Source organism: Gallinula chloropus (genome assembly GCF_964237585.1).
Source record: "Gallinula chloropus genome assembly, chromosome: 3".
In the NCBI taxonomy this organism is placed as follows: Eukaryota; Metazoa; Chordata; class Aves; order Gruiformes; family Rallidae; genus Gallinula; species Gallinula chloropus.
Window position 1 is genome coordinate 45,666,786 of NC_140087.1, and position 70,522 is coordinate 45,737,307.

The window sequence follows — 70,522 nt, forward strand, 5'->3', positions numbered from 1 at the left end:
CAATGCTGATGTTCAGAGTCATGAATTGCTTTTAGCCCACCAACGGCAGCGTGCCAATTCTAACCCCACAGAACAGCTGAATCAGTCACTGCAGGTTAATCTTGTGGTAACCATAAAGGTTCTGGCCAGTGGGCAAGTTTCTCTTAGGGGTTACAACTCATTCTTCCTAGTACTCACTAAAATTCCTGCCTGGTTTTATTTTAACTTCCCTGGAAGTAGTAGGAATATTCGATTTCTTAAAATAGCAAGATTTGTGTTTTCTGAGCTTCTGTTCTGGGCCTGTGATGCACTTGTTGTCCAGAGCGAAAGTTTTCCAGTGAGTCAGACTCAGCAGGTGGTTTTGCAGGTTGTAGGTCCCGCGTCTGAAACCTTTCAGCCAGCCGGAAGGTGTCTGCAGGTAGCTTTTCCCTTAGTCCTTGCAATATTCACTTCAGTTTGTCCAAGAGAATTAGCAATTGCGCTGTGGATTCGGTCATCTCAGACATGGGTGTTTCAGGAGGAGAAGGGCAGAGCCTGCTCTTTTGTGAGCAGATTGAAAATGGCAGGTGCTGATGAGGGTGTGAGAATTGTTTTCCCTCCAAGTGGCAGGTTCTGAAGCTGCACTAGTCTTGCTGCTCGTTGGCTACAAGAACCAGGTGGAATTGGTGGGTGCTGGTGGGTAGAACTTGCTGCTCTTTGGTCACTACTTAGAAATAGCACAGCTCGTTGTGTGCAGTGGACTTCTTGTAATGAGGTGGCTTTTGGCTGTACACCTTTCCTTCACCAGAATGATCGTGATCCTCGCCTGAGAGAGCGAGCAGTCACCCGAAATTCTGTATTAGACCGATGTGGCAAGATCCTTCCCAGAGTGCAGAGGAAGCTGGCTAGAGAGAACACCAAGCCTTACCATGTCCCTTCATCCGTCATCAGAGAAGGTAATTTTAGGAGGGTGAAGGAAGTGTGCAACTAACCATCACTCACTTGGATGAGACAGGGCTGATACCCCTTCTCTCTTGTTTCACAGTCTCCAGACCCACATGGTTATCAACAGCAGCAAAAGAAGGAAATGCAGGAAATGTGCATACAATGGCAACATTCACCAGGAACATTTTGTCAAAAATTGGAGAAGTCTGTATCAGAAATGAGTGGAAAGCCCACGTCTCACAACGTGATAGGTAAGCAGCCTTCTAAAAATGTTGTCTTGAGCTAGAAGCTTGGAAAGAGAGGGAGGGGAAAAGTCATTATAAGTAGTGTTGGAAGAGAGAGGTTTTCTTCTACGGCAATTCTATTTCGCAAATTTCGCTTCATTTTTCCCAGGTTTAGTTAAAAATAGTCAGAATTATACAGAATGTAAGAAAGGCTGGGAGTTGTCCAAAGTGCATCCAAACGAAAGAGGTTTTCTGCTGTGACAACCCTATTTCTGCAAACACGTATCTTTACCTGACAATAAATGTGTTTACAGAATTTCAGATAGCTGAAATCAGACAAGTACAGGAAGAAAGGCTGGGAGTTATCCAAAGCTATGATGAAATAAATGTGAATTCCAGTATGTTTGGGCTTCAGAGGATTGGAAGTCATTTACACCTTCCTTGTAATTCCAGCCCTGGAGCTACCAAGCCACCAGTCAGAGCACATCGTCTTCCCAATGCAGAGTTGCCCAATGCGGTTGTTGGGACACCAGTTGCACAACGTGGTGGTCGCTGGCAGTCAGCATGCAGAGCCTCTACTTCCTTCGTGGCACACAGCCCACTGCAACCCAATCTGCACCGTTCCACCTCAGCAGTGGATTCTACCCAAGCGTCAGAGCTGAGTTTACTGAAGACTCCCCTCGTGGTTAAGGTCTGTACTGCCAAAACCCAGGAACAACTGGCCACCCCAAAGGCCTGTGAACTTGGTTTAAGGCAAACCCCCCCCAGTAGGTAACACACCAACTGCTGGGTTCCAAAGGTGGAGCATTTGCCGTCTGCGTGTGGTTATTGTATAGGCAGTATTTTTGTAGGCAGTATGGTGGGGACGGGTCTGGAAGAGGGGAAGTTAAGTTATAGTTAAATCCCAGCACAGCTGTTGTCACAGAGCTCCGTGAAATAAGCTTGTTTTCACTGGATAGAACAAAGGAAGTCCAATTTGGAACTCTCACCATGCTTAGATATTGAAAGATGCAATTTGTCGCTTAAATGATCCTCCTTTTTAAACCCTTTCCATACTGTGAAATCACCTTCAGCTGAGGAAGGAAGACCTGAACGCTCCTCGCTGAAGCTGGGTGGGGACTTCTACAGCAGGGTCACTTATTTTCGTCTGGCGCACAGATGGATCCATTGATTAGTAAAGGAATCGGCTCTGGCTGTTGCTGTGCTGGGTGGTGCTTCGCATGGCAGCGTGCTCAGTCACTGTGTCTGGGGTGCCATGTGAAGCTGTGTGCCTTTTAGAAGAGCAGCATAGATATGGCAAAACTCATGGGGAGGGGAGATACTGCTGCAGACAAGAAGATGCCGTCGGGGTAATGAGTTGGAAACATTTTATGTTGGCATTCAGAAAGAGGCAAGGAGAAACGTGAAAAGCCTGGGGTTTGTCCTTCAGGATTTTTCTACCTTTGGGAGAAGAGCAGCGTAGAGGCAAAGCTTTGTCCTTGCTGCTAGCACAGACTCTGTAACTTAAACTAACTTAACATGGTTTTAATGAGTCAACTGTGGTTTAAATGGAGTGGTTTTATCTCTGTTCATAGCAAGCTTAAGCTTTGGCCACATCAGCTCCTGGCTTTTCTGGGATCACCCCTCATTCTATTCTGAGACTCAGCCTCCGCACCCCACCCCTAGTGAATTTGAATTTGGTCAAAAAAAGCCACGGCAGATCTTCTGTAACGCCTCGTGCCTACAGCACCATACTCACAAGAAATGCCCATGACCTTGGAGGTCTTTACTTGGCGTTGTTAGGAGCTGTGATTCCAAATGAACGTACCGAAACTGGGAGCAGAACAGGGCCATGTGCTAATCTACACATGTGATCTTTCTGTATATGTACTAAGGAATTGTCATCATCTGTTTTTATTATAACGATGACTGCCTCTTATAGAGAGCTTCTGAATTATAACAGGCGGCCCCCGCGCGTGCGCTTGCTCTCTCTCTGATACATCAACTTCTTATTAATAGAGCAGGGTGGCCAGCTTAATTTACTTGCTCCATCCTACAGACGTAGTGAACGCTATAGTTCTCGTGGTAGTGCGTGCCAGCATCAGCAAAAAGAGGTCTTGACTTATGATTCCGGGTATGCAAAGCCTCCCTTTCCTTGAAGACACAGTAGTGAACCCGATGTGTAGCTTGATACAAATAGTACAGGCAAGTAGATGCAAGACCCACTTCATCTTGCAGAACTACCAGAAAAGGAGCACGCGGGTTGCATACACCGAATGCTCTGTTCTCTGACCCTTACATGCATACATTTTGCTCTGTAGTAGGGAATGTGTTGCACGGCTCTACCTACCTTCAGGGGTGATCTGAAAGAGAAAAGCAGCGTTTCAGTGTCCTCTGTTTCATCCAGCTCCGTCGGAAGTCAATCAGCCTGGTAACTAATAATGCATTAACAGTCGCTTTTTAACTTTAGGTTCTTGAAGATGGTGCAGATGAGGCGCAAGCCACAGCAGAACCACCTGAAACATCACCGTATACGAAACTACGTGTTAGTCCTATGAGAGGAAGGAAGCCTAGTGTACGAAAAGTAAAAAGCAGCCGTTCTGATGGACAAACACTGCCTGTCAGGACGCAATTTGTAGCCGTGACTCCAAGAAGCAGATTGAGAAGAGTAAAGGAAGCTGCATCTGAAGTCTTGAGAGAGGCTACTGAGGAAATGCCTGTTGGTGAAGGTAGCAATATTTCTTCCGCTCCTTCCAGAAGGACTGGAGGACGAGGAGAAAGTGCTAGGAAGGGGACACAAAATCTCTTGGCACACACAGAATCTCTCTCTACTCGGGAAGATGCACTGTCAGGAGAGAAAGTGGAACTCCTTGATACTCCTAGGAGAAGAGCAAGAAGAATTCCACGTGCTAAAGCACGCAAAACGGATACTGGTGAACAAACACCTGCACAGCCAAATGAAGAGCCAACCACATCCAGGGCTCCAGTAAGGACAGGGCGTCGGGGCAGAAAAAGACGATCAATATTGGAGGAGAGCACAGGGGAGAAGGCCTTTCCCCTGGGACCTGGTGGCAGTCCTTTGCTGCGTGAAGACATAAACCCAGCAGGACATGAGGAAACTGTGAAGGAACCAGGAAGTAAAACTCTGCTTGTCTCATATTCTTAATTTTTGCTCTATTCTGCTTTCTCAATTCCTACTTTGTAATGCCTTGCCTTTTTCCTTTGAAGTATATCTAGAAAGAGAGCTTCCAATTAATCACTTAAACAAATTGTTTTTTTCTGTTCCTTCATGAAAACTAGCTACAAAAATCTAACTTGAATTTTCTGAAGTTATGAGTTCACAAGTATTGTTTTGCCTTGAACTTAGGAGCTTCCAGCTAAAGAGGAGGAGGAGGATACCAAGTCTATGGGAAAGTGAAAATGGAAAAGAAATAGAACTGCAAAATCAAAACCGAAGCAAGCAAGCAAGCATGGAATTCTTTGTGAACTGCCTTTCCTGTGGTAGTGATTCAGCTGTAGAGTCCTCTTCCTCACTTGGCTGTACGGTTCTGCTCCAACTTTCAGAGCCTGTCCACATGGCCAGTCTGATGGAAGTATTAGCTTTATACTTGTCTATGAACAACTAAAGCAAATAAATGTTATCTCTGTTAAGTGCTTGAAGTGTTAACTGATTTACTTTGATTCTGTTTTGTTGCCACCTTGTTTGTGTTGCCCGGTGTGCAAATATGGCCGCAGATAACTAATAGAATCCTCCATCAGAACTTCCTCCATGCAAGACTAATCTCAGGGTCATCACCAAAATACATTTATTTGCTGTGATGTGATCGGTTCCCTTGTAATGAATCAAAAACATCCGAGTTGTTCATTACTGGTGTGGGGAAAAACCACAGGCAGAAGGCAAGCCACAGCTGCTTGTGAGTAGTTGCAATCTATTAGCCTACCCCAATCAGAAAATAGGTCGACATCAGGGTATTTCAAGGAATATGACAGCATTTGTTTCTTAGTTTGATTCTACTTTTGTCTCCCTCACCAAACTTCGACATCTCCATTCCAGGAATGCTCTTAATTCCAAAGTGGTCAAGATAGGAGGTCTCTTTTACAGACTTGCAGGTAACTGTGCTGGTGTTCCGTTTGAATTAAAGCTGTTCCTAAAATAGAATGCCTTTGCCAGTGCACTGTGCTGCGTGGGTGAGCACTGTGTGTGAGGCAAAGGGAAAATGCCAGTTAGGGTTACCGATGCGCCCATTGCTTTAAGCCGGTCCTTGGCTGCGTTTCACCCGACCGGGTCAAGAGCAGGCTTGTCCCACAGCAGTCACCGACCAGTGAGGTGCACCTTGCCGCTGCATTTGGTTAGCACCCAGACAAAAGCTGAACGTAGTAGTGAATGACTGCTGGTATTTGGATGTGATGAGTGTAATTTCAATACACGGAGAGGGAAGGAGGCAGGAAGGAAGAGTGTGGTTTCTGTGGACAGCACAAGCATACTGGACCCCAGGAATCCAGGGCACAGGGAAACCGTGAGCTTTGATCTGGCCTCTTGGCCTTGCAGTGGCTTCCTAAAGTACAAGAAAGGGCACCCTCTTTGCAGCGGGATGCAGCGGCTGCACAGGCCAGGTGAAATTTTATTCAGAGAAGTAGCCACAACCAGTTTTAGCTCAAGTACACCCAGCTGGAGGCTAGCCAGTGCATTTCTCTGCCATTGTGCCCATTCGTGCAAGTGTGAGGCAAATGACTGGCTTTTGTAGCTGTACTGGTTTGAGGCATATCTAGATTTTACCTACGGCTCTGTCACCCTGTGTTGCAGTTTTGTGAGGCTGTGCTGCTGAGATGGGATTTTTTAAGCAGCAGTTACAGTTTTCTGCCAGCCTAAACTATGAACAACGAGCAATTCAAGGCCAAAGTTGCGGCCTGAAAGATAGCAAGCGCCTCTGAGAATCACATATAGGAGAAAACAACCCAGAAGCAGCTGATTTTTGCCACCGGAGAAGGGAGTGAGGAGATATAAAAAGCTGTGCAGACAATAAGGCCAGAACAGGGTGGGGGAGGAGGCAGCTCAGGTGCCAGAGAGAAAGATGGCCCTGCAGGCCGTGGAGAAACCCATGGGAAAGGCCGAGGCCCCACCTGCAGCCTGTGGAGGGCCTCCACGCTGGATGGAGCAGGTGGAGGCACAGAGAAGGCGCCGTGACCCTACGCTGGAACAAACCCCTGCCAGCACTTGCAGCCATGGAGAGAAACAGACACACAGAGATGAGTGAGAGATTTGCACCGCAACAGGTTTGCTTGGGGGAGGCTGGTGACCCCACAGAGGACTGGGACTGAGAGACATTGTGATTTATGGCTGCCCGCCATAGCAGTGACCCACACCAGGGCAGCTGGTGAATAGATAAAGCCCAGGGGAAAGGATTCATGTTGGAGAAGTTCATGGAGGACTATCTCCTGTGGGTGAGACCCTACGGTGCAGCAGGGGGAGGGTGTGGAGTGAATGCCCCCCCACACCCTCCGGCCGAGAGGGAAACCAACTTGCAAGGGACTGACCAAAGCCCCCATCTCCCAGTCCCTGCCCCCCTGTGCTGCGAGCAGGGGGAAGAAGGGAGTGAAATTATGACTAGAGTGAAGTCTGCTAAGAAGGGAGCGGGGAGGGAGGTTAGAGGTGTTTTAAGATCTGGAAAAGAAAAACAGCTCATGAAGAAGTAACCGAGAACCCCATCTTCCCCAGTCCCTGACCCCCCTGTACTGCGAACAGGGGGGAAGAAGGGAGCATAATCCTGACTAAAGTCTGCTAGGAAGGGAATGGTGGGGGGAAAGTGTTTTAAGATCTGGTTACGTTTGTTTTAAGATCTGGTCATGCTCTCAAGTTCGGTTTCTTCACTGTTCTTTGTAGTTGTGGTGTAGTGTAATAGAGTAGTTTTTCTCCTCTACGCTTTGTGTTGAGTCTGTTTTGCCCACGTTGTTGACAGAGTGATCTCTCCCTGTCATTATTTTGACTCCTGAGCCTCTTAGTATATAATTTCTCCTCTCTTCAACTAAGAAGGGGAGTAATAGACTGATTTCGATGGGCATCTGACCTCCAGCCAGGGCTAAACGATGACATACATTTAACCTAAAACATGTCAGAAATACATATTAAAATAAAAGCTTTCTCATCGTTCCATTTTTCAGCTAAAAATCCATTTTTCCGTCTGAAGAGTAATGGTTAAGTGTTTCACAGATACTAGGAACGTTACATATCTTTTGCAAGAGTACAAGGGGATTTTACAAGAGTACTACTAGTTGGTGATATTAGCTTTATTTCCATACTGTAAAGCATTCATGTATGCCAGAACTAAGACGGAAATGTAAAAATGAACCAGTCCTACCCCATAGTTTTACAGCACTAGTGCAAACAAACAAACCCCAAAACAAACCAAACAAACAAAAAACCCCACAAAAACCAACCAAAGCCAAAAACATAGGGAATTCGTATTACAGTGGAGGAACTAGTTTACAAGATTATTAGCTCTAACAGTCTCAACATCCCACAGCATGGAAAGCCCAGGAGAAGGGGAGGGAGGCATCAGTGTGTTAAGTGTCAAAAGAAGTATCTTATGCAACACAACGGTCTCAATAAAAACCAAATGTCTCTGTGAAGAGGACAGTAAGATCGTGTGGGCCTGAAACCAAAACCTAAAACTCCATAAAGGAAACAGGTTGTCTTTGTTTCCTCAAGTACAAGTCTTCTTCAGAACCAGTAAGTCCCTTGTAGCTGCATGCTAGATTAAAAGCAATGTTGAAGTTATCCAAGGAGTTTAGGAAAGCAGACATAAACTATTTTGTGTGATGCTTATTTTTAAAACCTTCTCTTTAACCATATGTCAAAAATTTCAAATAGAAATAGTGAAAGAATTTTACTACACACAAGGTTTAGTATTACGCACTAGACCAGCGACATAAATGCAAGAGTACGTTGTTGCCTTTCTGTTGTAAGGCTTCTTAAGCATATGTTTTATCTGCACTGTCTACAAGCAATTGGTTTGATCACTGCAAGCATTTCAGGTGTTTTCTGAGGCTGCAATTTTTGCTTCTGAGGTCTGTGTTTTGTTTTAGTCCCATGAGATAGTCCTTTTATTATGAAATATGAGTACATAACAGTTTAGCATTTTTGATCTGTGAAAACGTGCAAGATTTAAAAAGACAAACAAACAAAAAAATACCTCAAGAAAACCCAGTCTGATTACCTGGAAGTCAAGTTGTTGAATATGCCAAGGATCAATTAGAGCTACATGTTGCTTGTTTTATTCAAGTTACTTTTAAGATGTATGTGCTTTATTTCATAGGACTGTTCTGCTGCCTTTTTATCTGTTTCTGGAAGGTCTGATTGCATCTAAATCAATTCAACTAAGGGGTATGCATGCTGGAAGTCTCTACTTCTTTAAATTAGTAATAGTGATCTCTTAAGGTTCCAAACTACTGCAGAATCTGCATGAGTTTCCTTCAGCAGAGTGCAGTTTAGCCGTGATTCATTATGACAAATGTGCAATCCACCTCCTGAACGAACTTGAAAATTTGAGTGGCAGTTGTTCTAACACAGGCCTTGCTACGCTGCGTGTTCTTAGTACTTTGCTGAAAAGTAAAATGCAAGTACTATGTGGAATATTTTCTTTAAATCAGATTCTTATGCACGACAGTCTTTGTTGTGACAGTTTGCAATTTCAGGCTGTGTCCTACCTGAATTTCAAGAACTCCAAGCAGCGCTCTCACCCTGGTGCAAAACTTGGCTGTACCCCCACCTAGCATGAGCATAAGGGCCAATATGCTGACCATTCTCTTGCACCCTACATCCCAGCACACTCATCTCCACAGAAGTGAACCTAGGCATGAAAAAAGCAGAGATTCTCAGCACTTTTTGTCCAGGTTCTCGTTCAGATTAGCAGAGAGTGAGGACCCTGGGACGAACTGCAACACAGTAAGTGTACTGTACAGTTGAGAGACAATGGTAACATTTACATGTACCATTGTGGCACTTGACCTGAGTACTCTGGTGAAGGTTATAGAATTTGTGCTTTCATCAATGCCTATGATAAAACAAACAAAACCCCCTATCTGTGGCTTGTGCATTTGAAATCAATATTGTTTCTGTCAGTCCACCTGTATATAGGGTCATCTTAAAGAAAATAGCAATTATTTAGCTACTGCTGCATACTACTAAGTAGAAGAATCAAAAATACAGCTCTACTATAATAGAATTAATCTGGATGATCTTGATAGAGGTGTCTTCAATAAACAACAAAGAAGATCACTTTGGCCCTCCTTCATTCTTAATCAAAGTGGTGTTACGCAATCGAGTGCATAGACAGCTGGAGGTAAGTCCAGATCTTTCTACAATCTCTTCTAAAAGGAGAGGTGGTACCAGAACCTGAACTTTATATATTTTTGTTTACAAGAATATTCCCAGCCTTTATACAGTTCTATGGTATCACTTGAAAACAGAAACCTTTTTTTATTAATTGGTGAAAGGAAGTTTTTTGGTCTTTTTGCTTTTAAAAGTAATATTATTTTTGGCAGCTAATACCAAAAGAGCAATGCACATGTTTATGCATGGCAGGAGAGTAGTGCAATAAAGAGGGTGATTTCTTCTTGCATCTCCACTCTGGGGCATGGCAGAATTTCATTGCATTTGTAGTTTCTTCAAAATCTGATGCAGCTAATTTCATGCAAGCACATGAATCACAAGGTTGGAAAAGACCTTTGAAGATCATCAAGTCCACCCAAGGTGTTCAGTGCAAGCTGCCTTTGCAATTGCCTTTGCCATCTCTTGGGGTTTGGTTAAGCTGATCCAAGGGTTTTGGCTTCTAGACCACAAGGATTATGAAGTAAGTAGATAATGGATTTCTTCAATATACATTGCAGTACAAGGCTGAAATCTCGAAAATGCTGCTAAAAGCTGCTGCTTAGCTAATAAGGGGTGAGAAAACTTTGGGACTTTTTTTGTAATAGCGCTAAAATATACTCAGCACTAAAGGATGGGTTGAATTTTTAACTGCGTTGAGAGACAGCTGATTGAAAGAAAGACAAAATCAATGTTAGTACTGCTTGATATCTGAGTTTTCAAAGCCAGCCCTTTAGGTTGTGCTCAGCAGAGCAGTGGTTTGGGTATTTCCAGTATTAAAACCGTGATCGCAGTGGTGAGGTTTGAGACACAAGACTGCATGAGACACTTTTCAACCAAATTCCTGTGGTTCCAATGCAGAAGCTCGTTCTTTGCCTGTCCTGATGTTAGTGTAAGGCGTGTGTCTGGGAGAACAGGTACCTATTTTGTAAGGTATTTCCATAAAGGGCTGTTTGTAGCCAGAGGTTTGGTTAACCCCCAAGAGAGGGAATGACACCGTCGAAAACACTCCCTCAGTTCCGTCTGGCACACTGAAGTGCTTCTTTGCAAGCACTTAAGAACTGAGGTGAACCTGTCCTGTATGAAGCATTTCCTTGGTAGCTCACAGAAGTTTGTTTAACCCACATTCGCCCTTAGTTAAGAAATTAGGAGCTTTTTGCTCTCTGTGTGCCAATGTGTGAGCATCTTGAAAACTTTCATCCAGCCGTGCCAATTATATCCCCGCACTCCATCTGAATCAGTCACTGCAGGTTAATCTTGTGGTAAGCATAAAGGTTCTGGCCAGTGGGCAAGTTTCTGTCTAGGGGTTACAACTCATTCTTCCTAGTACTCACTAAAAGTCCTGCCTGGGTTTTTTAACTTTCCTGGAAATACTAGGAATATTTGATTTCTCAAAATACCCAGATTAGTGTTTTGTGAGCTTCTGTTCTGGGCCTGTGATGCACTTCTTGTTGTCCAGAGCCAAAGTTTTCCAGTGAGTCAGACTCAGCAGGTGGTTTTGATGGTTGTAGGTACCACATTTGAAACCTTTCAGCCAGCCGGAAGGTGTCTGCAGGTAGCTTTTCCCTTAGTCCTTGCAATATTCACATCAGTTTGTCCAAGAGAATTAGCAATTGCGCTGTGGATTCGGTCATCTCAGGCATGGGTGTTTCAGGAGGAGAAGGGCAGAGCCTGCTCTTTTGCGAGCAGATTGAAAAAAGAAGAAAGGCTTGTACTTGTCCAAAGCTATGGTGAAATAAATGTGAATTCCAGTATGTTTGGGCTTCAGGGGAATGAAAGTCATTTACACCTACCTTGTAATTCCAGCCCTGGAGCTACCGAACCACCAGTCAGAGCCCATCATCTTCCCGATGCAGAGCTGCCCAATGTGGTTGTTGGGACACCATTCTCAAAACGTGCACTAAAATCTTCCACATACAGTAGATGTCCAGTCTGAGTATTTCAAAACGTTGCTGCTTCTGTTATGTGTGTTGCAGTGTAAGCATGGCTGTGCATGTGTATATACATGTGTATGGACTTTCTTTGTTTGCTGAGTGTTCTGTTTGCACTTAGTGTTCTCTCTAATGTTGACATGTTACTGAACATGTCAACTTTGGGACACCAACACAGTGAAGAATTCAAAGCGGTCCCAGCATTGAAATGTAGATGAATTTTCTTCTGACATGAGAATTCCCTCACCTGTGCAACTTAAAACTGGATCCCTCTAGCCTCAGAGGAAGGACTTTCGAAATTCAGTCAGAAATGTGAGGAAATAATTGAAAAGAAAATGCGTGTAAATTGTCCATGGGCCTGATACATCACCCCTGCAGTGAGGGGTCACCCGTATTTTTGTTTGTTGAATGTTTTTGTTACATCTCACCCCAGATTTCTGAAACACAGCATCACTGTTTTTATCAATCGATGGATTTTGAATTCTGTGTCTCAACAGATTTGGTGGTTTGCCATGTTCCTTCATGTCCTGTAGCACGGGGTGGTCGCTGGCAGTCAGCATGCAGAGCCTCTACTTCCTTTATGGCACCCAGCCCACTGCAACCCAATCTGCACCGTTCCACCTCAGCAGTGAATTTTCCTCAAGCATCAGAGCTGAATTTACTGAAGACTTCACTCCTGGTTAAGGTCTGTAGTGCCAAAACCCAGGAACAACTGGCCACCCCAAAGGCCTGTGAACTTGGTTTAAGGCGAAACCCCCACAGTAGGTAACATGCAAACTGCTGGGTTCCAAAGGTGGAGCATTTGCAGTCTGAGTGTGGTTATTGTATAGGCAGTCCTTTTGGAGGCAGCACAGTGGGGACAAGTCTGGAAGAGGGGAAATTAAGTTGTACTTTAATCACAGCACGCCCGTTGTCATGGAACTTCAGTTCATTTGTAAAAATAATCCTCTCTCCAAATTAGGAGACAATTGCTTGATACAATCAATAGCTTTTTTAATAGGCCCTTAAGAAGTATCTTCTAGTTAGAAGAAGCCAAGGAAGACTGAAGCTTTCCCTTCCAATTCAGTACGCTGGAAGTAGCAGCAAAGAACATGGCTGATCAGAGACACAGTGGGTTTATGTCGCTCGGTGCCATATCATCCTTTGGAGGCTCAGGTAGGAAAGGCTTGCTCTGCAGAAGGTCAGACTAACTCCCTCTGCATGGCTCCCTTGCCACCCGTCCTCCTCTCTCATGGGGTCTGCTATTTTCCAAGTCTGGTTAAAGCTGTCCAGAAGAGGTGCAGTGTTTGCTGGCTCAGAACGGACAGCGGATGCAGAGCGCATGGGAATGTGCGTGACGAGTGCTCTGGGACAGAAGGGGTCTGATGGTGACTTGGTTAATAAATCACTCAAGGAACACCTTCCCTGAAGGGCCATACGCTGCTCCCCTCCCAGTTGCCATTGATGAACCTTTTCTTTGCTTCAACGCAGGGATTTGGCTAAACAGAGGTGGTGGGAAGTGAGCTATCTGTGGAGAGCGGTGGTCGCGGGGCGAGGGCTGGATTTAATGGGGAGACCACGGCTGTTCAGGAGTCCAGCGCCTTTTGTGGCTGGTCTCTTGACCTTTGCATGAAGCAAGCCTGGGGCGGTACAGTTGCTTGATTTCTGCTGTAATAAGTGTATGCTGTGTGCTGTCCTGATGAGGACAGCTCCTTGTTCTCCTACAGCATCAGCTTGTTTTCCTGCAGTGATTTGCCTGGCATTTGCTTTCTGAAGACAGCAGAATGCACTTTGTCAGGCTTCTATTATTTTGTGTCTTCTACCTTTGCTGGTGTGGCGTGGGTTTACTTGTGTGGTGGAGAGAACACTTCAACTGGTAGGAAAGTCTCCGCCAAAGGCTGGGCCAGGTGCCTGTCTTGCAGATGTTTTGGCAGTTCAGCTTGTCAGGTTGCGGTTTGTAAAGGGATGTTTCAGAATCAGGTACTCTAAAGGCACCCGTATGTGGCTGTGGGCAGCCTGCTCCAGGTGACCCTGCTTGAGCAGTGGGGTGGATCAGGTAACCTTGGTGACTGACTGCATTGTGATGCAGTGCGATGGGACACGGTTGCCGTGTCCTGGAACAGTCTGGGTAACTCCTGCATCTCTCCTCGGGGAGGGCTGCATGTGTGTTGTGCACCGAGACACTTGGCAGCTACTTCTGGCTGTCCAGGTACTGTCAAAAAGAGCACAATTGGCGAACTGTCACGAGGAACTGTTGCAAACTGAGCCACGTTACACAGGTATGGCAACTCTTGAATGAAAGTACAGTTGTGTTGGAGAGTAATCACAGGAGGCAGCTGGGCAAACTGGCCCCAATGTCAACTTCTGATCTGCGTGGGCTTTCTCTGTTTTCCTAATCAACGGGAAATCCAAGCTACGTTGTGCATCAGAGGCGGCGCGATCTTAGCTGTTGGGGTTGTTGGGATGGAGAGCTGAAATTCCTTCTTCTTTTTCCTCACCTTCTGCTGTGGATTTGTGCTTCTCGCAGAACTTGCGGAGCACAAGCTCTGCAAGGCAGTTGGGAAGCTGCACTGGAGCAAAATAAGCCTGATTGTAGATTTGTGATAGCGACCGTCTCTCTGTTATGCTGTTGGCTTTTTAGACGGAGACCGAGGCTTTGCATTCAATGTCGGGCTTTTGCCTGAAACATGGGGCAGGATTTCTGCCTGAGTGGGAAAGGAAGGACCCAGTGCTGTGGGCTAAATGGCCGGCTACCTGCCTTGCTAAATCCTCTGTCTGCACGGGTTAAATATGGCAAAGTGGAAATTCATGGAACTTGACTCCTAAGGTGCAGGAAGTGTCTTTCCCATCTGCTTGTCCTCCAGTGCTTGTGGGTTGCTTCCCGATTTTCTGGGGAAAACGCCCCTGAGCCAGTCAGTAGTTTTCTTCTCAGACTCTTGAGTTGTGCTCAGTGCAGGACCCTGACTGTGATGTGCTGTGAGTTCACGCGCTTGTGGCTTTTGTGCTGGCAGAAGGTACTGGGATGCATTCGCAGGTAGAGAGCTTGTGGCTTGAAACTGAGTCGATTCCAGTGCCCAGGCTTTAGAGCATAACCTTTCTTCACCACAAGAGCCTAGTCTTGGACACCAGCTGTGACCTCCTACGTTGTAAGGAAGAGAGGTTATTCGTGCAGGCCTGGGGTGCTTGTAATGTGACAAGAGCAGCAGTACGTTTTGTGGAAGAATTTGAGAGTGAAGGAGCTTAAGTGTTGCTTAATGTTCTAAACAAACGGGCAAAAAGGGAAGGAGCCATCAGCGCTGCATGAAACCTACTAGGCGGCCACTGACAATGAAGAATCAAATGGAAACCAAGGGAAGGGACAAATCATGAGGAAACTCATCCTGTTACTGAGCAGCTTTTCAAATTAGGATTCCTTCTTTCTCAGGTTTTTTCCTGTTACTTACCTTGTCAGTACGTCTGTGGCATTTTTTGTTGGTGATCTCATAGGAATCAGAAAAGCAAAGGGTTCTCCTTTTGCTCTGCTGGGAGATCAAAGTCTGTCCCAAGTGCCATTGTTTTAGGCTGAGAGCTACAAGTGACATACAGGAGATTTCACACTGCGTGCTGATGCCACTTCTGTCAATCTCCAAGCTAGGTATGGCAGCCATGAGTCTATTTTTGCCTTTTTTTTCTTTATTTACAGTGCAGAATGCAAGAGCTACAGGCTGAGGTAACAACCAGTCTGCTGCAGTTTCCAGAGGTGACACTTCAGGCCCTTGGGCAAGATGGGAAAAGCCCGGATTCTGTGCTGTGCGGGAAGTTTTCTGGAGGTGAGCGTTTTCCTTTAAAGTTGGTCTCCTTACCAAGTTATTCTTGCCTGGAAGGGAGAGGACAACGCTGCTAAGCGCTGCGGCCACACTCCCAGAGTATTTAGTAGGATGCAGAGAGTGATCAGAGAGAGAGCTGCTGCAAGTGACTGAGCAGGCTAGGCAGCTGACTTTCTAGGTGATCTGACAGTAGAGCTGGGTGCCTCTCTGGATCTCTAGGCTTCTTTTACTGCCAGGTAGACCCTATCTACCGGACTGTCAATGCAGTAATTGAGTTAAGATGGCTTTCTCTTCTCTTCTCTTCCAGGGAGAAACGCGCTAGCCTGGCTGGCACGTGGCCCTCATCTGGAGGTAGTGAACTCTGTCACCAGAGAGCGTCTTTCTGCTTACCGATTCAGTGGAGTAAACCAAGAGCTTCCCACTGTTCGTGTGGTAAGGGAGTTTTCCTGGCAGAAGAGAACTGGGCTGCTGGTTGGCTTGGAAGAAGCAGAAGGAAGCGTTCTCTGCCTGTACGACCTTGGGATATCGAGAGTGGTTAAAGCTGTTGTTATTCCTGGACGGGTACGTACTTTTTCTTTGGAGACACGAAGGCTTTGTGATGTTAGGAGCTGCGTAATCCTGTCAGAAAACTGTCTTCAAAATATCCCAAACCTCCATAGGCATGCTGCCAATGACTCAGACATGTTCCCAAGAGTGTCCCACTTGCAAGCAGGTGCTTTAGAGCAGAACACGATTTTGTCTTGACTCGGGGTAGTGAGTCTTGGAGCTTTAGCTGGCAGAGGAGAGCTGTGGGCTGTCACAAGTGTATAGCCAATAAGGAAATTCCATTTTTGAAAAATAGCAAAGATTTGTTAAGTTTAATAGATTTGTTAAGTCTAATTAAGCTGGAAATTGGAAAAGGGAAATATAAGATGGGTTATGTTGCATATCGAATCTGTACCTAGAGCAGTGAGTTGAAATCAAATGGAGTGTTAGCTATGGGGTTTCTTCAGAAGATTCCTTTACCACCACAAAGTGGTTCAGGAGAAAATATGAAGACACCTTTGGGGGAAGCTTGGCTGTTGTGTGACGGAGGTTATGAATTCTGGAAGAAAGCCAAAGCTGATGTGAATTTTTGCCCTGCATGCTCTCGATTGAAAACGCATTTGGACTGTTGCTTTCATTTTGCTTCCTGTCTTTTTGGTGAGTAGATCAGTGAGGTCAGTGTGGACAGGACACAAGTCTTACTGGTTGGACTGTTTGCTAGTAAATGGAAGGCACTATCAGGGTTTTGTACAGGGCTTTTGTGTTTTTTTCCTCTCTCTTTTCCTTGTTGTCATGCGAAGCAAGGCATTGTTTTTAAATCTTACAGTCTTGTATTTGCTTTCTTGATTCCTATATGCTAATTCTGGCTTCCTTTTCAAATGATTTCTATTCGTCAGAGCCTGCGATGTCTCTTTGGAGTGGCAGCAGTGGCTACAGATGTTGGTTACATCCTTCCGGCTGACCTTTGTTTGGATGATTTATCTGGCAGTAAGAGTGAAGTAGAAGCATCAGGTAAGCTTTCAGTTTTCAAACTGGAATTGAAAAATAAGGCAACTTGTGGCTTTTACCTCAACCCTGAGCATGCTATGTGAATGGGAGCCCCTGTCTGATGGGAGAGTTTGTGGTTCTTTGAATACATGCACGATGGCAATGGCAAAGAGAGTGCTGCCTAAATAGGTATTTGGCCTGGAGCGGTAGAATTGGATTACAGGTGGTGTCACATCAGTGTTTAAAATGCCACCTCCATGGAATCATTTATTGCCTGGTTTTGTGTGTGCAGATCTAGAAGTTTTCTTTACTATTCCTGCTGAAGTCCCACAAAGAAGAGCAATTGCGACCAGGGAACGCAGACATCTCTCTTTTCAATTGCAAGCACCTTCTGGACCATCAGTATCAACCCTGTGCTACATAAGCAGAACCAATCAGCTGGTGGTGGGCTTTTCAGATGGCTACCTGTCACTATGGAACATGAAAACTCTGAAGAGGGAGTAAGTAGGCCTTTATGCTCGGCCATGCCTGGGGTGGCACTCTTTTTGCTTAAGGAAGCATATTAATGTATAGAGAGCTTTTCTTATTTCATTGTTGTTGCTGTTGTTTTTGTTTTTTAAACCTGTAGGCACCACACTCAACCAGAAGGTGGCCGGATTCCTGTCTATGCTGTTACTTTTCAAGAGCCTGAGAATGATCCTCGCAATCGTTGCTACCTCTGGGCCGTTCAGTCTACACAAGAAAGGTGAATAAGAACTTACCATGAGCCACTGAATGAATTTAATTTTTTGTTCAGTATGTGTTCACCTGCAGTTGATACGTGTCTGGTTGTTCTGGTTTTTATAGCTGCTCAGGAGATTCTCTCGTGTACAGAAGGTACCTGATCTTACAATGAGCTTACAATGCAATTTCAACAGGATTTCACTGTTGGGAAGAGGGAGCTACTAATTCCTGCCTTCTGAATGAAGGCAAAGCAGCAGTGGCTAATCATTTGTGCTTGCATTCTTGAATGATTTCCGTTGTTTCTTGACGACTGCTTCTGACATGTTTGGTATTTGCAGCGTGACACGAAAATACCATTGAGCCCAGCTGAGCTGCAGGTCAGATGTGCCGGGCTGCTGCCCCTGAAGGAGGGAGGTGCCGGCATTGCCCATTCCCTTCTGCCAACTGGAGCAGCCTCTGGAGCCTTTGTGAGCCAGTTCAGCTCACCTGGCAGACAACAGCCACTGTTCAGCAGACAAGTCAATGGTTTCCTGCTGGGCTAAGGAATCAGATCAGAATGTTGCAGGGTGCAGTGGCTTGGCACTTTGGGAGGAAGGGAAAGGAAGGGATGAGATCTCTCTCTCCTTCAGCATCTGGAAACTCCCTAATCAGCTCAGCAGTTCCTATTAGGTTTGACTTGAAAACCTTGTTGACTGAGAACTCTTCCCTTTGAAGAACTACTTCCAACAACTTTTAGTTTGTACAGCAACACCAGACTAAAGCTTTCCAATTGTAGGGTGAGCACTTGCCCCCGAAGCTGTCAGAGTTTCCTCCTTTATGTTTTAATGGCTGAATGTGACCAGCCTGTCGTGTTTTTGGAGGTCGTGGTGCTGGTCTTCTCAGCAAAAGTGTGCCATTAAGATGTCTTCAGTCTAGATCTAATGAAATGAGGACTATAAAGCAGCTTTGTAACCAAATTCCATCACTGATACTTTTTTCAGTGGAGGGGACGTTGTGAGTTTACATCTGTTGCAGCTGGCTTTTGGTGCCAGAAAACGCTTGGCATCCGGACAAGTCATGTATGAGGTAAGTGATGCATGTATGAGAGAGGATGAAAGGAGTCGTTTTCTCTATGGGACTATCACCTAAGTTGGCCTGTGCAGTATTTACCCTTAAAATTCAGAGCTGACTGAAAAAAAATAGTAAGTCTTTTGCTGGTGCTTCTTGGGCGTGGCGTTTGTCCACGGTTTTTGAAAGCAAGCCATGGAATTTGATCCTGCAGTGTCATGTGTGGACTGGCTCCTCTTTGCATTGGAATAAAAGTTGGAAATTCAGCAATTAAAATTAATCTCTGACAGGCTCCTGATACTATTGGTTTTAGTGTTTGTTTATTCTATAATAGAAGTGAGAGTCTCCGCTTAGGCTTCATGTTAGTTTCTCAAAGAGATGGGTTTGATTTTTCTTAGCTGCTGCTCTTGTCTGTTATTTCCAAAGTTACTTGATGAAAGAGAAGGGAGCATGCGTGCTTCACAGACAACTTCAGCATTTTTCTTTGTAGCCAGACATACGTTCTTTCAGATTTAGGAATAATGTCGGATTGGATCTCAAATGCCCTTTCTGCTTGTCGCTTCTTTTTTCCCCAGGGTTTGAAATCCTGCGGCGAATGCTACAGTTTGGATCTCACAGGTGGAATCGTTCCCTTGAGAGGGCAGACCAGGAATACTAAACTACTCAGCTGTCAGACCATTGAAAAATTTAGCCACCCTGATGGCAGTGAGGAAAGCCTTAATGAAGGTTTGTTCATTAGACTAGCTTGCTGGGCTTACTGAAAAGGGAGACACTGGATGCCTAGGTTATCTGAGATTCCTCAAGGGAACAAGTGGCTTCCATTTTCATCTCTCTAAAGGCAGTTTAGTTTCAGGAGCTAACAAAAGAAAAATGGCACAGAAGCTCACAATGAGACATCCCTGGAGGTATTTGAGAGGCATGGAGATGTGGTGCTTAGGGACATGGTCCCTAAAAAGAAGTTAATGGTGGACTTGATGATCTTAAAGGTCTTTCCAACCAGAACAAGTCTATGATTCTATTCCAACTGGAGGGAAAATCCATACTGTATATAGTTTCTCACTGGAATCAACATCCATGTTTTTCTGAAGTGTAGCAAACACAAGGCAGATGATGTTTGCTGCTGAGTCCTGCAACTAATAGTGAAGTGTATGAGGTTCCCTAAATGGTAATAATGAAATCAACAGAAATAGCACCTTGTTCCTTACTCAGTTATGGAAAATGAAATGCCACCTACTTTGCTTACGTCCAGCAAATGCATTCTCCCCAGAGAAGAGAGACGGCTCCACTTAGTGAGAGAACTGGAGTAGAATGTTACTGAGCGACACAATTGTATACTAGACATGTTTGCATGCTTTCTGAAAGCATCCTAGGATGCTTTGGGTTTTGCTAAACTCTTCCTCATCCCAATCAGTACGTGTTGTGCTTGGTGACAGAACTAAGGTAAAACGGAAAGCGGTGTTTTAAAAATAGCAGACAAATCGTATTTTCCACCAATGAGAATCAATGTCTTGTCTTTTACAGTCATCTCTCCTGAGACCAGTGTCTCAGTCTTCAGCTGGCAAGTGAATACCTATGGTCAGGGAACACCATCGACTTTTTTGTGTGTATTTCACATTAATCGCTGGTATCAGACTGAAATGCCGGATTCACTAAGGTAGGTTTTTCTTTCGTTGTTCTCCATATATCGCTTCGGAAGAATTCACTGAGCTGTCAGCGTTGAGCTTATGCACTGCTTTTCTTTAAGGGCGGAAGAATTCCTTCACGATTGCCCCTACTTTGCACTGTGGTCGCTGGATGCTGTAACGAGGGTGACTTCTCCAAAGCTCATTTTGGATGTTCTGGTACAGGAGCGGAGTCTCAGTCGGGGAGTTCCTCCATCTCATCCACCACCTGAGCAGTTTTTTCATCCAGGCATCTACAACTTTGGTAGGTATTTCACTGCTTTGAATAGTGCTAAGCTGCCATGGAGGTCAGAGGCCATGGACTGGTTCTCGGATTCATTGTTTGTCACTCCAATACCCAAGGAAGAAGCTCCAGGCCCCTCCCAAGGCCACCTCTGAAACATATCTGAGAGCCTGCTGTCTGGGTTTTGGTGTTTGTTGCTTTGGTAATGCCGACACTGAAGTGGTGATGGTTATAAAATGAAAGGGCCTTGAACTGAAGCTCACAGCACCTGGATAGCACTCGAGAGAAATTGTTTTGTATCCCAAACTGCGTCAGTGCTCTGCTGAAGACAACGGGTGCTCAGTTACATCTGTCCAGATACTGCTACGTGCGAGTGTAAAGTGCTCAGAGAGTAACCGTGAGAGTACAGGGGGCTGTCACATGCTCATTGTTTCTGCAGATGGTACGTGCTTGCTGAACTCCGGAGTGGTTCACATGACTTGCACCGGCTTCCAGAAGGAGGTGATCTTTGCTGTACCTTTATTGCGAGTGTCGGGAGATGTAGCTTTTCCATGTTCTCTCTTGCCCCACTTTCAGCCTCAGAGACCCTTTATGCTCACCCTGCCCATTTGCAGGCATCATTCCAGTTGCGTCCTGCCAGTTTTAGGTGCGCGGTAATGTTTTAGGGTGACTCTTGGGACTGTAACACTCCTGTTGTCACCCGTTGAAGCACGATCGGGGATTGAATGCCTAGAAAGAAATGCAGCATTGCTTTAGGGGAGGGAAAGCCATTACTTCTTTGTTCCTCACCCGTGGAACTGCTGGCATGGCCTGAAGCGAGGGTTTTGATCCCTGATTAACTTGAAGGAGGGGGGCAGAAGGGAGAACAGGAGAAAGTACTGGGCATTTGGGGAAGAAAAGCAATGCTGTCTTAACCCGTATTTTGTGACTGATGTTTCAGGCGTTGCAGTTGCTAAAGAAATCCGGTCCTTCAATAATCAAAGCCATTCCTGAGACCTACAACAGGTGTCTTGTATCTGGCTTGCTCTCTCCGAGACTGTCTGATGTCCCGCCATCCAGTTTGAGTCAGGTGCGTGCGTATCAGGGGATCACAGGGGAGATCCATCCCTCTTGTTTGCCAGGGCTGCAGAGGCTTCGAGAGATGATGATATGGTCTTCCTCATATTTGCCCTGAAGCACGAGTGTTGCCTTCAGTTAGCAGAAGTAACAGTCGCCTGAGGTCCCAAGTGCCGCATTTGACTGGCAGCAGCCCCAGCGGATCTGGGGCTAGGGAGCCATCGGCTAATTCTGTGCCACAGAGAGGCCCAAGGCATCGTGCAGTTAGTGCTGGTCGGGTGCAAGAGGAGGCATCAGTCCCTCAGAGCAACCTCCATCCCCGCCTGTTTCCCAAAGCATTAGGTTTGGCATTTAGTACCTGACAAGGGGGGGAGTCTGCCTCAGAGGCAAACTACTGCATCCTCTGAAAGCAGAGCTATACTTCTGGACTAATTGACTTGTGATCTCTGAATGAATCGGCAGTTAGAGATAAACACTTAGAGTTGAGGGTTCAGATATCAAAATATATCGGAGTCTCATTTTATTTTGTCTGTTGTGATTAGGAGGAGCAATTTGAAGCGATACTGTCAGCTGCTGTCCGGACAGGCTCTTTAGATTTTCTGACGGGATGCATTAAACATTGGGCATCTGAAGGTAATCCTTGACTTCTGAGGCTGGTTTTATGGTAGACTTTTTAGCTTTGAGTTTGAAGGTGCTGATTCATTTCTTCTTTTGTTTTCTTACAGAGCGGCCAAGTTCTGCTGCCAATTGGCGGTTTGTTCTTGCGTGGACGTGGAACAAAGTGATCTGTACAAAAAATGAGTTGGACCAAATGTGTGAGTACTAATGTGGTCATTCTGCACCTGTAAAATCATTCCTACTGATTGAACTTGCTCAGAAGTCTGCTGGCACCTGTTATTGCACACGGTTCCCAAAGGGAACCTTGAAACTCTGCAATTGCTTTGTACGCTAATGATGGACTATTTCTTCTTGAAAAGGTGCTCCGCTCTTCGATGGTTCTTGCAACTTCATTGACCCACAGACGTTACGGTCTCTTCAGCACTGCCAGTTGCTTTTGACCAACCTTAGCAGAGTCTTAAACTGTTTTCTAACAGAGGCACGAGAGCTTACCGAACAAGGTTTGTAACAGCATCATTCAATCTCTCATACATTCTGTTAAGATTTGGAGTGATGCTTGGGTTGTAATTGTGGAAACAGGAGCTTTGGTTGGTTTTGATGATGGGAAGGCAGTCAGACGCAGCTGGGAGAAGGGGCTTAAATCTGAGAAGTTGTGACTGTCACGTAATATGCACGGAGTTCTGGGACATAGTTTGTTGTGGGGATCGTGCAAGTGGCTGGGGAGGTTACGTTCAGCAAGAAGCTACACAGGCAGCAGCTGGGTTGAGATGACAGCAAGTGAATGTGGTAGCATTTGCTATAGTAAAAATGTCTGCTATGTGAATAGCTCTAGTTGCATTTTAACCTCTAGTGAACCTGTTTCTTTGCAGGGGTTGCTTTTTGTTTTGGTGGTGACTGTGTGGGATTCTCTTCAGAGAAGAGAGTCATACCGAGTGAGAATACAAGGAGAAAGATTTCTGCCCTGTTATTTAAATACTTCCTATTGAGTAGGATGAAGGGAATTGTGTAGAAGTGAAGATTTGCAGAAAGAGAAATCATCTTATGCCTTGTTTCAGGTTTTGCCAACTTGAGAAAGAAGCAGTTGGTAACCAGCCTTGTTTCTTTGTATGCGCAAGTGGTTGCCTGGTTCTGTCGATCCAGTCTCCTTCCAGAGGGTTTAGGTAAGCATGAACTGTAATTCATTTGCAACAGGGAGACCATCCGCTCAGCCATGTCTATGGAGACATTCTCAGCTGTGCTTTAGTAGTCGTTTCATCAGTAACAAGTCGTGTTTGTTTCGTGGCCGCAGCGTATGCTGGAGTTCTGTTTCTGAAACGGAGCTGTTCCTGTTTTATCAAGTATGGGGGGTAGAATAATGCAGCTACCTCAGCTCTAAACCAAAAATGGCACTTGAGACAGGAAGGTCTTGAGTCTTGTGTCATACTGGCACAAAGGCAGAAAGAGCCTTGGCTTCGTTCAGAGTCGGAGGCTTCTCGGTGCTGAGCTCATTTCCTGCTATTTTAGTCAACGTGTTGCTTTAAAAATGTGCTGTTCCTTCTTTAATTTGCTTGGACTTTCTTGCCTGCAGATGACGATGTGCCTTTGGCTCGACCTTTCTACAATTATCCTCTGCTGCAGAGCTACTACACCGGCCATCGACAGCAACTTGAGCGTCTGTCAAGGTAGGCCTTACAGGGAAACTCTGGAAGGCTTCCGCTGCACATCCAGGAGCGGAAGGGAATGGCTGTTGTGTCGACAGTTGTCTCTGCTGTGCTGAATTCATTTGCTGTCAATCCTCCTGGCTTCAGGGATGTGTGTGTTCCTTTGAACACAGAGGTTGCTTTCCTCTGTTAGAATGTTTGTACCTAAGGCCGCTTTGCAGCGTCTCTTGGTGACATCATTGTTTTAAAAAAAGCCCTCTCTCTCCTTGACTAGTGATCTCTGGGAACCATGGTATTGGCCTGAATCCCCTACTCACAAGTACGTCGGTGTTATTTACGCACATGAAGCGGTTGGCAGAGCCAGCACTCGCTGGCTGTTGGATAGAAGTCGGTTCCCAGTGGGAGCTTTCGTCCCTGGCCTGGCTGACTAGCATCCGGGTGATAGGCCTTGGATGAGGGGGTCTGAGGTTCTTCTTTGGAAATTGTACTGAAAAGGAAATAAGGGCCTAACACAGATTGGGCTATGACGCTGCTGCAATGACAAACAGGCTCAGGCTGTTTCCACTTTCAAGCCCTTGATCTTGAACCATTTCCTCTGTGCAACCTGAGCCATTTACTCTGTGCAACTCCTTGCTGCCTCTTGTTCCAGAGGAAAATGGGATTCTGACTGCTTGATGATTGATGGAATGGTTTCCCAGTTAGGAGACCAGGCTGAGAAGTTGTGGCAGAGAGATGAAGGAGGAACTGGGAAATATCCCCCTGCTAGTTTACACGTGAGCGTCATTTCTCTGAAAACACACCCCTCCCCTCCATACACCAAGGATTAATGAAAGACAGTTTATAAGAAAACTCTTCATTACTTTTTCATGCCAGGCACTGCTGGATCTCTATTTGCTAGAAAGCATTGAAGAAAGCGACAAGCATGCAATTGTATCCTTTCCAGTTACCGGTATGACACCTTCAGTATGTGCACGTAAAAGTTCTGTGATGCTGAGATGTTTGGATTGTCCATCTGGCAGCTCCACTGAGCAGAGGGAGGCTGAGTGAGTAACGGGAGTGCTTCAGGGTCTGAAGGTAACCTTTCTGAATGGCTGGCAGAAGCCAATGAGCATTCCTTTCTGGTAACTTATTCGGAAGGTGGTTTTGAGCTCAGGACCTGTCTGTCTGCTGTTTCTAAGAGCTTCAAAAGGCAAGACTGATACCTCAGCAGATTTGTCTTCCTCTCATTCTTGTGTTTGCCTTTCATAGTGCTTTTTCTAACTGTAATGTGACCCATCTTTGGTCCTACAAACTTATGATCCTTAATTAGATGCTCGATGCCAGACAATTTACCTGCTGCTAGACATCATGCATTCCTTTCCGAACCAAACAGATGCTTCAATCAGTTCTTTCCGAACAGCCTTTGCCATCCCTTGGGGTCTGGTTAAGATGATCCAAGGGTTTTGGCTTCTGGACCACAAGGATTATGAAGTAAGTATCTCACAGTTTTCTTTGGTGTTCATTGCAAATTCTATTACTCACAGAAGTTTGTTTAACCCACATGCGCCCTCAGTTAAGAAACTGGGAGATTTTTTGGTTTTTGTGCGCAGCTTAATAGCCATGACCTCTATCTTCTACAGAACTCACTGGCCCTGCTCTTTCACCCAGCTACAATGAGACCTGTGTCATGGCAACACTGGAGAGTTCTTCAGTGCCTCATGTGCCAAGGAGAGCACAGGCAAGCCCTCCGATACATGCAGATGATGAAGCCACCCATGTCAAGCAGCGGGGAAGTGAAGCTTTCCCTCAGTGTGTTGCTGTCCAATAGGTAACGAAATAGATCCCACTATTTTGGCATAATATCTTGGGGCAGCTTTTGGGGCATAATGTTAATAATCTTTGTTATCCTTGTAATAGTCTCAAAAGAAAATGATACAAGAAATTAATTGCAGGTGCCTGGTGGAGGCTTGGGGCCTGTTGCATCAACACAGCACCAAGTTAAACATGGAGGAGCTGCTAAAACACACGTACAAAATCTGTCGGGAGCTGGGACTAATGGAAGATTTATTGAAACTACATTTTACAGTCACGGAACAAGTAAGTGTGGACAACAGGTCTTTAAAAAGAGAAGAGGTGGAATCCTAGTACAGTTCTGACAGGTGTTATTTCTCACAGGAGCATTTGGAGAAGTTTTTACTGACCAATGCTGATGTTCAGAGTCATGAATTGCTTTTAGCCCACCAACGGCAGCGTGCCAATTCTAACCCCGCAGAACAGCTGAATCAGTCACTGCAGGATCCTTCATCTGTCATCACAGAAGGTAATTTTAGGAGGGTGAAGGAGTTGTGACACTAACCATCACTCTCTTGGATGAGACAGGGCTGATACCCATTCCCTCTTGTTTCACAGTCTCCAGACCAACGCCATTATCAACAGTAACAAACAAAGCTAATGCAGGAAATGTGCATACAATGGCAACATACATCAGTAATGTTTTGTCCAAAATTGAAGAAGTCCGTATTGGAATTGAGCAGGAAGCCCACGTCACACAACGTGATAGGTAAGAAGCCTTCTAAAAATGTTGTGTCTTGAGCTAGATTCTTGGAAAGAGAGGGAGGGGAAAAGGCATTATAAGTAATGTTGGATGAGAGAGGTTTTCTTCTATGACACTTCTATTTCTGCAAACACGTATTTTTACGTGCTTTCAGAGTTTTAGATAGCTGAAACCAAATGGACTAGAGGATCTTTCAAGGTTCCTTCCAAACCCTAACATTCTCTGATTCTGTGGAGCTAAAGCTATGATTACCATCAACCCATTGGTGTAGGGGTTTGCATGGATGTGACTATGCCATCAAGTTGTAATCTTTTACCTCTTCCTGCCCAATTCTGGCTTCATTTTTCCCAGGCTTAGTTAGAAATAGTCAGAATTATACAGAATGGAAGAAAGGCTGGGAGTTTTCCAAAGCTATGGTGAAATAAATGTGAATTCCAGTATGTTTGGGCTTCAGAGGATTGGAAGTCATTTACACCTTTGTAATTCCAGCCCTGGAACTACCAAACCACCAGTCAGAGCCCATCGTATTCCCGATGCAGAGTTGCCCAATGCGGTTGTTGGGACACCAATTGCACAACGTGGTGGTCGCTGGCACTCAGCATGCAGAGCCTCAACTTCCTTCGTGGCACCCAGGAAACTAAAACCGAAACTGCAACGTTCCACCTCAGCAGTGAATTCTGCCCGAGCAAAAGAGCTGAATTTACTGAAGACTCCACTCGTGGTTAAGGTCTGTACGGCCAAACCCAGGAACAACTGGCCACCCCAAAGGCCTGTGAACTTGGTTTAAGGCAAACCCCCCCCAGTAGGTAACACACAAACTGCTGGGTTCCAAAGGTGGAGCATTTGCAGTCTGCGTGTGTTTATTGTATAGGCAGTATTTTTATAGGCAGTATGGTGGGGACGGGTCTGGAAGAGGGGAAGTTAAGTTGTAGTTAAATCCCAGCACGGCTGTTGTCACAGAGCTCCGTGAAATAAGCTTGTTTTTACTGGATAGAACAAAGGAAGTCCAATTTGGAACTCTCAATATGCTTAGATATTGAAAGATGCAATTTGTCGCTTAAATGATCCTCCTTTTAAACCCTTTCCATACTGTGAAATCACCTTCAGCTGAGGAAGGAAGACCTGAACGCTCCTCGCTGAAGCTGGGTGGGGACTTCTACAGCAGGGTCACTTATTTTCATCTGGTGCACAGATGGATCCATTGATTAGTAAAGGAATCGGCTCTGGCTGTTGCTGTGCTGGTTGGTGCTTCGCATGGCAGCGTGCTCAGTCACTGTGTCTGGGGTGCCATGTGAAGCTGTGTGCCTTTTAGAAGAGCAGCATAGATATTGCAAAATCATGGGGAGGGGAGATACTGCTGCAGACAAGAAGATGCCGTCGGGGTAATGAGTTGGAAACATTTTATGTTGGCATTCAGAAAGAGGCAAGGAGAAACGTGAAAAGCCTGGGGTTTGTCCTTCAGGATTTTCTACCTTTGGGAGAAGAGCAGCGTAGAGGCAAAGCTTTGTCCTTGCTGCTGGCACAGACTCTGTAACTTAAACTAACTTAACATGGTTTTAATGAGTCAACTGTGGTTTAAATGGAGTGGTTTTATCTCTGTTCATAGCGAGCTAAAGCCTTGGCCACATCAGCTCCTGGCTTTTCTGGGATCACCCCTCAGTCTATTCTGAGACCCAGCCTCCGCACCAAACCCCTAGCGACTCCCTCTGCATCTCCAGGACGATCCATTTGTCCTGTACGGCCAAAGGAATCGAGAATATCTTTCAGGGAAGAGAACTCGAATGCCAGATGGACTGCTGAGGTAAGCAGGGCTGCACTTAGGGATTGTTACAGTTAAAGGCCTTACTGACTCTGATCTGATCGGGATGGTTTTTTTCCCAGTTTGCCAAAAGTCCTTACATTGCGAATAGGAATTGCGCTTCAGACCGGCAGACTTGAATTTGGTCAAAAAAGCCACGGCAGAGCTTCTGTAACGCCTCGTGCCTACAGCAACATACTCACAAGAAATGCCCATGACCTTGGAGGTCTTTACTTGGCGTTGTTAGGAGCTGTGATTCCAAATGAACGTACCGAAACTGGGAGCAGAACAGGGCCATGTGCTAATCTACACATGCGATCTTTCTGTATATGTACTAAGGAATTGTCATCATCTGCTTTTATTATAACGATGACTGCCTCTTATAGAGAGCTTCTGAATTATAACAGGCGGCCCCCGCGCACGTGCGCTCGCTCTTTCTGATACATCAGCTTCTTACTAATAGAGCAGGGTGGCCAGCTTAATTTACTTGTTCCATCCAACAAGCATAGTGAGTGCTACAGTTCTCGTGGTAGTGCGTGCCAGCATCAGCAAAAAGAGGTCTTGAGTTATGATTCTGGGTATGCAAAGCCCAGGTTAATCTTACGGTAAGCATAAAGGTTCTGGCCAGTGGGCAAGTTTCTCTTAGGGGTTACCAGCTGTTCTTCATAGTACTCCCTAAAGGTCCTGCATGGTTTTTTTAACTTTCCTGGAAATATTCAATTTCTCAAAATAGCCAGCTTCAGATATGTGTTTTGTGAGCCTTCGCTCTGGGCCTGTGATGCACTTCTTGTTGTCCAGAGTCAAAGTTTTTGAGTGAGTCAGACTCAGCAGTGGATTTTGCAGGTTGTAGGTCCCGCATTTGAAACCTTTCAGCCAGCCGGAAGGTGTCTGCAGGTAGCTTTTCCCTTAGTCCTTGCAATATTCACATCAGTTTGTCCAAGAGAATTAGCAATTGCGCTGTGGATTCGGTCATCTCAGGCATGGGTGTTTCAGGAGGAGAAGGGCAGAGCCTGCTCTTTTGTGAGCAGATTGAAAATGGCAGGTGCTGACGAGGGTGTGAGAATTGTTTTCCCTCCGAGTGGCAGGTTCTGTAGCTGCACTAGTCTTGCTGCTCGTTGGCTACAAGAACCAGGTGGAATTGGTGGGTGCTGGTGGGTAGAACTTGCTGCTCTTCAGTCACTACTTAGAAATAGCACAGCTCGTTGTGTGCAGTGGACTTCTTGTAATGAGGTGGCTTTTGGCTGTACACCTTTCCTTCACCAGAATGATCGTGATCCTCACCTGAGAGAGCGAGCAGTCACCCGAAATTCTGTATTAGACCGATGTGGCAAGATCCTTCCCAGAGTGCAGAGGAAGCTGGCTGGAGAGAGAGCTAAGCCTTACCATGTGCCTTCATCCATCATCACAGAAGGTAACTTTAGGAGGGTGAAGGAAGTGTGCAACTAACCATCACTCACTTGGATGAGACAGGGCTGATACCCATTCCCTCTTGTTTCACAGTCTCCAGACCAACACCATTATCAACAGTAACAAACAAAGCTAATGCAGGAAATGTGCATACAATGGCAACATTCATCAGTAATGTTTTGTCCAAAATTGAAGAAGTCCGTATCGGAATTGAGCAGAAAGCCCACGTCACACAACGTGATATGTAAGCAGCCTTCTAAAAATGTTGTGTCTTGAGCTAGATTCTTGGAAAGAGAGGGAGGGGAAAAGGCATTATTGCCAGTAATTTTTGAAGAGAGAGGTTTTCTTCTAGGACACTTCTATTTCTGCAAACACATATTTTTACGTGCTTTCAGAGTTTTAGATAGCTCAAACCAAATGGACTAGATGATATTTCAAGATTCCTTCCAAACCCTAACATGATCTGATTCTGTGGAGCTAAAGCTATGATTACCATCAACCCATTAGTGTAGGGGTTTGGATGGATGTGACTATGCCATCAAGTTGTAATCTTTTACCTCTTCCTGCCCAATTCTGGCTTCATTTTTCCCAGGCTTAGTTAGAAATAGTCAGAATTATACAGAATGGAAGAAAGGCTGGGTGTTTTCCAAAGCTATTGTGAAATAAATGTGAATTCCAGTATGTTTGGGCTTCAGAGGATTGGAAGTCATTTACACCTTCCTTGTAATTCCAGCCCTGGAACTACCAAACCACCAGTCAGAGCCCATCGTATTCCCGATTCAGAGTTGCCCAATGCGGTTGTTGGGACACCAGTTGTACAACGTGGTGGTCGCTGGCACTCAGCATGCAGAGCCTCAACTTCCTTCGTGGCACCCAGGAAACTAAAACCGAAACTGCAACGTTCCACCTCAGCAGTGAATTCTGCCCGAGCAAAAGAGCTGAATTTACTGAAGACTCCACTCGTGGTTAAGGTCTGTACGGCCAAACCCAGGAACAACTGGCCACCCCAAAGGCCTGTGAACTTGGTTTAAGGCAAAACCCCCCCAGTAGGTAACACACAATCTGCTGGGTTCCAAAGGTGGAGCATTTGCAGTCCGCATGTGGTTATTGTATAGGCAATACTTTTGTAGGCAGTACGGTGGGGACGGGTCTGGAAGAGGGGAAGTTAAGTTGTAGTTAAATCCCAGCACGCCCGTTGTCACAGAGCTCCGTGAAATAAGCTTGTTTTTACTGGATAGAACAATGGAAGTCCAATTTGGAACTCTCACCATGCTTAGATATTGAAAGATGCAATTTGTCGCTTTAAATGATCCTCCTTTTAAACCCTTTCCATACTGTGAAATCACCTTCAGCTGAGGAAGGAAGACCTGAATGCTCCTCGCTGAAGCTGGGTGGGGACTTCTACAGCAGGGTCACTTATTTTCATCTGGTGCACAGATGGATCCATTGATTAGTAAAGGAATCGGCTCTGGCTGTTGCTGTGCTGGGTGGTGCTTCGCATGGCAGCGTGCTCAGTCACTGTGTCTGGGGTGCCATGTGAAGCTGTGCCTTTTAGAAAAGCAGCATAGATATGGCAAAACTCATTGGGTGGGGAGATAGTGTTGCATACAAGAAGATGCCCTATCTGTGTTCCGTCAGGTAATCAGTTGGAAACATTTTATGTTGGCATTAAGAAAGAGGCAAGGAGAAACGTGAAAAGCCTGGGGTTTGTCCTTCAGGATTTTCTACCTTTGGGAGAAGAGCAGTGTAGAGGCAAAGCTTTGTCCTTGCTGCTGGCACAGACTCTGTAACTTAAACTAACTTAACATGGTTTTAATGAGTCAACTGTGGTTTAAATGGAGTGGTTTTATCTCTGTTCATAGCGAGCTAAAGCCTTGGCCACATCAGCTCCTGGCTTTTCTGGGATCACCCCTCAGTCTATTCTGAGACCCAGCCTCCGCACCACACCCCTAGCGACTCCCTCTGCATCTCCAGGACGATCCATTTGTCCTGTACGGCCAAAGGAATCGAGAATATCTTTCAGGGAAGAGAACTCGAATGCCAGATGGACTGCTGAGGTAAGCAGGGCTGCACTTAGGGATTGTTACAGTTAAAGGCCTTACTGACTCTGATCTGATTGGGATGGTTTTTTTCCCAGTTTGCCAAAAGTCCTTACATTGCGAATAGGAATTGCGCTTCAGACCGGCAGACTTGAATTTGGTCAAAAAAGCCACGGCAGAGCTTCTGTAACGCCTCGTGCCTACAGCAACATACTCACAAGAAATGCCCATGACCTTGGAGGTCTTTACTTGGCGTTGTTAGGAGCTGTGATTCCAAATGAACGTACCGAAACTGGGAGCAGAACAGGGCCATGTGCTAATCTACACATGCGATCTTTCTGTATATGTACTAAGGAATTGTCATCATCTGCTTTTATTATAACGATGACTGCCTCTTATAGAGAGCTTCTGAATTATAACAGGCGGCCCCCGCGCACGTGCGCTCGCTCTCTTTCTGATACATCAGCTTCTTACTAATAGAGCAGGGTGGCCAGCTTAATTTACTTGTTCCATCCTACAAGCATAGTGAGTGCTACAGTTCTCGTGGTAGTGCGTGCCAGCATCAGCAAAAAGAGGTCTTGAGTTATGATTCTGGGTATGCAAAGCCCAGGTTAATCTTACGGTAAGCATAAAGGTTCTGGCCAGTGGGCAAGTTTCTCTTAGGGGTTACCAGCTGTTCTTCATAGTACTCCCTAAAGGTCCTGCATGGTTTTTTTAACTTTCCTGGAAATATTCAATTTCTCAAAATAGCCAGCTTCAGATATGTGTTTTGTGAGCCTTCGCTCTGGGCCTGTGATGCACTTCTTGTTGTCCAGAGTCAAAGTTTTTGAGTGAGTCAGACTCAGCAGTGGATTTTGCAGGTTGTAGGTCCCGCATTTGAAACCTTTCAGCCAGCCGGAAGGTGTCTGCAGGTAGCTTTTCCCTTAGTCCTTGCAATATTCACATCAGTTTGTCCAAGAGAATTAGCAATTGCGCTGTGGATTCGGTCATCTCAGGCATGGGTGTTTCAGGAGGAGAAGGGCAGAGCCTGCTCTTTTGTGAGCAGATTGAAAATGGCAGGTGCTGACGAGGGTGTGAGAATTGTTTTCCCTCCGAGTGGCAGGTTCTGTAGCTGCACTAGTCTTGCTGCTCGTTGGCTACAAGAACCAGGTGGAATTGGTGGGTGCTGGTGGGTAGAACTTGCTGCTCTTCAGTCACTACTTAGAAATAGCACAGCTCGTTGTGTGCAGTGGACTTCTTGTAATGAGGTGGCTTTTGGCTGTACACCTTTCCTTCACCAGAATGATCGTGATCCTCACCTGAGAGAGCGAGCAGTCACCCGAAATTCTGTATTAGACCGATGTGGCAAGATCCTTCCCAGAGTGCAGAGGAAGCTGGCTGGAGAGAGAGCTAAGCCTTACCATGTGCCTTCATCCATCATCACAGAAGGTAACTTTAGGAGGGTGAAGGAGTTGTGACACTAACCATCACTCACTTGGATGAGACAGGGCTGATACCCGTTCCCTCTTGTTTCACAGTCTCCAGACCAAAGCCATTATCAACAGCAGTAAAAGAAGGAAATGCAGGAAATGTGCATACAAGGGCAAGATTCACCAGGAACATTCTGTCCATAATTGGAGAAATCTGTATCAGAATTGAGCAGAAAGCCCACGTCACACAACGTGATAGGTAAGCCTCTCCCTAATACTGTTGTGTCTTGAGCTGGATGCTTGGAGAGAGAGGGAGGGGAAAAGGCATTATAGGTAATGTTGGATGAGAGAGGTTTTCTTCTAGCGACGATTCTATTTCTGCGAATACATATTTTTACGTGCTTTCAGAGTTTTAGATAGCTCAAACCAAATGGACTAGAGGATCTTTCAAGGTTCCTTCCAAACCCTAACATGATCTGAATCAATGAAGCTAAAGCTATGATTACCATCAACCCATTGGTGTAGGGGTTTGGATGGATGTGACTATGCCATCAAGTTGTAATCTTTTACCTCTTCCTGCCCAATTCTGGCTTCATTTTTCCCAGGCTTAGTTAGAAATAGTCAGAAATATACAGAATGGAAGAAAGGCTGAGAGTTGTCCAAAGCGTATCTAAACCAAAGGGGTTTTCTGCTATGACAACTCTGTTTCTGCAAACATGTATCTTTACCTGACACTAAATGTGTTTACAGAATTTCACATAGCAGAAACCAGACATGTATGGGAAGAAAGGCTGGGATTTATCCAAACCTATGGTGAAATAAATGTGAATTCCAGTATGTTTGGGCTTCAGAGGATTGGAAGTCATTTACACCTTCCTTGTAATTCCAGCCCTGGAACTACCAAACCACCAGTCAGAGCACATCGTCTTCCCGATTCAGAGTTGCCCAATGCGGTTGTTGGGACACCAGTTGCACAACGTGGTGGTCGCTGGCACTCAGCATGCAGAGCCTCTACTTCCTTCGTGGCACCCAGCCCCCTGCAACCCAATCTGCACCGTTCCACCTCAGCAGTGAATTCTGCCCGAGCATCAGAGCTGAATTTGCTGAAGACTCCACTCGTGGTTAAGGTCTGTACGGCCAAACCCAGGAACAACTGGCCACCCCAAAGGCCTGTGAACTTGGTTTAAGGCAAAACCCCACAGTAGGTCACACACAAACTGCTGGGTTCCAAAGGTGGAGCATCTGCAGTCTGAGTGTGTTTATTGTATAGGCAGTATTATTGTAGGCAGCACGGTGGGGACGGGTCTGGAAGAGGGGACGTTGTAGTTTAATGACAGCTTGCCTGTAGTCACAGATGCAATTTGTCGCTTAAATGATCCTCCTTTTAAACCCTTTCCATACTGTGAAATCACCTTCAGCTGAGGAAGGAAGACCTGAACGCTCCTTGCTGAAGCTGGGTGGGGACTTCTACAGCAGGGTCACTTATTTTCATCTGGTGCACAGATGGATCCATTGATTAGTAAAGGAATCGGCTCTGGCTGTTGCTGTGCTGGGTGGTGCTTCGCATGGCAGCGTGCTCAGTCACTGTGTCTGGGGTGCCATGTGAAGCTGTGTGCCTTTTAGAAGAGCAGCATAGATATTGCAAAATCATGGGGAGGGGAGATACTATTGGAGACAAGAAGATGCTCTCGGGGTAATCAGTTGGAAACATTTTATGTTGGCATTAAGAAAGAGGCAAGGAGAAACGTGAAAAGTGTTGCCTTTCTTAGGCGTGGCGACCTGGTTCAGGAATGGCAACGGCGCCACACTCTGGCAGCACGGTCCATTCAGCTCACAGACACCAATGTGGTGGACGGCAAATGGCGTTTATTAGCAAGGGGCACAGTGTTTTAAAGCCTAGGGCTACGATGTCACTTCCCTCCTCTTACATCACCGGCTACCTACTACTGGTTACCTGAGGAGAGGGGGGGTCCTACCTTTCCATACAGACTGACATCTTCCGACCGCCAGGCCCTATCTACCAACAGAAAAGCCTGGGGTTTTCTACCCTTGGAAGAAGAGCAGCATTAGAGTCAAAACTAAGGAATTGTCATAATCTGTTTTTATTATAACGATTACTGCCTCTTATAGAGAGCTTCTGAATTATAAAAGGAGGCCCCTCGCACGCTCTCTCTCTCTGATATATCAGCTTCTTACTAATAGAGCAGGGTGGCCAGCTTAATTTACTTGTTCCATCCTACAAGCATAGTGAGTGCTACAGTTCTCTTGGTAGTGCGTGCCAGCATCAGCAAAGAGAGATCTTGAGTTATGATTCCGGGTATGCAAAGCCCAAGTTAATCTTATGGTAAGCATAAAGTTTCTTGCCAGTGGGCAAGTTTCTCTTAGGGGTTACCAGCTGTTCTTCATAGTACTCCCTAAAAGTCCTGCCTGGTTTTTTTTAACTTTCCTGGAAATATTCAATTTCTCAAAACAGCCAGCTTCAGATCTGTGTTTTGCGAGCCTTTGCTCTGGGCCTGTGATGCACTTGTTGTTGTCCAGAGCCAAAGTTTTCCAGTGAGTCAGGCTCAGCAGGTGGCTTTGCAGGTTATAGGTCCCGCATTTGAAACCTTTCGGCCAGCCGGATGGTGTCTGCAGGTGCCTTTTTCATTTTTCTTGGCTAAAAGAACCAGGTGGAATTGGTGGGTGCTGGTGGGTAGAACTTGCTGCTCTTCGGTCACTACTTAGAAATAGCACAGCTCGTTGTGTGCAGTGGACTTCTTGTAATGAGGTGGCTTCTGGCTGTACACCTTTCCTTCACCAGAATGATCGTGATCCTCGCCTGAGAGAGCGAGCAGTCGCCAGAAATTCTCTATTATACCAATGTGGCAAGATCCTTCCCAGAGTGCAGAGGAAGCTGGCTAGAGAGAACACCAAGCCTTACCATGTGCCTTCAGCCGTCATCAGAGAAGGTAATTTTAGAGGTTGAAGGAGGTGTGCAACTAACCATCACTCACTTGGATGAGACAGGGCTGATACCGATCCCTCTTTTTTCACAGTCTCTCTTTTAACTTTATGTTCTTGAAGATGGTGCAGATGAGGCACAAGCTTCAGCAGAACCACCTGAAACATCACCATATAGCGAACAACGGGCTACTCCTAGGAGAGGAAGGAAGCCTCCACCAGTGGAAATCAAATTCATATCTCCTTTTGCAAGTCCAGTGGATGGAACAAAAAGCAAACAGAAAGAAACTGCAGATGCAGCAGAGAGGACTGCGAAAGAACAGAAGACGACTCTCTACTTTCCTTAAGCCAGTTCTGTACACCACTTTTTGTAGTCATCACAATTGTGTGGATTATTTAGAGGAAAAATGTTCATCTAATTTGGAAGAGATAATTTATATAAATTATTGTACGATTTCATAAACAAATTGTTTTCAATTAGTAGATTTCCTTAGTCAATGCAGTTATCTATTTTATATTAAGAATTCATATGTTATATATTATATAAACACAGTTTATTTGAGGAATGTTAAATAAAAAATGTATCCTTCACAATTTGCTTACTGTCTGATGTTTTTTTGAGGGAATAATGGGTTCAATGACCTGTACCGCTCAGAAAATTTAATGTTTGTTTGCTGACCCTCAGAAGCTTTGTAAAGATAGGTTAGAATTCCTGTGACAAGTAACCCTTACAACTTGGTTGAAGCCAAAACCCCCACAGTAGGTAAGACACAAACTGTTGGGTCCCAAATGAGGACCATTTGCAGTCCGTGGGTGCTTATTGTATAGGCAGTCCTTTTGGAAGCAACGCGATAGCAGCAAAGAACTTGGCTACTCAGGGACAGGGTGGGTATATGTTGCTCGGTGCCATATCATCCCTTGGAGGCTCAGGTAGGAAGGGCTTGCTCTGCAGGAGGTCAGACTAACTCCCTCTGCATGGCTCCCTTGCCACCCGTCCTCCTCTCTCATGGGGTCTGCTATTTTCCATGTCTGGTTAACGCTGTCCAGAAGAGGTGCAGTGTTTGCTGGCTCAGAACGGACAGCGGATGCAGAGCGCACGGGCGCATGCGTGATGAGTGCTCTGGGACAGAAGGGGTCTGATGGTGACTTGGTTAAGAAATCGCTCAAGGAACACCTTCCCTGAAGGGCCATACGCTGCTTTCCTCCCAGTTGCCCTTGATGAACCTTTTCTTCGCTTCAACGCAGGGATTTGGCTAAACAGAGGTGGTGGGAAGTGAGCTATCTGTGGAGAGCGGTGATCGCGGGGCGAGGGCTGGGTTTAATGGGGAGACCACGGCTGTTCAGGAGTCCAGTGCCTTTTGTGGCTGGTCTCTTGACCTTTGCATGAAGCCAGCCTGGGGCGGTACAGTTGCTTGATTTCTGCTGTAATAAGTGTATGCTGTGTGCTGTCCTGATGAGGACAGCCCCTTGTTCTCCTACAGCATCAGCTTGTTTTCCTGCAGTGATTTGCCTGGCATTTGCTTTCTGAAGACAGCAGAATGCACTTTGTCAGGCTTCTATTATTTTGTGTCTTCTACCTTTGCTAGTGTGGCGTGGGTTTACTTGTGTGGTGGAGAGAACACTTCAACTGGTAGGAAAGTCTCCGCCAAAGGCTGGGCCAGGTGCCTGTCTTGCAGATGTTTTGGCAGTTCAGCTTGTCAGGTTGCGGTTTGTAAAGGCGTGTTGCAGAATCAGGTACTCTAAAGGCACCCGGATGAGGCTGTGGGCAGCCTGCTCCAGGTGACCCTGCTTGAGCAGTGGGGTGGATCAGGTAACCTTGGTGACTGACTGCATTGTGATGCAGTGCGATGGGACACGGTTGCCGTGTCCTGGAACAGTCTGGGTAACTCCTGCATCTCTCCTCGGGGAGGGCTGCGTGTGTGTTGTGCACCGAGACACTTGGCAGCTACTTCTGGCTGTCCAGGTACTGTCAAAAAGAGCACAATTGGCGAACTGTCACGAGGAACTGTTGCAAGCTGAGCCACGTTACACAGGTATGGCAACTCTTGAATGAAAGTACAGTTGTGTTGGAGAGTAATCACAGGAGGCAGCTGGGCAAACTGGCCCCAATGTCAACTTCTGATCTGCGTGGGCTTTCTCTGTTTTCCTAATCAACGGGAAATCCAAGCTACGTTGTGCATCAGAGGCGGCGCGATCTTAGCTGTTGGGGTTGTTGGGATGGAGAGCTGAAATTCCTTCTTCTTTTTCCTCACCTTCTGCTGTGGATTTGTGCTTCTCGCAGAACTTGCGGAGCACAAGCTCTGCAAGGCAGTTGGGAAGCTGCACTGGAGCAAAATAAGCCTGATTGTAGATTTGTGATAGCAACCGTCTCTCTGTTATGCTGTTGGCTTTTTAGACTGAGACCAATGCTTTGCGTTAAATGTCGGGCTTTTGCCTGAAACATGGGGCAGGATTTCTGCCTGAGTGGGAAAGGAAGGACCCAGTGCTGTGGGCTAAATGGCCGGCTACCTGCCTTGCTAAATCCTCTGTCTGCACGGGTTAAATATGGCAAAGTGGAAATTCATGGAACTTGACTCCTAAGGTGCAGGAAGTGTCTTTCCCTTCTGCTTGTCCTCCAGTGCTTGTGGGTTGCTTCCCGATTTTCTGGGGAAAACGCCCCTGAGCCAGTCAGTAGTTTTCTTCTCAGACTCTTGAGTTGTGCTCAGTGCAGGACGCTGACTGTGACGTGCTGTGAGTTCACGCGCTTGTGGCTTTTGTGCTGGCAGAAGGTACTGGGATGCATTCGCAGGTAGAGAGCTTGTGGCTTGAAACTGAGTCGATTCCAGTGCCCAGGCTTTAGAGCATAACCTTTCTTCACCACAAGAGCCTAGTCTTGGACACCAGCTGTGACCTCCTACGTTGTAAGGAAGAGAGGTTATTCGTGCAGGCCTGGGGTGCTTGTAATGTGACAAGAGCAGCAGTACGTTTTGTGGAAGAATTTGAGAGTGAAGGAGCTTAAGTGTTGCTTAATGTTCTAAACAAACGGGCAAAAAGGGAAGGAGCCATCAGCGCTGCATGAAACCTACTAGGCGGCCACTGACAATGAAGAATCAAATGGAAACCAAGGGAAGGGACAAATCATGAGGAAACTCATCCTGTTACTGAGCAGCTTTTCAAATTAGGATTCCTTCTTTCTCAGGTTTTTTCCTGTTACTTACCTTGTCAGTACGTCTGTGGCATTTTTTGTTGGTGATCTCATAGGAATCAGAAAAGCAAAGGGTTCTCCTTTTGCTCTGCTGGGAGATCAAAGTCTGTCCCAAGTGCCATTGTTTTAGGCTGAGAGCTACAAGTGACATACAGGAGATTTCACACTGTGTGCTGATGCCACTTCTGTCAATCTCCAAGCTAGGTATGGCAGCCATGAGTCTATTTTTGCCTTTTTTTTCTTTATTTACAGTGCAGAATGCAAGAGCTACAGGCTGAGGTAACAACCAGTCTGCTGCAGTTTCCAGAGGTGACACTTCAGGCCCTTGGGCAAGATGGGAAAAGCCCGGATTCTGTGCTGTGCGGGAAGTTTTCTGGAGGTGAGCGTTTTCCTTTAAAGTTGGTCTCCTTACCAAGTTATTCTTGCCTGGAAGGGAGAGGACAACGCTGCTAAGCGCTGCGGCCACACTCCCAGAGTATTTAGTAGGATGCAGAGAGTGATCAGAGAGAGAGCTGCTGCAAGTGGCTGAGCAGGCTAGGCAGCTGACTTTCTAGGTGATCTGACAGTAGAGCTGGGTGCCTCTCTGGACCTCTAGGCTGCTTTTACTGCCAGGTAGACCCTATCTACCGGACTGTCAATGCAGTAATTGAGTTAAGATGGCTTTCTCTTCTCTTCTTTTCCAGGGAGAAACGCGCTAGCCTGGCTGGCACGTGGCCCTCATCTGGAGGTAGTGAACTCTGTCACCGGAGAGCGTCTTTCTGCTTACCGATTCAGTGGAGTAAACCAAGAGCTTCCCACTGTTCGTGTGGTAAGGGAGTTTTCCTGGCAGAAGAGAACTGGGCTGCTGGTTGGCTTGGAAGAAGCAGAAGGAAGCGTTCTCTGCCTGTACGACCTTGGGATATCGAGAGTGGTTAAAGCTGTTGTTATTCCTGGACGGGTACGTACTTTTTCTTTGGAGACACGAAGGCTTTGTGATGTTAGGAGCTGCATAATCCTGTCAGAAAACTGTCTTCAAAATATCCCAAACCTCCATAGGCATGCTGCCAATGACTCAGACATGTTCCCAAGAGTGTCCCACTTGCAAGCAGGTGCTTTAGAGCAGAACACGATTTTGTCTTGACTCGGGGTAGTGAGTCTTGGAGCTTTAGCTGGCAGAGGAGAGCTGTGGGCTGTCACAAGCGTATAGCTAGTAGATCAGTGAGGTCAATGTGGACAGGGCACAAGTCTTACTGGTTGGACTGTTTGCTAGTAAATGGAAGGCACTAACAGGGTTTTGTGCAGGGCTTTTTTGATTTTTTCCTCTCTCTTTTCCTTGTTGTCATGGGAAGCATGGGTTTGTTTTTAAATCTTACAGTCCTGTATTTACTTTCTGGCTTCGCTTTCAAATGATTTCTATTGAGCTTTCCAAACAGCAGAAATAGTAATTTGCAGTTTTCCTATAGGTAACTGCTATAGAAGTCATAAGTAATTACGGAGGAGCCAGTGTGAGCACTCAGCACCTACATCAGAGCCTGCGATGTCTCTTTGGAGTGGCAGCAGTGGCTACAGATGCTGGTTACGTCCTTCTGGTTGACCTTTGCTTGGATGATTTATCTGCCAGTCAGAGCGAAGTAGAAGCATCAGGTAAGCTTTCAGTTTTCAAACTGGAATTGAAAAATAAGGCAACTTGTGGCTTTTACCTCAACCCTGAGCATGCCGCTTTGAAGATGCTAGCGTGCAGACATGTGTGACTCCTGATTACAGGCAGCGATTTGACATCCTACAGTCCTGAACAGGCTTCCAAAGCCATTTCACAAGCTGTGGATTTGGAGGAGTGAAACCTCCAGTTTGTGTCTGTAGCGTTCATATGGTGTTTTGCCTGTTGCAACAGTGGCTTCAGGAGTTGCTGTCACTTCAGATGACAGCTTTGTGGCAAGGCCCAAACTCCTGGTTTCCAGAGTCTAAGATCCTCTTTTCTGTGGAGGTTACACTTCTACCGGTTTTGAAATGTGAATGGGAGCCCCTGTCTGATGGGAGAGTTTGTGGTTCTTTGAATACATGCACGATGGCAATGGCAAAGAGAGTGCTGCCTAAATAGGTATTTGGCCTGGAGCGGTAGAATTGGATTACAGGTGCTGTCACATCAGTGTTTAAAATGCCACCTCCATGGAATCATTTATTGCCTGGTTTTGTGTGTGCAGATCTAGAAGTTTTCTTTATTATTCCTGCTGAAGTCCCGGAAAGAAGAGCAATTGCGACCAGGGAACGCAGACATATCTCTTTTCAATTGCAAGCACCTTCAGGACCATCAGTATCAACCCTGTGCTACATAAGCAGAACCAATCAGCTGGTGGTGGGCTTTTCAGATGGCTACCTGTCACTATGGAACATGAAAACTCTGAAGAGGGAGTAAGTAGGCCTTTACGCTCGGCCATGCCTGGGGTGGCACTCTTTTTGCTTAAGGAAGCATGTTAATGTATAGAGAGCTTTTCTTATTTCATTGTTGTTGCTGTTGTTTTTGTTTTTTAAACCTGTAGGCACCACACTCAACCAGAAGGTGGCCGGATTCCTGTCTATGCTGTTACTTTTCAAGAGCCTGAGAATGATCCTCGCAATCGTTGCTACCTCTGGGCCGTTCAGTCTACACAAGAAAGGTGAATAACAACTTACCACGAGCCACGGAATGAATTTAACTTTTTGTTCAGTATGTGTTCACCTGCAGTTGCTACGTGTCTGGTTGTTCTGGATTTTGTAGCTGCGCAGGAGATTCTCTCGGGTACGGAAGGTACCTGATCTTACAATGAGCTTACAATGCAATTTCAACAGGATTTCACTGTTGGGAAGAGGGAGCTACTAATTCCTGCCTTCTGAATGAAGGCAAAGCAGCAGTGGCTAATCATTTGTGCTTGCATTCTTGAATGATTTCCGTTGTTTCTTGACGACTGCTTCTGACATGTTTGGTATTTGCAGCGTGACACGAAAATACCATTGAGCCCAGCTGAGCTGCAGGTCAGATGTGCCGGGCTGCTGCCCCTAAAGGAGGGAGGTGCCGGCATTGCCCATTCCCTTCTGCCAACTGGAGCAGCCTCTGGAGCCTTTGTGAGCCAGTTCAGCTCACCTGGCAGACAACAGCCACTGTTCAGCAGACAAGTCAATGGTTTCCTGCTGGGCTAAGGAATCAGATCAGAATGTTGCAGGGTGCAGTGGCTTGGCACTTTGGGAGGAAGGGAAAGGAAGGGATGAGATCTCTCTCTCCTTCAGCATCTGGAAACTCCCTAATCAGCTCAGCAGTTCCTATTAGGTTTGACTTGAAAACCTTGTTGACTGAGAACTCTTCCCTTTGAAGAACTACTTCCAACAACTTATAGTTTGTACAGCAACACCAGACTAAAGCTTTCCAATTGTAGGGTGAGCACTTGCCCCCGAAGCTGTCAGAGTTTCCTCCTTTATGTTTTAATGGCTGAATGTGACCAGCCTGTCGTGTTTTTGGAGGTCGTGGTGCTGGTCTTCTCAGCAAAAGTGTGCCATTAAGATGTCTTCAGTCTAGATCTAATGAAATGAGGACTATAAAGCAGCTTTGTAACCAAATTCCATCACTGATACTTTTTTCAGTGGAGGGGACGTTGTGAGTTTACATCTGTTGCAGCTGGCTTTTGATGGCAGAAAACGCTTGGCATCCGGACAAGTCATGTATGAGGTAAATGATGCATGTATGAGAGAGGATGAAAGGAGTCGTTTTCTCTATGGGACTATCACCTAAGTTGGCCTGTGCAGTATTTACCCTTAAAATTCAGAGCTGACTGAAAAAAAATAGTAAGTCTTTTGCTGGTGCTTCTTGGGCGTGGCGTTTGTCCACGGTTTTTGAAAGCAAGCCATGGAATTTGATCCTGCAGTGTCATGTGTGGACTGGCTCCTCTTTGCATTGGAATAAAAGTTGGAAATTCAGCAGTTAAAATTAATCTCTGACAGGCTCCTGATACTATTGGTTTTAGTGTTTGTTTATTCTATAATAGAAGTGAGAGTCTCCGCTTAGGCTTCATGTTAGTTTCTCAAAGAGATGGGTTTGATTTTTCTTAGCTGCTGCTCTTGTCTGTTATTTCCAAAGTTACTTGATGAAAGAGAAGGGAGCATGCGTGCTTCACAGACAACTTCAGCATTTTTCTTTGTAGCCAGACATACGTTCTTTCAGATTTAGGAATAATGTCGGATTGGATCTCAAATGCCCTTTCTGCTTGTCGCTTCTTTTTTCCCCAGGGTTTGAAATCCTGCGGCGAATGCTACAGTTTGGATCTCACAGGTGGAATCGTTCCCTTGAGAGGGCAGACCAGGAATACTAAACTACTCAGCTGTCAGACCATTGAAAAATTTAGCCACCCTGATGGCAGTGAGGAAAGCCTTAATGAAGGTTTGTTCATTAGACTAGCTTGCTGGGCTTACTGAAAAGGAGACACTGGATGCCTAGGTTATCTGAGATTCCTCAAGGGAACAAGTGGCTTCCATTTTCATCTCTCTAAAGGCAGTTTAGTTTCAGGAGCTAACAAAAGAGAAATGGCACAGAAGCTCACAATGAGACATCCCTGGAGGTATTTGAGAGGCATGGAGATGTGGTGCTTAGGGACATGGTCCCTAAAAAGAAGTTAATGGTGGACTTGACAGTGCTAGGTTGATGTTCTTAAAGGTCTTTCCAACCAGAACAAGTCTATGATTCTTTTCCAACTGGAGGGAAAATCCATACTGTATATAGTTTCTCACTGGAATCAACGTCCATGTTTTTCTGAAGTGTAGCAAACACAAGGCAGATGACGTTTGCTGCTGAGTCCTGCAACTAATACTGAAGTGTATGAGGTTCCCTAAATGGTAATAATGAAATCAACAGAAATAGCACCTTGTTCCTTACTCAATTATGGAAAATGAAATGCCACCTATTTTGCTTACGTCCAGCAAATGCATTCTCCCCAGAGAAGAGAGACGGCTCCACTTAGTGAGAGAACTGGAGTAGAATGTTACTGAGCAACACAAGTGTATACTAGACATGTTGGCATGCTTTCTGAAAGCATCCTAGGATGCTTTGGGTTTTGCTAAACTCTTCCTCATCCCAATCAGTACGTGTTGTGCTTGATGACAGAACTAAGGTAAAACGGAAAGTGGTTTTTTAAAAATAGCAGACAAATCGTATTTTCCACCAATGAGAATCAACGTCTTGTCTTTTACAATCATCTCTCCTGAGACCAGTGTCTCAGTCTTCAGCTGGCAAGTGAATACCTATGGTCAGCGAACACCATCGACTTTTTTGTGTGTATTTGACATTAATCGCTGGTATCAGACTGAAATGCCGGATTCACTAAGGTAGGTTTTTCTTTTGTTGTTCTCCATATATCGCTTCGGAAGAATTCACTGAGCTGTCAGCGTTGAGCTTATGCACTGCTTTTCTTTAAGGGCGGAAGAATTCCTTCACGATTGCCCCTACTTTGCACTGTGGTCGCTGGATGCTGTAACGAGGGTGACTTCTCCAAAGCTCATTTTGGATGTTCTGGTAAAGGAGCGGAGTCTCAGTCGGGGAGTTCCTCCATCTCATCCACCACCTGAGCAGTTTTTTCATCCAGGCATCTACAACTTTGGTAGGTATTTCACTGCTTTGAATAGTGCTAAGCTGCCATGGAGGTCAGAGGCCATGGACTGGTTCTCCGATTCATTGTTTGTCACTCCAATACCCAAGGAAAAATCTCCAGGCCCCTCCCAAGGCCAACTCTGAAACATGTCTTTGAGCTTGCTGTCTGGGTTTTGGTGTTTGTTGCTTTGGTAATGCCAACACTGAAGTGGTGATGGTTATAAAATGAAAGGGCCTTGAACTGAAGCTCACAGCACAGCACCTGGATAGCACTCGAGAGAAATTGTTTTGTATCCCAAACTGTGTCAGTGCTCTGCTGAAGACAACGGGTGCTCAGTTACATCTGTCCAGATACTGCTACGCGCGAGTGTAAAGTGCTCAGAGAGTGACTGTGAGAGTACAGGGGGCTGTCACATGCTCATTGTTTCTGCAGATGGTACGTGCTTGCTGAACTCCGGAGTGGTTCACATGACTTGCACCGGCTTCCAGAAGGAGGTGATCTTTGCTGTACCTCTGTTGCGAGTGTCGGGAGATGTAGCTTTTCCGTGTTCTCTCTTGCCCCACTTTCAGCCTCAGAGACCCTTTATGCTCACCCTGCCCATTTGCAGGAATCATTCCAGTTGCGTCCTGCCAGTTTTAGGTGCGCGGTAATGTTTTAGGGCGACTCTTGGGACTGTAACACTCCTGTTGTCACCCGTTGAAGCACGATCGGGGATTGAATGCCTAGAAAGAAATGCAGCATTGCTTTAGGGGAGGGAAAGCCATTACTTCTTTGTTCCTCACCCGTGGAACTGCTGGCATGGCCTGAAGCGAGGGTTTTGATCCCTGATTAACTTGAAGGAGGGGGGCAGAAGGGAGAACAGGAGAAAGTACTGGGCTGTTGGAGAAAAGCAATGCTGTCTTAACCTGTATTTTGTGACTGATGTTTCAGACGTTGCAGTTGCTAAAGAAATCCGGTCCTTCAATAATCAAAGCCATTCCTGAGACCTACAACAGGTGTCTTGTATCTGGCTTGCTGTCTCCGAGACTGTCTGATGTCTCGCCATCCAGTTTGAGTCAGGTGCGTGCGTATCAGGGGATCACAGGGGAGATCCATCCTTCTTGTTTGCCAGGGCTGCAGAGGCTCCGAGAGGTGATGATATGGTCTTCCTCATATTTGCCCTGAAGCATGAGTGTTGCCTTCAGTTAGCAGAAGTAACAGTCGCCTGAGGTCCCAAGTGCCGAGTTTGACTGGCAGCAGCCACAGTGGATCTGGGGCTAGGGAACCATCGGCTTATTCTGTGCCACAGAGAGGCCCAAGGCATCGTGCAGTTAGTGCTGGTCGGGTGCAAGAGGAGGCATTGTTCCCTCAGAGGAACCTCCATCCCCGCCGGTTTCCCAAAGCATTAGGTTTGGCATTTAGTACCTGACAAGGCGGGGAGTCTGCCTCAGAGGCAAACTACTGCATCCTCTGAAAGCAGAGCTATACCTCTGGACTAATTGACTTGTGATCTCTGAATGAGTCGGCAGTTAGAAATAAACACTTAGAGTTGAGGGTTCAGATATCAAAATATGTCAGAGTCTCATTTTATTTTGTCTGTTGTGATTAGGAGGAGCAATTTGAAGCGATACTGTCAGCTGCTGTCCGGACAGGCTCTTTAGATTTTCTGACGGGATGCATTAAACATTGGGCATCTGAAGGTAATCCTTGACTTCTGAGGCTGGTTTTATGGTAGACTTTTTAGCTTTGAGTTTGAAGGTGCTGATTCATTTCTTCTTTTGTTTTCTTACAGAGCGGCCAAGTTCTGCTGCCAATTGGCAGTTTGTTCTTGCGTGGACGTGGAACAAAGTGATCTGTACAAAAAATGAGTTGGACCAAATGTGTGAGTACTAATGTGGTCATTCTGCACCTGTAAAATCATTCCTACTGATTGAACTTGCTCAGAAGTCTGCTGGCACCTGTTATTGCACACGGTTCCCGAAGGGAACCTTGAAACTCTGCAATTGCTTTGTACGCTAATGATGGACTATTTCTTCTTGAAAAGGTGCTCCGCTCTTCAATGGTTCTTGCAACTTCATTGACCCACAGACGTTACGGTCTCTTCAGCACTGCCAGTTGCTTTTGACCAACCTTAGCAGAGTCTTAAACTGTTTTCTAACAGAGGCACGAGAGCTTACCGAACAAGGTTTGTAACAGCATCATTCAATCTCTCATACATTCTGTTAAGATTTGGAGTGATGCTTGGGTTGTAATTGTGGAAACAGGAGCTTTGGTTGGTTTTGATGATGGGAAGGCAGTCAGACGCAGCTGGGAGAAGGGGCTTAAATCTGAGAAGTTGTGACTGTCACGTAATATGCACAGAGTTCCGGGACATAGTTTGTTGAGTGGCTGGGGAGGTTACGTTCAGCAAGAAGCTACGCAGGCAGCAGCTGGGTTGAAATGACAGCAAGTGAATGTGGTAGCATTTGCTATAGTAAAAATGTCTGCTATGTGAAAAGCTCTAGTTGCATTTTAACCTCTAGTGAACCTGTTTCTTTGCAGGGGTTGCTTTTTGTTTTGGTGGTGACTGTGTGGGATTCTCTTCAGAGAAGAGAGTCATACCGAGTGAGAATACAAGGAGAAAGATTTCTGCCCTGTTATTTAGATACTTCCTATTGAGTAGGATGAAGGGAATTGTGTAGAAGTGAAGATTTGCAGAAAGAGAAATCATCTTATGCCTTGTTTCAGGTTTTGCCAACTTGAGAAAGAAGCAGTTGGTAACCAGCCTTGTTTCTTTGTATGCGCAAGTGGTTGCCTGGTTCTGTCGATCCAGTCTCCTTCCAGAGGGTTTAGGTAAGCATGAACTGTAATTCATTTGCAACAGGGAGACCATCCGCTCAGCCATGTCTATGGAGACATTCTCAGCTGTGCTTTAGTAGTCGTTTCATCAGTAACAAGTCATGTTGGTTCCGTGGCCGCAGCGTAGGCTGGAGTTCTGTTTCTCAAACGGAGCTGTTCCTGTTTTAGCAAGTACGGGGTGTAGAATAATGCAGCCAGTTTCTTTCCTGGGTGCCCTTCTAGAAATACCAACAGTGTTCCTCTGATCTCCAGGAGCTGCTCTTGGCCACAGGTTGAAATCCTTGGGATTTGAAACCAGTAACTAGTAAGGAACAAATACTGGAATGCTCTTTTTTTACAGGAGAAGCATTGCCTGCATGTTTTGAACATATTGCTTGAGGAAAAAATAAACCTTGGAAATGCTTCCTTTAACTGAGGGATTATGAATTCTATTATCAGCTCAGCTGACATGTTCAAAACCCGCTCCCTTTGAGAACGGGGATTTGGGGTTTTTTTGATAGTGAACTTCAGGTTACATGACAAGTTCTGAAGGCTACCTCAGCTGTAAACCAAAAACGGCACTTGAGACAGGAAGGACTTGAGTCTAGTGTCAAAGGCAGAAAGAGCCCTGGCTTCGTTCAGAGTCGGAGGCTTCTCGGTGCTGAGCTCATTTGCTGCTATTTTAGTCAAAGTTTTGCTTTAAAAATGTGCTGTTCCCTCTTTAACTTGCTTGGACTTTCTTGCCTGCAGATGACGATGTGCCTTTGGCTCGACCTTTCTACAATTATCCTCTGCTGCAGAGCTACTACACCGGCCATCGACAGCAACTTGAGCGTCTGTCAAGGTAGGCCTTACAGGGAAACTCTGGAAGGCTTCCGCTGCACATCCAGGAGCGGAAGGGAATGGCTGTTGTGTCGACAGTTGTCTCTGCTGTGCTGAATTCATTTGCTGTCAATCCTCCTGGCTTCAGGGATGTGTGTGTTCCTTTGAACACAGAGGTTGCTTTCCTCTGTTAGAATGTTTGTACCTAAGGCCGCTTTGCAGCGTCTCTTGGTGACATCATTGTTTTAAAAAAAGCCCTCTCTCTCCTTGACTAGTGATCTCTGGGAACCATGGTATTGGCCTGAATCCCCTACTCACAAGTACGTCGGTGTTATTTACACACATGAAGCGGTTGGCAGAGCCAGCACTCGCTGGCTGTTGGATAGAAGTCGGTTCCCAGTGGGAGCTTTCGTCCCTGGCCTGGCTGACTAGCATCCGGGTGATAGGCCTTGGATGAGGGGGTCTGAGGTTCTTCTTTGGAAATTGTACTGAAAAGGAAATAAGGGCCTAACACAGATTGGGCTATGACGCTGCTGCAATGACAAACAGGCTCAGGCTGTTTCCACTTTCAAGCCCTTGCTCTTGAACCATTTCCTCTGTGCAACCTGAGCCATGTACTCTGTGCAACTCCTTGCTGCCTCTTGTTCCAGAGGAAAATGGGATTCTGACTGCTTGATGATTGATGGAATGGTTTCCCAGTTAGGAGACCAGGCTGAGAAGTTGTGGCAGAGAGATGAAGGAGGAACTGGGAAATATCCCCCTGCTAGTTTACACGTGAGCGTCATTTCTCTGAAAACACACCCCTCCCCTCCATACACCAAGGATTAATGAAAGACAGTTTATAAGAAAACTCTTCATTACTTTTTCATGCCAGGCACTGCTGGATCTCTATTTGCTAGAAAGCATTGAAGAAAGCGACAAGCATGCAATTGTATCCTTTCCAGTTACCGGTATGACACCTTCAGTACGTGCACGTAAATGTTCTGTGATGCTGAGATGTTTGGATTGTCCATCTGGCAGCTCCACTGAGCAGAGGGAGGCTGAGTGAGTAACGGGAGTGCTTCAGGGTCTGAAGGTAACCTTTCTGAATGGCTGGCAGAAGCCAATGAGCATTCCTTTCTGGTAACTTATTCGGACCACAGTTTTGAGCTCAGGACCTGTCTGTCTGCTGTTTCTAAGAGCTTCAAAAGGCAAGACTGATACCTCAGCAGATTTGTCTTCCTCCCATTCTTGTGTTTGCCTTTCATAGTGCTTTTTCTAACTGTAATGTGACCCATCTTTGGTCCTACAAATTTATGATCCTTAATTAGATGCTCGATGCCAGACAATTTACCTGCTGCTAGACATCATGCATTCCTTTCCGAACCAAACAGATGCTTCAATCAACTCCTTCCAAACAGCCTTTGCCATCCCTTGGGGTCTGGTTAAGATGATCCAAGGGTTTTGGCTTCTAGACCACAAGGATTATGAAGTAAGTAGATAGTGGATTTCTTCAATATACATTGCAGTACAAGGCTGTAATCTCGAAAATGCTGCTAAAAGCTGCTGCTTAGCTAATAAGGGGTGAGAAAACTTTGGGACCCTTTTTGTAATAGTGCTAAAATATACTCAGCACTAAAGGATGGATTGAAATTTTAACTGTGTTGCCAGGCAGCTGATTGAAAGAAAGACAAAGTCCTCTTTTGTACTGCTTGCTATCTGAGTTTTCAAAGCCACCCCTTTAGGTTGAGCTGAGCAGAGCAGTTGGATGCTGCCTCAGAGCAGCCTGTCCTGATGTTAGTGTAAGGCGTGTGTCTGGGAGAACAGGTACCTATTTTGTAAGGTATTTCCATAAAGGGCTGTTTGTAGCCAAAGGTTTGGTTAACCCCCAAGAGTGGGAATGACACCGTTAAAAACACACCCTCAGTTCTGTCTGGCACACTGAACTTCTTCTCTGCAAGCACTTAAGAACTGAGGTGAACCTGTCCTGTATGAAGCATTTCCTTGGTAGCTCACAGAAGTTTGTTTAACCCACATGCACCCTCAGTTAAGAAATTGGGAGCTTTTTGCTTTGTGTGCGCAGTTAATAACCATGACCTCTATCTTCTACAGAACTCACTGGCCCTGCTCTTTCACCCAGCTACAATGAGACCTGTGTCATGGCAACACTGGAGAGTTCTTCAGTGCCTCATGTGCCAAGGAGAGCACAGGCAAGCTCTCCGATACATGCAGATGATGAAGCCACCCATGTCAAGCAGCAGGGAAGTGAAGCTTTTCCTCAGTGTGTTGCTGTCCAATAGGTAACGAAATAGATCCCACCATTTTGGCCTTCAACTAGTGTTGGGCATAATATCTTGGGGCAGCTTTTGGGGCATAATGTTAATAATCTTTGTTATCCTTGTAATAGTCTCAAAAGAAAATAATACAAGAAATTAATTGCAGGTGCCTGGTGGAGGCTTGGGGCCTGTTGCATCAACACAGCATCAAGTTAAACATGGAGGAGCTGCTAAAACACACGTACGAGATCTGTCGGGAGCTGGGACTAATGGAAGATTTATTGAAACTACATTTTACAGTCACTCAACAAGTAAGTGTGGACAACAAATCTTTAAAAAGAGAAGAGGTGGAATCCTAGTACAGTTCTGACAGGTGTTATTTCTCACAGGAGCATTTGGAGAAGTTTTTACTGACCGATGCTGATGTTCAGAGTCATGAATTGCTTTTAGCCCACCAACGGCAGCGTGCCAATTATAACTCTGCAGAACAGCTGAATCAGTCCCTGCAGGTTAATCTTGTGGTAAGCATAAAGGTTCTGGCCAGTGGGCAAGTTTCTCTTAGGGGTTACAACTCATTCTTCCTAGTACTCACTAAAAGTCCTGCCTGGGCTTTTTTAACTTTCCTGGAAATATTCAATTCCTCAAAATAAGGTTTGAGAGCTTCTGTTCTGGGCCTGTGATGCACTGCTTGTTGTCCAGAGCCAAAGTTTTCCAGTGAGTCAGACTCAGCAGGTGGTTTTGCAGGTTGTAGGTCCCATATCACATTTGAAACCTTTCAGCCAGCCGGAAGATGTCTGCAGGTAGCTTTTCCCTTAGTCCTTGCAATATTCACTTCAGTTTGACCAAGAGAATTAGCGATTGCGCTGTGGATTCGGTCATCTCAGACATGGGTGTTTCAGGAGGAGAAGGGCAGAGCCTGCTCTTTTGTGAGCAGATTGAAAATGGCAGGTGCTGACGAGGGTGTGAGAATTGTTTTCCCTCCGAGTGGCAGGTTCTGTAGCTGCACTAGTCTTGCTGCTCGTTGGCTACAAGAACCAGGTGGAATTGGTGGGTGCTGGTGGGTAGAACTTGCTGCTCTTCGGTCACTACTTAGAAATAGCACAGCTCGTTGTGTGCAGTGGACTTCTTGTAATGAGGTGGCTTTTGGCTGTACACCTTTCCTTCACCAGAATGATCGTGATCCTCGCCTGAGAGAGCGAGCAGTCACCCGAAATTCTGTATTAGACCGATGTGGCAAGATCCTTCCCAGAGTGCAGAGGAAGCTGGCTAGAGAGAGCGGCAAACCTTACCATGTGCCTTCATCTGTCATCAGAGAAGGTAATTTTAGGAGGGTGAAGGAAGTGTGCAACTAACCATCACTCACTTGGATGAGACAGGGCTGATACCGTTCCCTCTTGTTTCACAGTCTCAAGACCAACATGGTTATCAACAGCAGCAAAAGAAGGAAATGCAACAAATGTGCATACAAGGGCAACATTCACCAGGAACATTCTGTCCAAAATTGGAGAAGTCTGTATCGGAAATAAGCAGAAAGCCCACGTCACACAACGTGATAGGTAAGAAGCCTCCTAGTAATGTTGTGTCTTGAGCTAGATGCTTGGAAAGAGAGGGAGGGGAAAAGTCCTTATAAGTAATGTTGGAAGAGAGAGGTTTTCTTCTACGGCAATTCTATTTCTGCAAACACGTATTTTTACGTGCATTCAGAGTTTTAGATAGCTCAAACCAAATGGACTAGATATTTTTTCAGGGTTCCTTAAAAACCCCTAACATGCTCTGATTCTGTGGATCTAAAGCTATGATTACCATCTACCCATTGGTGTAGGGGTTTGGATGGATGTGACTATGCCATCAAGTTGTGATCTTTTACCTCTTCCTGCCCAGTTTTGGCTTCATTTTTCCCAGGCTTAGTTAGAAATAGTCAGAATTCTACAGAATAGAAAAAAGGCTGGGAGTTTTCCAAAGCTATGGTGAAATAAATGGGAATTCCTGTATGTTTGGGCTTCAGAGGACTGAAAGTCATTTACACCTTCCTTGTAATTCCAGCCCTGGAGCTACCAAACCACCAGTCAGAGCACATCGTCTTCCCGATGCAGAGTTGCCCAATGCAGTCGTTGGGACACCAGTTGCACAACATGGTGGTCGCTGGCACTCAGCATGCAGAGCCTCTGCTTCCTTCATGGCACCCAGTCCACTGCAACCCAACATGCACCGTTCCACCTCAGCAGTGGATTCTACCCAAGCATCAGAGCTGAATTTACTGAAGACTCCACTTGTGGTTAAGGTCTGTACTGCCAAAACGCAGGAACAACTGGCCACCCCAAAGGCCTGTGAACTTGGTTTACCCCCCAGTAGGTAACACACCAACTGCTGGGTTCCAAAGGTGGAGCATTTGCAGTCCGAGTGTCAGTACTGTATAGGCAGTACATTTGGAGACAATACGGTGGGGACGGGTCTGGAAGAGGGGAAGTTAAGTTGTAGTTAAATCCCAGCACGGCTGTTGTCACAGAGCTCCGTGAAATAAGCTTGTTTTTACTGGATAGAACAAAGGAAGTCCAAGTTGGACTTCTCAATATGCTTAGATATTGAAAGATGCAATTTGTCGCTTAAATAATCCTGCTTTTAAACCCTTTCCATACTGTGAAATCACCTTCAGCTGAGGAAGGAAGACCTGAACGCTCCTCGCTGAAGCTGGGTGGGGACTTCTACAGCAGGGTCACTTATTTTCGTCTGGCGCACAGATGGATCCATTGATTAGTAAAGGAATCGGCTCTGGCTGTTGCTGTGCTGGGTGGTGCTTCGCATGGCAGCGTGCTCAGTCACTGTGTCTGGGGTGCCATGTGAAGCTGTGTGCCTTTCAGAATAGCTGCATAGATATTGCAAATCTCATCGGGAGGGGAGATAGTGTTGCAGACAAGAAGATGCCCTATCTGTGTTCCGTCAGGTAATCGGTTGGAAACATTTTATGTTGGCATTAAGAAAGAGGCAAGGAGAAACGTGAAAAGCCTGGGGTTTGTCCTTCAGGATTTTCTACCTTTGGGAGAAGAGCAGCGTAGAGGCAAAGCTTTGTCCTTGCTGCTGGCACAGACTCTGTAACTTAAACTAACTTAACATGGTTTTAATGAGTCAACTGTGGTTTAAATGGAGTGGTTTTATCTCTGTTCATAGCGAGCTAAAGCCTTGGCCACATCAGCTCCTGGCTTTTCTGGGATCACCCCTCAGTCTATTCTGAGACCCAGCCTCCGCACCACACCCCTAGCGACTCCCTCCGCATCTCCAGGACGATCCATTTGTCCTGTACGGCCAAAGAAACCGAGAATATCTTTCAGGGAAGAGAACTCGAATGCCAGATGGACTGCTGAGGTAAGCAGGGCTGCACTTAGGGATTGTTACAGTTAAAGGCCTTACTGACTCTGATCTGATTGGGATGTTTTTTTCCCAGTTTGACAAAAGTCCTTACATTGCGAATTGTGCATTGGGATTGTGTTTCAGAACGGCAGACTTGAATTTGGTCAAAAAAGCCACGGCAGAGCTTCTGTAACGCCTCGTGCCTACAGCAACATACTCACAAGAAATGCCCATGACCTTGGAGGTCTTTACTTGGCATTGTTAGGAGCTGTGATTCCAAATGAATGTACCGAAACTGGGAGCAGAACAGGGCCATGTGCTAATCTACACATGTGATCTTTCTGTATATGTACTAAGGAATTGTCATCATCTGCTTTTATTATAACGATGACTGCCTCTTATAGAGAGCTTCTGAATTATAATAGGCGGCCCCCGCGCGTGCGCTCGCTCTCTCTGATATATCAGTGTCTTACTAATAGAGCAGGGTGGCCAGCTTAATTTACTTGTTCCATCCAACAAGCATAGTGAGTGCTACAGTTCTCGTGGTAGTGCATGCCAGCATCAGCAAGAAGAGGTCTTGACTTATGATTCTGGGTATGCAAAGCCTCCCTCTACTTGAAGACACAGTAGTGAACCCGATGTGTAGCTTGATACAAATAGTACAGGCAAGTACATGCAAGACCCACTTCATCTTGCAGAACTACCAGAAACGGAGCACGCGGGTTGCATACACCGAATGCTCTGTTCCCTGACCCTTACATGCATACATTTTGCTCTGTAGTAGGGAATGTGTTGCATGGCTCTACCTACCTTCAGGGGTGATCTGAAAGAGAAAAGCAGCGTTTCAGTGTCCTCTGTTTCATCCAGCTCAGTCGGAAGTTAATCAGCCTGCTAATAATGCATTAACAGTCGCTTTTTAACTTTAGGTTCTTGAAGATGGTGCAGATGAGGCGCAAGCCACAGCAGAACCACCTGAAACATCACCGTATAGGAAACTACGTGTTAGTCCTAGGAGACAAAGGAAGCGTAATGTAGGAAAAGTAAAAAGCAGCTGCTTTATTTGTTCTGATGGACAAACACTACCTGTCAGGACGCAATTTGTAGCAGTGACTCCAAGAAGAAGATTGAGAAGAGCAAAGGAAGCTGCATCTGAACTCTTGAGAGAGGCTAGTAATGAAATGCCTGCTGCTGAAGGTAGCAATATTTCTTCCGCTCCTTCCAGAAAGACTGGACGAGGAAAAAGTGCTAGGAAGGGGACACAAAATCTCTTGCCACAAACAGAATCTCTCTCTACTCGGGAAGAGACACAGTCAGGTGAGAAAGTGGAACTCCTTGATACTCCAAGGAGAAGAGCAAGAAGAATTCCACATGCTAAACCACGCAAAATGGATACTGGTGAACAAACACCTGCACTGACAAATGAAGAACCAACCACATCCAGGGCTCCAGTAAGGACAGGACGCTGGGGCAGAAAGCGACTATCAATATAGCTTTAATACTTGTCTATGAAGAACTAAAGTAAATAAATGTTATCTCTGTTAAGTGCTTGAAGTGTTAACTGATTTACTTTGATTCTGTTTTGTTGCCACCTTGTTTGTGTTGCCCGGTGTGCAAATATGGCCGCAGATAACTAATAGAATCCTCCATCAGAACTTCCTCCATGCAAGACTAATCTCAGGGTCATCACCAAAATACATTTATTTGCTGTGATGTAATCGGTTCCCTTGTAATGAATCAAAAACATCCGAGTTGTTCATTACTGGTGTGGGGAAAAACCACAGGCAGAAGGCAAGCCATAGCTGCTTGTGAGTAGTTGCAATCTATTAGCCTACCCCATTGTCTCCCTCACCAAACTTCCACGTTTCCATTCCAGGAATGCTCTTAATTCCAAAGTAGTCAAGATAGGAAGTCTCTTTTACAGACTTGCAGGTAACTGTGCTGCTGTTCCTTCTGGATTAAAGCTGTTCCTAAAATAGAATGCCTTTGCCAGTGCACTGTGCTGCGTGGGTGAGCACTGTGTGTGAGGCAAAGGGAAAATGCCAGTTAGGGTTACCGATGCGCCCGTTGCTTTAAGCCGGTCCTTGGCTGCGTGTCACCCGACCGGGTCAAGAGCAGGCTTGTCCCACAGCAGTCACCGACCAGTGAGGTGCACCTTGCCGCTGCATTTGGTTAGCACCCAGACAAAAGCTGAACGTAGTAGTGAATGACTGCTGGTATTTGGATGTGATGAGTGTAATTTCAATACACGGAGAGGGAAGGGGGCAGGAAGGAAGAGTGTGGTTTCTGTGGACAGCACAAGCATATTGAACCCCAGGAATCCAGGGCACAGGGAAACCGTGAGCTTTGATCTGGCCTCTTGGCCTTGCAGTGGCTTCCTAAAGTACAAGAAAGGGCACCCTCTTTGCAGCGGGATCCAGCGGCTGCACAGGCCAGGTGAAATTTTATTCAGAGAAGTAGCCACAACCAGTTTTAGCTCAAGTACACCCAGCTGGAGGCTAGCCAGTGCATTTCTCTGCCATTGTGCCCATTCGTGCAAGTGTGAGGCAAATGACTGGCTTTTGTAGCTGTACTGGTTTGAAGCATATCTAGATTTTACCTACGGCTCTGTCACCCTGTGTTGCAGTTTTGTGAGGCTGTGCTGCTGAGACGAGATTTTTTAAGCAGCAGTTACAGTTTTCTGCCAGCCTAAACTATGAACAACGAGCAATTCAAGGCCAAAGTTGCGGCCTGAAAGATAGCAAGCGCCTCTGAGAATCACATATAGGAGAAAACAACCCAGAAGCAGCTGCATTTTGCCACTGGAGAAGGGAGTGAGGAGATGTAACAAGCTGTACAGATACCAAGGCTGGAACAGCGCGGGGGAGGAGGCAGCCCAGGTACTGGAGAGAAAGATGCCCCTGCAGCCCGTGGAGAAACCCATGGGAAAGGCCGAGACCCCACCTGCAGCCCGTGGAGGGGCTCCACGCTGGATGGAGCAGGTGGAGGCACAGAGAAGGCGCCGTGACCCTACGCTGGAACAAACCCCTGCCAGCACTTGCAGCCATGGAGAGAAACAGACATGAGAAGGAGATTTGCACTGGAACAGGTTTGCTCGGGGGAGGCTGGTGACCCCACAGAGGACTGGGACTGAGAGACATTGTGATTTATGACTGCCCGCCATAGCAGTGACCCACACCAGGGCAGCTGGTGAATAGATAAAGCCCGGGGGAAAGGATTCACATTGGAGAAGTTCATGGAGGACTATCTCCTGTGGGTGAGACCCTACGGTGCAGAAGGGGGAGGGTGTGGAGTGAATGCCCCCCCACACCCTCCGGCCAAGAGGGAAACCAACTTGCAAGGGACTGACCAAAGCCCCCATCTCCCAGTCCCTGTCCCCCTGTACTGCGAGCAGGGGGAAGAAGGGAGCATAATCCTGACTAAAGTCTGCTAAGAAGGGAATGGTGGGGGGAAAGTTTTTTAAGATATGGTTACGTTTGTTTTAAGATCTGATCATGCTCTATAAATCGGTTTTTTAACTGTTCTTTGTAGTTGTAGTGTAGTACAATAATGTAGTTTTTCTCTTCTTCACTTTGTGTTGAGTCTGTTTTGCCCATGTTGATGACAGAGTGATCTCTCCCTGTCCTTATTTGACTCCTGAGCCTCTTAATATATATTTTCTCCCCTGTCCAACTAAGAAGGGGAGTAGTAGACTGACTTCGGTGGACATCTGGCCTCCAGCCAGGGCTAAACCAGAACACCCTGGAACTCCGTATTACTTCCAAGCACGTTTGCAAATGTTGATTCCTGACTTGGAGGGTTGGTGGCGCCATTCCCACCGGACAGCGGTGAATCAGGATTAGTTCTCCAAGGTATTCAGCCAGTGCTGACAGGCACCAGTGTCTGGGACAGAATCCCCTGGGCATTTTGTGCCAGTAGCGCTGACAGAGGTGAGCGACCTGTCTGGCCCATTCACTCGGCTCGAAGCAGGAGAATCACTGTGCACGCTGCAGCTTTGGCAAAAGTTACACGGCTCTTCTCTGATGCCTTCACCAAGGGGCCAGAAACGGTTGGTGGTTCACAAAGGATGATTTTCCTAGTCCCATACAGAATGACCAGATGCAAGATAAACATACACAGAGCAGGGACCACAACAAAAAAATCCTGTTCTCCCTTTGCACGGACGTTTTTCATCGGTGCTTTGGATTTCTTGATTTTCTTCAGTATGTGACTTGGGAGTCCCCCGAGCAAGCCCTGAGAGAAGGGCTTGCTGAGCACACAAGGGAGCTTTCTGGTGGCTTCTACTGTAACCATAGCCCCAGGCATTAATGGCACCACTTCTCCTGCCCGAGCCCTGCAAACCAAGGGACTTCAGCCACCCCAGAAGACTTCTTCTCCAGACCCTTCACCATCCCGGTTGCACTCCTCCATCCATCCATCCATCAGCAATTGGCATGGATGCAGAGATGTCAGTCCTGCAACCAAAACTGAACTGCCTGCAGAGCTTCAGATGCAGAATCCCTTTGGTATTTCACAGCTCTAGAATGTGGTTTCCTTTGACAGCCCACAGACACCACCACTGAAACCAGTGGCTAACATAAACAGGCTACTGGCTGAAGCCCATCTCATTCTCACAGCTCTTCCATTCATGCCTCCAGTGGCTTTACTTGGATGACATTTGCTGTCCCACTCTGTTTATGGTTGTCATCTACTTGTTGAGTGTCATCACTGGCGATGACAAAAATGATAGAGGAAGAACTGAACGTCACTTTCTTCTTTGGCCTGTCCCCTGTTGTCTGAGCCATAACTATTGGACGTAGTCGTTTGCCATTCCCTGTTGCTGGTGTCTCTCTCACAGTCCTCTGGAACCTCATCAGGCGAAAGCACAGGAGCTGCAAAAGGCATCGCCGAAACTGCAAGAGATGAAATACAATGAAGTGACAGCTTCCTAAGCGCTCCCCATCAGGTGTGATGTGGTGAAGAAGAGAGGAGCAGAGGAAAAGGCTCCCAATAACAAATTTCTACAGCTCTCCACCTTGTTCCAAGTTCCTCTTGTGCTGTAAGAAACACGGTGGCTTTTTAGTGGGTGCTTTTTCCCTGCACCAGAAAGCTGCACAGGACCACCTCCCCAGCAGAGGGCACTGAAATGCAGTGTAATATATTCCCAGCAGCATGAGCTGTAGCCTATAACCTGCCAGGAAGAAGCCTATGCTCCAAAGGGGCTATTAGTACTGTTCCCATCTTTGGGTATTCATAAAAGTCACACAATTCATCTAGCAGGGGAAGAACAGTCTCAGAAACACTTCATAGGAGTCCACAGAGGGAAGGCAAAAAGGAGAGGAAGGGAATCAAAAGTGATGTTTTCCTCCTTCTACATAAGGCAATTGTTTCCCTCCCTGCTATTTTACTAATATTGAAATATTTTGCTGACATATTTGCTTACCTAAACACAGTCTAAAATCCGAAACAGGCTGTCACTGAGTTTTTTGTGATCATACTTACTTTGTGAGCACACTCTGCTGAGTTGTTTGATCCTTGTGTTGCCGTAATGGAAGAGTCAGAGGCACAGGTTTTTCTTCCTAAAACACAAACGCCAGATACACTGAATTTTGCCTGATGGAGTTCTGCTGTGGTAAAGGGATTGATTCAGATGAGGCTTTCTAGTGATCCGTTTCATGGGTAAATTGCCAGAAGCAGACACTTAGATTTTGGCACTCCTTCCCCGCCTTTCACGCAAGTATTCATACATGAATTCTGACATTTAAAAATCGGGTATCTGACAGGGCAGTACTTTACACATCATCATCATCCCCCTAGCAGTGTTCAAAGAACAGGCAGATGTGGTGCTTTGGGGGATGGTTTAGTGGTTACCATGGTGTAGGGCGGACTGTTGGACTTGATAATCCTGAAGGTCTTTTCCAACCTTGATGATTCTGTGATCCGATATTTTAATTCTAGTAAATATTTACCATTTATCCTAATTGTTCAAATGTTTAAAAAATAGGCCTGACAGATTAAAGTACATCAGATCTAAAATTACTGAAAGAAGAAAGTCTTTAATGTACCTACCTTTCTACTCATGAAGATACAGATAACTGGATTGTAAGCAGTGCTTGACTTGGCAAAGAAAGATGGCACCACAGATACTGTTGGAGTTACAAGGTTGCTATAGCCGTACGTTACCAGGAGGGGCAGCACTGCATAGGGCATCCAGCATATAAGGAATGTGGAGATCATTAAGAAAAACATTTTAGCCACCTTCTTTTAGAAGTTTGATGACTTGAACTGTCCTGGTAAGCTTCCACACAGCGAAGCTGTAGAAGAAAGAGAAAACATGTAAAAGCTCTGTTTCACTTGAAACTGAAGAGTTCTCAATTTAAAGTAATTTGCCAATTTAGTTTTAGGCTCAGTCACTACACAGTTTATCTTTTGAACCATAATTCCTCAGGAAGCTTACATCATGCTTCCCAGGCTTCTGCTTCTACGAAGTGTAAAAATATGATCTGAAAAGAAGTAGATTAGCAAATCTACTGGAAAGCAAACCATCCAGTGATGTTACAAACCATGCAGCACTTAATCAGTAAAAGCATTTTAGAAAACTACCTCGCCCTCGCCCACTGGTGTAAGCAAGTCCCCTTCGGATTTAGTGGTCCTTTGTCTAACTAGCTAGACAATCCCATAGATTTGTCTTGTGGCACGCAGCTTGAGAAACAAAGCCTCAAGCACTGCCAGGTTAACAGATAACAGGATGGAGCCTTTAGGCCGTGAACCTCCCGGAAACTAAACAAGGTGGCAGCATCCTTGCCGGCCCCCTGCTTGGACAGGCTCCAGGAAAAAGTGTCCTCTATTGTTAAGGTATAGCTGCTGTCTGAGGAGGTTTTAGAAGTTCTATTAGCATGATAAGATAGAGATGCTGCTGTGACAGCAAAACGTTGACCCATCAGATGTAGCCCACGAACACCCTATGTTTGAAAGAAAGCAGCCGTCTGCAGAGCATATAAAAAGGAATGATTCCTTACAATAAATGGACTCGTGCTTGCATCAAGCTGTGTCCCGTCTCTCTCCGTCGCCGCATTGTCTTATCAGCAACGTTAGAGAGAAGAAAATACCATTATTAGATTTCTCTATACTGCTCTGACACTTAGTTTGTTACCCTGCTGGCATTAGGAAACCTCTATTTAAAGCGGAGTAGTAGGCAGCAGGTTCCCAGTGTCATCTGAGCGAGTCATAAAATGCGGAAGAGACAGGACGTGTGCGTGAGTGTTCTTCGTAACCGTTATCGGTTGTGCCAATACTGCTGACCACGAACTTGAATAGACCCAGAATAATTACCCACAGGATATGAAACAAACACTTTCTGACATGAAAAATCTGAACTAAAATGGCTTGCCTTAACACAGAAAACTGGTTTAACAGGACTTCATCTCCACTTGTACAGTTATCTTCTCAAGACTTGCAAAGAGAAAAGGAGGAGTTAGCTAATCAGGAGAACTACAATGTCATCTCTTTCCCCTGTTTCAAGGGAGAATCTGATGTGGATTTGTGAACATGAACAGTTCCGCAACCTGCGTCCCAGTAAAACTACACAACAAATCCATCCTGGGAACTCTGGGTCAATTCTACCCCAGCCTTACATCTAGCGGTCCCTGGTGTGGATGACCATTAAACATTCAAAAGTCTGAAGAGGAAGCAAGACTTGCATCAGCAACTTTCCCTGACACTATTATACTCAGAGAAGTCTTGTATTTGACGTGGCTTACCATTCTTAACGCATAGAGAATATGGCCACAGCAATAGGCCATGACTCCAACAGGTGCTACGAGACTGCTAAGGAAGAAAAGGAGCACAAAGGAGGTATCATTGGGATCTTTCGACCTCCAGTCCACTGAGCAACCCAATCCATGAATTTCCAGGGTATACCTGTTCCAGCCCAGAAGAGGTGCTCCAGTCCAGGCTAATGAATAGAGCCAGATGCATGTTATAGCCCGCCAAGACCAAGAGAAGTCAATCACTTTTCCATGGACTATGCGAATGTAGCGTTCATAGGCAAGAGCAGTGAGAGTCATAATTGAAACAATTCCTGTAAGAAAAAGAAAATAAAATCAATTAAACAGTTCACAAACATTGCCAATGGAATGGAAATCCTCTCAATAACCTGCTTAACAAAGGAAGCACTTAACTCAAAATTAGCTGTCTCATGTTACGAATCTAATACAATAAGCTTTTTGGTGAACACCCCACTACTCACTACTAACTTCAAACGAACTTGAGAACGACTCAGAGCAGGGTGCTGGAATCTGACCCATGGTGTAGGATGTCCAAATAGGACAAGGAGGGAAAAAAAAAAAAAAAAAAAAAGAAGGTGGTAATAGTTTTTCCTAAGCATTACTTCCTTAAGCCAGAGATTGTGTGGCAAGGGGCTTTTCTTTGTTGGCAGTTGTTGGGGGGGGGTTGTTTGTTTTGGTGGTATTGGAGGTTGGTGGTTGAGTTGGTTGGTTGGGGTTTTTTATGGGGGGGAGGAAGTACTAGGTTTGTCTTTTTGTTTTTAAAAGAAAAAGTGATAACCAAGTGTGCTAGAAACCTCGGGAGTTCAGAGTCAAGACTGAAGTCAAAGTGAGCTTTGAACAACTGAAAGCATAGAAATGCAACTTTAACGTCAACAAAACGATGAGGAGAATTCCAACTTCTTTCAAGATTTCTTGTAAATCCTTGCATTCCAAGGAACAAGCAGGAAAGCAAAAGGTTACGCTGCTGAAGGGGCCTCACCTAGAAAACGCTGGGTTATACTTTGTGGCCCCTCCTATCTGGCTGCTATCATAAAAATATAGTTTTTACTGCAATTATTTGTCTGCTCTTTTCCTTTTCTCTCCACCTCAACCCCATGACACACTTAAGAAAGTGTTATGGCAGCAATCAGATTATTTCCCACTCCCAGCATTACCCTGCACATACACTATTATAACTTAATGAATTCAATTCTGTCTTGATTAGAATATAAGGATTTCTATTTCAGTGGTCTGACATTTGATGATCAAAAGCCAATCTGCTCTTCACGCATCTATCAGTCACCTGATATCTGTTAAAATTCATTCAGCAAGCTCATATACACGGCCCCTTAAACAATACAAAAGAGTGTATTTCACAGCACTCTGCAGTTATATAAATACCTGTGTGCAAGTCTGTGTGTATTTTATTTTATTTTTGTAAATGTTTATTTTTTGTATTTATTTTTGTAAGGATCATCTGGCTCAGAGTTCCACAAACAGGTTCAGCAATGTCTAGTATACCAGGGGTGTTTTAAAGCTACTCAGCCTTGAGGCCCCATCTCCACAGAGACAACTCTTGGGGAGCTGTGGAGATAGCTCAAACTGGAGTTATCCTGCAAACCAAGACTAAACAGGGCAGCACTGCGTAATTCAAGGAACCCAAAACCTGTGTTGAGCCTTGAATTCCTTCAACAATATACCCTGAGTCCCAATCAAGCCGCTATTCAGCTGTCTAGCAGAAGATAAAGGCAAGCCAGAGGGTCCCTATTTGGCTTCAGTGGGCGCAGACAATGCAAAGGTGTGCAGCAGATAGGGCATAAGATAAGGGGGGAACACTGCTAATGACAAACATGTCCCCTCTGGCATAGTCCTGCCCACTCTCATGGAGATCAAAGACATAAAAACCCTGGGATTGGGATTGGGAGCAGCATCAACTCTGCAAGGAGACTCTTCCCCCTTGGCCAGGATGTTGGCTAAGGTAACGTACTGGGAGTCCTTCCCTGGAGAGATGGGTAAGTGAATATTTGATATGCTTTAAGCTTCTGATTGACTAATGGACATGTAGTATTTAGTGTGGTAGTGATAAGCACAGTCTTACTTCTAAACTGCACTGGTGCATCTCTCCATTGTATCCGTAAGACTCGCAATAGTGACATATTGAATCTGCATGTGGGTTTTCAATAAATTATTCTCATTTTTTAGTTTGAAACCCTACAGCTGAGTGTCTTTCCATCACAATCTGACCTAGTAAGAAGCACAGACATTTTGTCACACATATATCCAGCTTTCAATTTCTTTGAGTACATTCATATTAGTGCGTTGCATGCACTGATACAGCAGTGAGACGGGTAAAACTACACATTTCACTGCCAAACAGAAAATAAACCTTCTGTCTTCGGAGGTTTCTGCTGTATACCACAGATGTTTCATCTTGATTTGAGAAAAGGTGTCATGGTTCTGCCCCCAGCTGCCAACTGAGCACCGCCCAGCTGCTTGCTCTGGAGGGGGGCAAACCTTGAGGGTTGGGATAAGGATAGTTTACTAGGACAGCAGAGAGAGAAATAACAACAACTGGTGACACACAATGCAGTTTCTCACCAAACTGCACAACTCAGGCCATACAGCTCAGAGGCGTCCTGGAGCTGGACCATTCCCAAAAACTGCGCGTCCTGGAGCTGTGCGCTCCTCCGCCCCAAACCCCCCCTTTATGCCAAGCATGATGTAATCGGTATGGAATAGCCCCTTTGGCCAGTTTGGGTCCCCTCCCAGCTTCCTGAGCACTCCCCACCTTCTGGTCTGAAGGGCAATATGAACAACTGAAAAGTCCCTGACTGGTCGGCAGCACCTAAAAACATCAGGGTGTGATCATCCTGACTCCCAAGCACCATTACACCAACTGCTAGAAAGAAAATTCACTCTATCCTGGATGAAACCAGGACAAAAGGATAAGCTTTTAAGGAAGACAAATTAACAACAGGATGCTTAAACACCAGCACCACGGATCTGGGAAGGCAACTAAGAATTACAGTATCTCGACAAACACGTAGCCTCTGTATCAAGGCATTCATCAGCAAACCCCACATTAATTCTTGTGGAGGGTTCTGGAGACACTGCTGTTTAAAAGTAGTTTCAGGTTTGCTGTTCTCCTTATTTCTCCACGACAGAGGAATTCACCTTTTTTGTGTTCACCTTGTAGAAGCTACCTGGCAAGCATGCACCACATCTAAGTAAACATGCTTTTGAAAGGGTGGGTAAGAGCCTTTTAACTTTCAGATGAGGGACTACGAATGAGCTCAGCAGCAGCAGTTCAGTAGCAGCAACCATTTGACCATGACAAGACAAGGTGCTCCTGCACGCTGGAGTTTTGTATTGCTGAACACAGTAACTTATCTCATTGAATTCAGCAATTAGGCAATACAATGTTTTGGGTGACAGTTATGTATCACAACTAATTTTTCAACAAGCTTTAGCCCCTGCAAACAAATCTAGATAGATGAAAATAATTTCTCCTGGACACAATAGGCTTCTAGTCTATTTTATATACACCTCCCCTATAAAACTACAGTGGAATTAAGCACCTCTTCCACATTCAATCCTGCAAGTGATTAATTCATTTCAAATAAATTGCTAAAGCTGAAAGCATGCTGATAGAGCCTCCAGCTGTCTGAAACACAAGATCCTAAAACTGTCTGCTGAGTAACCATCAAAACTGCTTTTAGTGAAATTAAATCAGTGCATAGAACATGTATCGGTAATGCCAGAGGATGGCACAGGGCATCATTCTTCCAGTGTGCAGAGAAGAGCCATAGATGAAGAAGCTAACAATTATATCCTGATAAATGTTTTGGGTCTGGTTTAAAATAGGTTGTAACTAAAGCCAGGGCCACAGGAGACTCTTGGGCAATTAATCCTTACTTCAGTATTGCTATGGGGGAGGGGGAGCTTGCTTTAAAGTGCATAAATACAATCACCTTTCCTAATTGCACCCCTTCTTTCTCTGCAAACAGTTGAACACACTGCAGCTTTGCACAGGGAAGCACAGTCTGTACAACTGCTTACAAACTTTCCCATCCTCCAGTTCACGTCACTGATGCACCCAGATCTCAATGTTTACTTGCTATCTCATCAAAATCTAGCTGCTGTGTACCAGTGGCAAACGGTCCAGAAATGTCATAATACTGTCAATACTACTGGCAGATGGCTCGGGTGCCATTATTTGTAGCCGGAGCAATTTATGCTTGAGAGGTACATGTTTACACTCACAGCATCGGACCAGCTGACTTCTGAACCCTCAGGGCTTGATCCCATCTTCAGAAGGTGTTACAGCAGACACCCACTGCCTCTGGACAGGCACGATACCAACTTCTCTTGCACGTATCACATCCTGTGTATCACAAAAATCATTTGTCTCATTGTGAAGTGCCAGCAGATGCACACAGAGATTATTATGCCCTGAGCCTGTGTTCCACAACTAAACAAACTCTTGCTTCAGGTTACAGCACATCCATGTCTCTTGACGGAGACATTTGGCTATGTTTATTTGTCAGGTGTCTTCTCCAGCAGTTGCAGCCCAAAACCTATGCTCTCAGTGACAGGCAGTAACCCTCCCATGTAAGAGTTGTATTACTCAACTGGATAAAGGATAAATGCAGATCTCTGCTCCTGGCAGCTTGGTTGACGACCAACTGACCAAAAGAGTTAGAAGCTTTTGCATGAGGAGAGGGTGGCATGCTCAGCAGGACCAGCAGAGGGTTGACTGCACACCCCCATAAAAAGGTGAACCTCACAGGTTAAACACAGCACTTAACTGAAGTAGCTATCCTGCCCTACTAGGACACACTGCCCGTTAGAAAAAGGAATGCTGGAACTCTGTATAACTAAATTAAATGGGGATTACCATCCAAGACAGACAACCACGGCAGCCAAGTGTTGACTGAGACTCCTCAGTTCCCGGATCTGCATTGTTTCCCCCTCACTAGTATGGGTGGCGCTGCGAGTGGCTTTGTAATGACAGAGAGCAGCTCTTCCCATGGGCTCTCTCATGAGGACATCTGTACCTAAGCACACGTGTCTTCACTTCTGAATCTGGTGAGTAAAAACATCATCTGCATTGTTACTTGTGCAGCCAGGACAGATGCAGATGTACAGCAGCCGAAGGGAGCAGAGAATATGAAAACAATACTCCTTACAAAAGGAAAGGCTGTTATAGCTTCAAGCCTCAAGATCTGGCTATTATAATTGGATGCTACGCTAATCATGCCTAGTTACTCTTACTTTCATTATGCCTAGCTAATACTAACCTAATTATGCCTCGCTTTCTATTACTTTACATTGTAGCTGAAGAGAGTAATTCAGGCATTGGACCTTCCTGAACATCAGGTTGTGCGTTGACTCTCTACTTCCATATGACAGACTACACACATACACATGCTTTTCCAATACATGATTAAAACAAATTCCTCCCATAGAAGCACACTGTGGCAGAGGAAAATAATACCATGAGGCACAGGAAGATGAAATTTTGCAAGCCAGCGATGCTAGCTGAACCACTGTAGCTAAGTGGAATTTGCCTCTATTTCCTTAGGAACGCATTTATTCAATACAAGGATGTAGGAAAGCATCAACACTGGACACATTTATAGCAACAAATTATATATCACAACTGAAAAAAGTGAAAAAAATAATCACACGTGATCAAGCACTTGGCTTGCCAGTTTCTCTTTCATTCCTTCTATTTGTTCCACTTTGGAAGATGACAGAGATGATTATAGTCTGGGTTTTTTTATTATCTATACTACACCTCTAATTTTTAGACCGTTTATGCAAAATGCCTTGATCAAAAATAGCAACCATAATGTGTGAGGCATCAAGACAGGAACGGACATACACCTCACTTCTCCTGTGCAAGCCTGATGTTTAGCTGCCTAGCAGAACCTAGCTGGCAGATGCTTGAGTTTCCCAAGTATTCCAGAGAGCTGTGCACCACAGAAACCATCCAATACACTAGCTAGACATTGCACAAATGTCTAACTACATCCCGCATCCACCACAGCTTCCGAGACCCGAGATTTTTGCTGTACTTCACAACAGCAGTCAAATCGATCAGGGGAATCATGCACCTTCCTCCCTACAGATTTTGGAAGTGGAAGTAGCAGGGCAGCAGTCCTTCTGCGGCACTAAAAATCCCACTTCACGGGAACCGGTGGCTTCCCAAATCCCGACCAGCCTGTGACACTGCTACCGGCTGGAAGACAGCATTTGCACTCCACACAGGGACAGAGAAACCCACGGCCGTGACTGCCACACGCCGGGAGCTTTATCGGCGGGCAGTCGGGACACCGGGGGGCTGCGGCCTCCGGCAGGGCGCCCCTGCCCCGAGGGGCGCGTCCAGGCTGCCGCCTGCCCCACCCAGGCGGGACACTGCCCGCCCGACAGCCCGAGCCGTCCCGTGCTCCTCACCCACACACCGATCGCCGCCCTTCCTCACACAAAGCTCATCCGGGCTGTGCCACAGGCGGGCACCTCCGGGGCCTTTTCGACCAACGCTGCAACTCCCCGGGCGGGAGCCCGAGAAGGATTCGCGGTGAATTTTCCGGGAGCTCCGGATCGCTTTTCTCAGCGCCGTCGACTTTCGTGCCAGAACTTTGACGCGCGGCGCCGCCGGGAGAGGGGCCACGGGAGTGAGGGATCCCCAGGGTCGGCTCCTCGCCGGCCCTGCCCCGGGCAACCCCGCCGTGCCCCGGCTCCCACGGCGGGGAACGCGGCTCCCCCGCGAGGGCGCCGCGCACCCCGGCAAAGCGGGAAGGAGGGAACGGGGCGAAGCCGTGAGGGACGCGGCGGTCGCTTCAGGGAGGAGGGGAGCGACGGTTGGAGCGGAGCTACGTGACGGTTGGGGACAGTGCGCGGGGCCCCGGAGAAAGCGGGCAAGGAGGGAGAGGGCAGCCGAGAGAAGGGACCCAGCGCCACAGGGAGGGGACGCGGCCCCGTTACCTACCGAAGAGGCTGTTGCTGAAGCCGTCCCAGACGCAGCCGGCGGAGTCCCACACCCAGCGGCTCCTCAGACAGCACAGAAAGGTGAGACTGGCGCCGAACACGGCCATCAGCAGGTCGCTGAGGCTGATGTTGACGAGGAAGAGGTTAGTGGGCGTACGGAGCCGTTTGAACTTGTAGTAGAGCACCAGCACCAGCAGGTTGTTGCACAAGCCCAGCATACCGATAGCGGCGACGAGCAGCGCCAGCAACTCGTAGGTGCCGGCGCTGAAGAGAGGCCGCTCACCCGGCACCTCCCGTCCCGCCGCCGCGGGCTCCGGGCGGCTCGTCGTCCCCGTGCTGTTGCCCGAGGGCATGGCTCGCCGCTCGCAGCCCGCCGCAGCGGGGCTAAACCTCCCGACCAGCTCCGAGCCCCATCGGTGACAGCTAATGCGGGCGGGAGAAGGAGGAGCCCCCTTCGGCCGCCCGCCCACGAAGGGCGCGCCCTCGGGTGGCTTCGCTCTGTGCCGGTCTAAGGTGGGCCCGGCCCCTGGCCCTGCCGCCGCCCCAGTGGTCAAGGCGTTTCTCCCGGCATTATAAAGCCTGCGAGCGCGGTCTGGCCGCCACACGATGCCCGTGGGCGGCCGCACGGCTCCTTCTCAACAAACACCTCACCTCGCCCTCTCAGAAGCTGCGGTGAGCAGCCTGGTCACGGCCAGGACGTGGCTGTCCCCTCCTCTTCAAATCCTCCGCGCGTTTTGGGCTCGGTACGGCTGCCTTCTGCAGCACTTTCACCTGGGGAGCCGCTTTTCAGGCAAGACCTCTGCGCCCTGCTCCGGGAGGAGGTAGAAACCGCTGAACTTAGGCTGCTTCTCCAGATAACCTGCCAATGAAAACTCCTATTATGGCAATAGCTTCTGAGGTGCTTCCCCACAGGGCTCAGAGGTGGCTCCAGTAGTTGCATCCTCACAGAGCAACCAGCAGCATCACAGGCCAGGGGAACTTGTGATGCAAGTGAACACATTTTTGTCAGCCACAGAGCAGCGATACCAAACCTTACACCTGCTTTTATACCTTTCTTTCCACTGTGTGTTGTGTGGCAATGGTACAGCATTGCGCAAGCTGCCTGTGTACAGCTCTAGTTGGTTTTATTCAGGGTGCTGTACTGACCCCCAGCTGTGCTGGGTCTGTCTTCAAACCCAGCCTGTCCTGACTATAGTGCAGTGACTTTTGCTCAGTATGTTATCCACCTTGCCAGACACAACACCATTCTTCCTTACAGAACAAATCACAGAATCACAAGGTTGGAAAAGACCTTTGAAGATCAAGTCCAACCATTCCCATCCTAAGCTAAGCCATATACCTAAGTACGTCATCAACCCTTTTTTTGAACACATCCAGGGAAGGTGACTCAACCACTTCCCTGGGCAGCTGTTTCAGGCCCTGACAACTCTTTCAGTAAAAAAAAATTTTCTAACATCTCATCTAAGTTACCCTGGCACAGCTTCATGCCATTTCCCCTTGTCCTATCTCCTGTTACTTGGCTGAAGAGACAACTGCCCACCGCTCTACAACCTCCCTTCAAGTAGTTGTAGGTGGTGATAAGGTCTCCCCTCAGCCTCCTTTTCTCCAAGCTAAACAGCCCCAGCTCCCTCAGCCGTTCCTCATAGGATTTGCCCTCCAGCCCCTTCACCAGCCTGGTTGCCCTTCTCTGCACTTGCTGCAGGACCTCAATGTCCTTTTTATGCTGAGGAGCCCAGAACTGGACACAGTACTCAAGGTGTGGCCTCACCATTGCCGAGTACAGGGGCACAATTACCTCCCTAGACCTACTGGCCACACTGTTTTTGATACAAGCCAAGATGCCATTGGCCTTCTTGGCTGCCCGGGCACACTGCTGGCTCTTATTCAGCCTGCAGTCAACCAACACCCCCAGGTCCTTCTCTTCCTGACAGCTCTCCAGCCAACCTCCCCCAAGCCTGTAGTGGTACATAGGGTTGTTATGTC

The 70,522-nt window shown here is 46.2% G+C and overlaps 2 protein-coding genes and 1 pseudogene across 3 annotated transcripts; 2 read left to right on the top strand and 1 right to left on the bottom strand.

The window, feature by feature from the left end:
- Positions 1-15,069: 15,069 nt before the first annotated feature.
- On the top strand, positions 15,070-31,620 carry LOC311189404 (protein ELYS-like; the record flags this gene model as incomplete). Its single annotated transcript, XM_084261070.1, has 27 exons — positions 15,070-15,190; positions 15,495-15,787; positions 16,609-16,723; positions 16,992-17,199; positions 17,328-17,444; positions 18,403-18,487; positions 19,045-19,195; positions 19,991-20,123; positions 20,214-20,395; positions 20,814-20,875; positions 21,315-21,443; positions 21,973-22,063; positions 22,156-22,245; positions 22,408-22,548; positions 23,104-23,208; positions 23,616-23,709; positions 24,338-24,461; positions 24,562-24,618; positions 25,012-25,158; positions 25,308-25,495; positions 25,620-25,764; positions 25,843-25,974; positions 29,283-29,430; positions 29,520-29,670; positions 30,160-30,397; positions 31,289-31,483; positions 31,564-31,620. The coding sequence occupies 27 exons, from the start codon at positions 15,070-15,072 to the stop codon at positions 31,618-31,620; spliced, it is 3,699 nt and encodes a 1,232-aa protein (XP_084117196.1).
- Positions 31,621-39,256: 7,636 nt separating this feature from the next.
- LOC311189405 (protein ELYS-like) lies at positions 39,257-54,839 on the top strand (the record flags this gene model as incomplete). The annotated part of the gene is made up of 27 exons (XM_084261071.1): positions 39,257-39,377; positions 39,682-39,935; positions 40,441-40,621; positions 41,179-41,386; positions 41,515-41,631; positions 42,590-42,674; positions 43,232-43,361; positions 44,140-44,323; positions 44,414-44,595; positions 45,019-45,080; positions 45,517-45,645; positions 46,175-46,265; positions 46,358-46,447; positions 46,610-46,750; positions 47,293-47,397; positions 48,133-48,226; positions 48,855-48,978; positions 49,079-49,135; positions 49,529-49,675; positions 50,296-50,483; positions 50,626-50,770; positions 50,849-50,980; positions 51,629-51,776; positions 51,865-52,015; positions 52,503-52,740; positions 53,737-53,819; positions 54,731-54,839. The coding sequence occupies 27 exons, from the start codon at positions 39,257-39,259 to the stop codon at positions 54,837-54,839; spliced, it is 3,696 nt and encodes a 1,231-aa protein (XP_084117197.1).
- A 3,587-nt stretch (positions 54,840-58,426) lies between these two features.
- LOC311189406 (opsin-3-like) lies at positions 58,427-68,892 on the bottom strand (annotated as a pseudogene). Its single transcript has 4 exons — positions 68,541-68,892; positions 61,541-61,860; positions 59,850-60,094; positions 58,427-58,693 (listed from the first exon to the last, which is right to left on the bottom strand). The product of its transcript is annotated as an opsin-3-like (transcript).
- Positions 68,893-70,522: the final 1,630 nt, after the last annotated feature.